General features: G+C 40.1%; 1 protein-coding gene and 1 long non-coding RNA gene across 2 annotated transcripts in view; one reads left to right on the top strand and one right to left on the bottom strand.

The window, feature by feature from the left end:
- The first annotated feature begins 13,394 nt into the window (after nucleotides 1-13,394).
- Nucleotides 13,395-45,112, top strand: INO80C (INO80 complex subunit C). The gene is made up of 5 exons (XM_061369588.1): nucleotides 13,395-13,595; nucleotides 34,907-35,017; nucleotides 37,855-37,966; nucleotides 39,649-39,716; nucleotides 44,515-45,112. The coding sequence occupies exons 1-5, from the start codon at nucleotides 13,458-13,460 to the stop codon at nucleotides 44,644-44,646; spliced, it is 561 nt and encodes a 186-aa protein (XP_061225572.1). The 5' UTR covers nucleotides 13,395-13,457; the 3' UTR covers nucleotides 44,647-45,112.
- A 15,216-nt stretch (nucleotides 45,113-60,328) lies between these two features.
- LOC133221043 (uncharacterized) overlaps nucleotides 60,329-60,948 on the bottom strand; it is an 18,382-nt gene continuing 17,762 nt past the window's right edge. Inside the window, exon 3 of the long non-coding RNA XR_009727876.1 lies at nucleotides 60,329-60,793. This is a non-coding gene — a long non-coding RNA (uncharacterized LOC133221043). The remainder of the gene's footprint in view (nucleotides 60,794-60,948) is intronic.

Below are 60,948 nucleotides of genomic sequence, written 5' to 3'. Positions count from 1 at the left end.
CTGATGTTCTGAATGGCACCTTTATTAGGACTGTAGTTCTAGAAGCACTTCCTTGGAAATCTGATTGAATTTTTAGATGAATACAGATACAGAGGTGAAGAAAGGAAATGTATAAAACTGATTATTTTTCTATTTCAAAACTAGTTTTCCTGCTGTTCTAGACAGATGGAGAGGAAAAAGATGATACTTAATGAGGTGGGACATATTGTACTTCTTGACAGCGCTGCTGAGCCAGAATACCATTTTTTAACATGAAAACCAATGCAGTAGCTAATGTGCCTTTCAAATATGGTTTTAAAGTGAAAACCAATACACAAATCAACTTGTCTCACCTAATTTTCTCATAGCAATGATAGAATAGTTTGGATTTATGGCCTACATTTGTATTTATTACTCCTCCCTTTTCCTCCCATTTTCTACCCCTCTTTTTTCCCCAAAGAGAAAATGAATTGATGCTAGCAAAGTAACCCCTCAAGATAAAAATACTTAAGAAACCATACACAATTTTCCATTAACTCTTTCTAAGCATGCTGCTAAGGACTACGGACATGCACTGTAACTCTCATACTGAGCTCTGGCCAGCATGGGACATTGTTTTACACCACTGGAATAGAAATTCTGTTCTAACAAAATCACAAAGCTTACAAAGTTTATAAACTTATAAAATCTAGAAATTCTCTGCTGGCAAGGTTAAATTATCCTCTGCTCTGAAGCTAAAGATTGAAACCATCTGGGAAGAAAAAAATGATGTGTCAATTATCTAAAATGAGCTTGTGCTTTACATGTAACTTAATCATAAATATATAGTCAGACCACATTAATTCTACTGAGCAAATCCAGCCTCCAGGAAGCTTATTTTAGGCATGTGATTTGGGAAGCATGCAGAAGAGAAGGCTCATCCGAGGCTGGTGCAGTCAGTTGGAAAAATGCTGTTAACTGGAATGGATTTTGAGACGACCCCAACAGGCAACTGTCAGATACCTTTGGCTGTCAGCATTGGAGTTAACAAAAGCTGTGGTTTTCTACACTTACACCCAGCCACACAGAAGTCAGAGTTACCTTGACTCTCAGTATCCATCTGTAGGTTGGTGTGTTTACTAACTGAAGTCCTCTCAAAGATCCCAATAGCTGTAAAAGTCTTTTTCCAGCTAAGGCCAAATCAGACAACCCCTGCAGCAGCACTCAGAAATGCAGCTTCTGAAATTTCACAAAGCCAATTCAGATTCTTCAAATGTAATTTTGGAATAATTCTAATTTAATTGTTGTCTTTTGCCTCAGAGTTTTTCTGCCTATGTGTTTGAATTAGCATTTTCAAGCCAAAAAGTAAAAGCATTTTGCTGTAAGTAACAGTAGATGTTAATGTAAGAGCTAATGGAGATTGTGCTTAGCACTGAATAAGGCACAAAGGAAAATAAGAGCCCCAAAGAATTTACCATCTAAGGGCTCATTAAATTCAGTGGGACTACTTCCAAGATTAAATGAACACTTCTGGGCTAAGTATTTGTAAGATCAGTTTCATTTTGCAGACATAAGATACAAAAGTGCCCCTTGAGACTGGGAGAATAATTCTGCATAACAGAAGGCATGTTCTCTCATTATACTCTATAGCAAAACTTTAATGATAGTGGCAAAGCCCTCTGAAGTGCTTTTTACATACACTCACACACACACACTTCTCTGTATGTATATAGTTTTACGTCATTTTTATATGTATGTATGTGTCTGTGTATGTGACTTCCAGTTGCATAAATATTAAAATTTATGTTCATATATATTAAAATCCAATCTATAAGTGCTGTATAGCACATGATAATACATAAGCTAACAAAGCAAGGGGGCAGTTAGAAGGCTTTCATACAGGTTGCAACTTCATTCTCATAAGATATTAGAGGTTCTAATTCCAATTTTACAGTCACATAGTCTTCTTGAGTATATGAAGTAACTCCTATTTCAGGAGAAATTCTAGCTCTTGTTATGGTAAATGGCGAGTTTTCCTCTGCTTTCAAGAGAAATCAGCCCAGGCCTTGCTTCATCCAAACAGAAATTGTTCAGACAATTGATGTCTGATATGATGTCACTGCTGATGCAAAAGTTGGGTCCTGTAGTTACGTATTTTAAGGCACTGGATAATTCATAATCACTAATAAAGAAAAGCAAAAAAAAAAAAAAAAAACTTAACCAACCAAGCAAACAAAAACCCTACCCAAACAAACCTATTTCTTACATAGATTGTTTCAGATGTAGCAAAATTCCCTCTTTCCAACCTATGGTACAATTTTAAACAATCAGTTAAGAGCTCTGTGAAAGTGGGAAAGTGGATATTGACCACTGTTTTGGGATTAGGTGGGTTAACATCCTGGCAAGATAGAAAGAATTAAACCTAAAAATTACAAGGGATTCTGATCTGCAGGAAAACCCCTACATCTCACCATGCTGTTCAAAGTAGTTGCTGGTGTTAATACTGAACTCCTACCAGGTTGTTTTTTTATTAATTTTAATACTAAATTGAGATTTAGGCAAATATTCCTGAAAAAGGATGAACTTATTATATCTTTTTAAGTAGGAGATTGAAAAGTGCCTACCCGCCTACAAAATCATGATTGCTCCATCAGTTAAAATTACATCCCATATTGCTCTCATTTAATCAAAAGCCAGTCTTCTTAAGTTATTAAAAAGAACTGGCTTCTTGACATTAGCTAATACCGAAATTAAACAAAAAAAACAAACAAAAAAATTAATAGCTCATCCAAAAATTAAGGCAAGTGTGAAAAGGAAAAAATATTTTAGTAGAATTGGAGTAGCCTCTTTTCTCCAAGAAATAAAGATCAAATATTGGCAATTTTCAACGAGCATTGGCAGACCACACATTAAGAAAATCATTTAAGATTTCATCATAGCAAAAGTATGATAGCATCAATATTTTAGTTTTTGCAACATCTGTTTACAGTCATGATTTTTCTTCTGAAGTACTATAAATTGGCGATTGTTTATCTACAGTAATGGACTCAATTACTGCTACCCCAGATTATGCAATGAGCATATTCAGTAACTGTGATAATTAAGAGATAAACATATACTTTGAGCTACAGTAAAGCTTTGCCAGCATTAATTCTGCCAAATTAGAAGACACACATTGCAATGTCACTTATTTGCACTTCATTTTTCAATACTTTGTCCTTCACTATTCATTTCTGTAATGCTCATGTATTACTGCTTTGAAAATAATTAAAATTGTGGTCTGACCACGTGCAATCTGAAGAAATCAGTGTGTGACCTTCAACACTACACAGAAACACATACATGCCAGATAACAGAGTTATGCAGCGTTAGAGAAACCACTACATGCAAACTTACACATATTATAAATGTCAATGCACTAAGTAAAATATTGATAGACAGATTCTGACTGCACAAAAATGTGTACTCTACAGGCTTACACTGCAGAAATAAATTTTTTTTTTTTTTTACAAGTCTCCCTCAAAATCTCAAGTCAATCACTATCATTTGTCTCCAGCCTTTAAATCTGTCAGGAATATTCTTTATTTCCAATTATTATTTTTAATTGTATTTTTTGTAGGACAAATACTTAAATTGATGATGGTTGCCTTTGAAGGCCTGAGCCTCCTTAACTTTACTAAATCCATGGGACAAAAAAAGAAATGCTTCATACCATCAAACTTGCATTATCTGACATCTCTTAGAACTTGCTAATTGGGAGAGACAAAACGTCACTGCAGATTAATGCACCTTCTTTCACTCTGAGCACCTGAGTTGAATCTAATCTGCACAAAAGTGACTAAAAATCAATCTAATCTGACAGTGGTGGAATGATTAGATATAATTATATGCATTCTCAGATCCTTAGCTGGAGAAGACAGATTCCTTGGAACCTTTCAAGAGAGGAATTTAAATGATACTTGTAGGGTTGCTTTTTCAATTAAAATCTTGCAGAAAACATTTGCTTTTAGTCATGGAAGATGAAAGGTGATCAAGCCAGTATCTCCTGTTCTTATCAGCCCTTAATATTTGCTACAGGAAACAACACACCCCCATGCCAGACATGCATTGGAGGAAGGAAGGAACTGGGGGAAGGGTAAAAACTGTGAAAAGTACTCAGATACACCATTTTTAATTATGCCAAAATGTGCATTACATTCTTAATGATGGTCTTTTCTCCATTAAAGGACCAGAGATCTTTAGCTTGATCATACAATGAAGTAATTAGTAAAATTCCTCATTTGCAAAGGACTGCGTATATCCACCTAATGCAAGGAAGTAAACTCATCCCTTTGGCCAAACTTTGACAGGACCAGGACAGCATAACCCCATCTTAAAGATACTTTTTCCTCTCTCTCAAGTTTGCTGGGCCATATTCAACTACAGAGTAAGAAATAAAAAAAGACACTACAACAGGTTGCCACGCATTTTTTGTCAATAATCTCAGCAATAACACAACACTAAACAGTGCTGAAATAAAAAAAAATAAAAAATCTAGTTTACTTAAATACTAATCATGGCTAATCATATTCAAATGGATTTGCACATTTTTTACCGTATAACATGACATCCTCAGCAGCACGCAGTTAACACTGTTCTTCCTCAAAATCTTTCTTCAGGCAGTAAAATGCATCCATTCATGATTCCAGTATTCCAAAAATGAAGACACAGATCATGAAATCATTGTATTCTAATCACTGTATTCTTCCACAGCAAATCTATGCATCAGAATTAGGAACTTAAATGCTGCGATTAAACTGACAAATTTGTATTTGGTGAAAAGAATAGTTTCTCCGGTACAAGAGAACCACACTGTTTGCTACTACTCTTGCATTTTTATACCCACAAGCACATGGACAGGGAAAATCCAGTTGATACAATCTATCCAGAAAGATTAAGGAAGCTAAGTACCTACCAAAAATAATGAATGTTCTCACACAGATAAAACTTGTAAAAAAATTGAATATAACCACCTAAAAGAGTTATGGAACTAAACATGCTGGTCATTGTATTTATAAGCAAGTTGGAAAAGGGGTGTAGCAAGGTGGAAAAAGTTGCTGGTGCTACTTCATTATTTATGGTAGTGAAGGCAAGGACTCATAATGAAGAACTATACACAGACCTTATGTGACTTAGCACTTAGGCAGTAAACCAGCACAGGGAATTCAATACAGGTAAACGTAAAAAGATACACAGGAGAATAAAGCTGTCCAAATTTCAAATACACAGGGAGTCAACTGGTATTACTCAGGAAGAGAGACCTTGAGGTGAGGACACACAGATTATGGAAACATAAGCTTAGTGCTCAGCGATAGTCAGAAAATCACTTATTCCAAAAGGAATTGAGAATAAAACAGAGAACATCTCTTTGCTACTAATAGAGTGACTGCATCTTAAATACTGCATGCAGTTTTTTCCCTCCATCTGAAAGGATGTGGAGGTGAAAATGTTCCAGACAGGGAAACAAGGAACATCCAAGCATCATCTTCCATATAAGAAATAGGTAAGTAAGCTAGAAGCTTTGAGTCTAGAAACAGGAGTTTTCAAGACTGAATAAAGTAAAGGCCTATAAAGTATTTAGTGGCAATGGAGAAGATGTGTCTTTATTGTCTCTCCAAAAAACAAGATCCAAAACCAACAAATGAAGCTAGAAGGGAATCGGGTTCAAAACAGAGAAAGGTGGGTCTTCACACAGGTGATTCAGACATAGTGACTTCTGTTTGTGGGATACCATGAACACCAACCACCCAGACTTGTTCAAGAAGCACTGAGCAAATTCATGGAATTGAAATCTCCGAGAGCAACTAAATATATGCACAGAAACCATCTACAGAACAAGTATTGTCCTGTGTAGCTGGCCTGTTAGTAGAGTCTTCCCCACACTTTCAGGTCCCACTGAGGATGGTGTGCTGGGTTAAACCATCTGACCCTGTACAGCCAGCCTCGCATTCTCATTTCTCTGTGTGAAAGCACATACCTTTCACAAATAACAATAGAATTGATGCAATCACAGAAAACAGAACTGGAAAAATTCTTGAGAGGTCATCTCATCTGCTCTCCTGTCTCTTGGTAGCATCAGTTGTGTGTGACCTTCTGTGGGAGATGTCTAACCTGTTTTTCAGAACCTTCAAAAGCAAGCTATTCTAGTGAGAAGCTGGCCTCCTCTGAAAAAAAGCTCTTTGTAATACAACCTAAATCATCCTTGCTGCAAAGCTAATCCTTTTATTCCTTCATTGTTACAGACACGGAGAGAGATGGTCCCTCCCGCCTTGTAGTGGCTTTCATGTCCTTGGACTTACTACCAAAACCTAGAAAACAAAACCCAAGCACTCCCAATCTGTAGTCAATCATTGAAAGAAAAAATGCAAACACCACCACAAACACCCTCCAGTACCAAAACTCCTCTACATATTACGCACTTGAGTGCAGCACAGAAAGTAACAAAACACATTCTTCCAGTCGGGTCATTACTAGTAGAAAAAAAAAGAATAAAAATGTGTGGAGTATGGTTAGTGCATAAAGAATTGTCTCTACTGCTCAGTAAATTGAGTTCATCTACAATGAGAACAGACAACAGTTCTTCCTTTTCTTCATAAATGTCCTCCACCTTCCTTCTCCTCTTTATGCCCAAATTCTCAATCATTCTTCACAGATCATGCTCCCTAGACCTCAGAGCATTCTCTTATTCTCCTTGAGAAAGATAGGAAAGGTTTGGAGAGAGTCCAGAAGTAATGCCCAAAGCTAGACATAGCACTCAAATTGAGCCTAACCAAAGCTTTGACAAGTGAAGGGATTACAGCATGTGCCTCGCAGGCTTCCTGCTTGTGTGACGCCTGTTTCACAGCACTGCAATAGCACTGATTCACATTTAGCTCATAATTTACCCAGGTTCTGCAATGCCTTCTACTGTGACTGTTACCCACTCATTTTCACTCCAGTCCATGACTTACGTAGTTCCAGTTATTTTCTGTGGGTTTTTTGTGTCTTGTAGACAGACACTTTTCACTGAAAAGGAGATGATCTTTTTTATGAATGTCACAAAAATTACACTGATGCTAAGCACTATGGCTTTGCTTCTTTTGGTCACCTCACACAGACTCCAGGGATTTTTCAGGATCAACAGACAAGACTTTTAAAAATCATTGGCTGTAGAAATAAACTATGAATTTGTGCTTGTCTGTGTTGATATATATGTATAATATATATAACAAAAACAAACCCCAACTTTTCTCTAAATTCTCATCTCATGCTCTAACTACAGTCTCCACTTGGATTGGGAGCATCTTCAAATTCAGTTAGGGTGATTATTGCCTATTCCATTTCAGCAGAGCAGAGACCTTGGCTAAGACACTGTGGTCCTAGTTTGCATACGGAAAACAAGCAAGAAAAAGGTGAGCCTGACACATTACCAGGAAAGTCAAGATGTCATCAAGTAGGCATCAGTGTTTGCGCTCTGCATCCTCATCTTTTGTGGAGGGGGTTTTGCATCGAGAACATAATAGTGAGCAAAGCTGTAACATTCACAGATGGCCCACTAGTACAGATACTGTTGACAGTATTAACTTACTCAAATTTATACCCTACTTGCAGTAAAAAAATCACAGCCTTAATCTACAGGCAAATGCAGAATTACTATAGAACTAAAACTGCTGTAGCACTGGAAGACTTGTTCTAACAAGCAAAGATGCATGAGCTAATCCCTGTGAGCAGTTTATTAAGTTACTTCAACCCCTGTTCTGTTAATTAATTCAATGGGACACTTTTATTTCTGTGAATTTATTCTTTATTTAAAATTCTTAATAAATTAATTCTATGACCATGCTCAGTCTCCAGATTGCTCACAAGCTATTTGCCATTCCACAGGGCTCTTATATTCATAAATCAGATTACTTACTCAGCTAATCCACATTTTTTGCAGTCTACAGACCTACAGCATTTTCAAGGTGGTTACTGTATTAAAGATTATGCAAATGAGTATCATGGCATTTTTATCTTTCTCAGCTGAGCATTTCAGAAATCAAGAACTTGTTCACATGAATAACTGCGGAAAACATTCATCAGAATCTGAATGCAAAGTAAATAGGGAAATTCTTAACCCATTTTCACTTTCAAAAAGACAAGATTAAATCTGGTATGATAAATTAATTCGTAAATCTTTTGAGACAGTGGGTAAATATGTTAAATATTGCATAATAAATAATTATCCAGAATATAGAGAATACAGGGTTCCATTAACTGCACAATGGCCAGTTTCTTCCTCTCACAGTATATGCTAACAGTGTAACATTTGAAATCAAAGTCAAACACTACATGTCACTTGTTTTCCAGTGTAGAACTCTATTTCACCATAACAAAATCTGTATTTAACCTAACATCTTGTGATAGATTTCTCTTGCCTACACAGTATTTCAGTTAAACTTGCCAGACACAGCATGCACACAAATTTTGGTCAGACGTCCACACTTCATGTAACAACATTGATAAGTGGCAAGCGTGCTGCCAGCCTAACTTTACTACTAGTGGCAAAAAAATTCAAATTAAGTCCAACTAAACTGCAAACAGAACAGCACTTTGACTTCTCTCTTACTGCTCATTTCTGATGTGTCAAATTCATCACATTTTAAAATAAACTTAGAGAAGGAGAGGCTACTAGGAAAATGGCACAAAAGGCATTTCTAAAGACCTGCTTCTCTTTTTGTGTTACTAAGAATACAGAAATGTCTTTTTCAAAACTTCTAACAGGAAGATTGCATTGAATATTAGATATTTGATGTGTGCAGTAAAAAGGCCTTTAATATTACACAAGTAGTCTCCTTAATCCAAAGTTCAAATACCTATTTTAAAGGCACTTGGCATTATATTTAGACAAAGCTAGTGCAGCGCCTGCAGCTGCAAATTGCAGGGAACAAATGCAAATCACAAAAGTTCAAGCTGCAGGCTCTGAAAAGTCATCAAAGCCTCCAAGTACTTTTAAAGAATAATGTACAAAATGCCACCAGACCTCACAAGCTACCCTGCAGGAATCCGTTGCTTTTTACCTGATAGAGCTGTGAAGCTGAGAACTTCAATACTTTCTTTTTCCAGAGCCTCTATAAAAATGCAAATGACACCTGATAGACACATACACAGCTTTAAAAAGTTATTTTTTTAAATAAAACAGAAGTCTTTAAAAAGAGTTAAAACCTTACAAATTATAACACAAATTGCATCTGTGCAATGCTTCTAAAGATGGCTGAATTAACAGAAAAGTTGTCTGATACCACAGCCAGTCAACTCTAATGGTACAAATCACTATGTAACCATCACTAGACAACGTATCTCAACTGCCACAACTTCCTACATTGAGTTCAACTTACCACGTAGCAAAAAGTTATCCCCACTTTGTAGATACCAAAAGAAATGCAGAAGTAGGTTATGTGAGAAATTTAAAGCCTTCAATTTAACTCAGTGGTATACAGAGGGATTATGTATATGCTCTCACACTATTTTGGATACTAAATAACTTTATAAACTACAGTATGGCCAATGAGCGAAGCCACAGACAGTTTAATTTTTAACCCCATTTTTCTGGTAGTACAGAAGTAAAAACAGTAGGAATGTTGAAAGCTTAACAGGCAGGTGGGATGTAAATTAGGTACTGAGATAGATTTAATTGCAAAGCTTAGGGCAGAATAAATTCACAGTTGCAGATACTGGCTTTTCCTTTTGATGAAGCAGAAGAGTACCAATGCATTTGTTCCAATATCATCCAAGGCATTTGGTCCCACCAGCCCGAATGTGGCAGTTGTAGGGTGTCTCTCTGCAAGCAGCCACTCGCTGGGCCAGTTCACAGTACAGGTAGGAAGGAAGCTGGCACAGCTCTCTACTCACTAGCAAGCTGCTCCTGGGGCTGGGACAGGAAGCTGCTCTGATAAGGTGTGACCTGTCCCAACACTTTTGGCCTATGGATATTCACCAGCTGCTGCTGCACCTCTAGGTACACACTAGTGACGTTCATAACGGCAACATCTTTTTCCACTTCAGGTCAGTCCTTGCTGATGTGATGCCTCTCAGCCCACAGCAGAGCCCTTCCGCAACCCCCACAGCTCACAGACACAGCCTGCACAGCAGCCTTGCTCTCTACTCTGCCTTATCTTAGTTCATGCTAAAGATCCTTCTGCTGGTTTTCCAAACATTTTCTGCTGTCATCGTTTTCTTCCTCCATGAAGGAAAAAACAAAATAGAAAATCTTAAATTATCCTAATCATGAAGCATCCCCCACCCTTTATATGCATCAACAGCTTCACAGTAATCCCCTCTGTGTGATGAGAAAACTATTGTTTGTGACCACTTTTGATTCAGTGAAAGGAAAAAACCCCACACACAACAAAACGAAAACACCACCTCACAATCCTGGGCTAGGAGCCTGAGATCTTCTTCCCTAATTCAGGAGACTCCTGCATTTTTCCACACCTTTTATCAAGAAAAGCACAAGGAGCCTTTCCAGTTCATTGACACTATTACTAACAGGCAGATGGGTGACTCTTCACATCAAAAAGCTTTCAGGATTATTGCTGAATGGTATTTAATTTTCTTATTAGCCAGGCAGCATATAAAAAAAATAGGCACTGCAGTACTAAAGAGGGAAAGGGTGTTCACCTCAAGCCAGGTTTAGAATAAACAGCATGAAAAGCCATGTCACACCAAGGCAGACTAGCAATTGCATGTGCACTTCTTCAGGCAAGCCCTCACCCATGTGACAAAGCAATTGCCTATTTACACATGTAACAGGAACCTAGCAAGATACATATGCACTTACTCACCAGAACACTACCTCTCAATGTTCAGCAGGGCCGGGTGTGGGCAGCCACTCAAGGAGCAGGGAAATGGCTGCCTTGCAACTCCACAGCCCTTCCCACATCCCTAATTCCATTACTCATCCCCTGCAGACACTCTCACCGTTTACATTGCCATTAATGCTATTTTCCAATGAGTTGTAGGCCTCCTGGGATTGTAAAGCATTTGGTACCATGTAAAATTGTATTGCATTTAATATTGCTGTAACACACATGGGCCTTGTGATCTTGTTTCGAGACAACTGATTGATAAAAATGGGTACAGATAAGAAAATGCCTGAGTAAATGCTATTTAAAAACTTTAACTGATGCAGCATGTTTATTCTCTGCATGAATTACATGCAACATGTACTCTGCAGTGACATTAAAGTTGCTCCTCTCAATAAAAACATTCCTCTGGTAAGGTACACTTTCTTTTTTAATCAGGCATGCTGGGAGCTGAGCACACAGCATGTGCGTGGGAAAGGGATGGGACTCAGCCCTGGGAACGAAAAAAGGCTGACTAAGATCAATGCTCTGAGCACACAGCACAGCACATTTGGCTTTGTCCGGGAACATGACTCCCCTGCAATTCCCAGTGTTCCTGCTAATTTCAAGCTCAAGTCACCACACTGGGCATGCGACAGGAGGCAATCACCTGAAACAGGCAGAAACACATACTGCATCACACGCAACAGCCAAAAACAGTCACTGAGGGCAAACACAATCATGTTTACCAGTTGGCTTTGCAATGCTGCTGGCAGCCCACACACTCAGAAAGAAAGACCACTACCACTGGGGAGGAGAAGACGGGACTTGGATGTTTGTACAAGGCCTTGCTTACACCCCTGGAAAGCAACTCTTGTCCTGCTTTTCTGCTGCATACACAGGTACCTGGAACACAGCCTGGAAGTCTAGGCTTTTGTCTCCAGCTCTCTTTCAGGCCACCTTCAGAGCTTTTGTTTTACACAGCTCTGCCTGGCACCCCTACTGTGACCAAGCTCAGCCCTTTTTACAGCACTATCTATAAGTGTGACCTAATTTTTATGCCTGAACATCAACTTGTTGGACCTCTGCCTCCCCACAATGCACATGCTGGGACAGGATCTCATACAGCTGCAGCTAGAAACCTAGTAGTGAGGCATTGTATAGAGGTGCCTCAAATAAATATGGTAATAAGTTGACCAGTATGTTGAATGCAGGTGTATGCAAGCATAAAGAAACTAAAATCAATTTTAACAGCCATCAAGCAGCTCCAGAACTGTCTGCAAGCCCTTACTGCCACCAACTTGTTCTCTGGGGTAGGGTATGAAACAGCACCAGACAGCAACAGGACTGCAAAAAACCTTTGGAGTTCTGCCCGAATCATCACAGATATATTCTGGCATGTTGCTCCAGTGCAAAACTACTCCAGATTCCAATAAAGGGAAAAAAAAATTGCTGGACCAGGTCACTAGCCATGTCAAAACAGCATGGAAGCAAACAAATCTGTAGCAGTAGGAATGAGACAGAAAGACATTTACTGTCAGCTCTCTTGAAAATACAACTACAGTCTTTAATGACAACTGTAATTACTTGCAACTTGCATTTTAAAGGTGGTACAGTTTAAGTGTGGACAACCACACAGAACACTTATGGGTAAGCTTCTCTGAGCCCATGATCTCAGAACCGAGGGATGCGATTAAAAACAGCTGCACGTTTTACCAAGGCAACTGGAAAAAGCTGACACATTTGGGACCCACAGACCCTTCTTGTGGTCTGAAAGTGGTGTGCATAAACTACCTCACTTTGGGGAGGCTTAAGACAGCGACTGCCTGCAAACACAGCACTGTACTCCAGAGCTCAAGCTCTGCATGGACTAGATCCCACATGTCCCAGACTACAGACTGCATTCATTCAGTCGGATCTTATACGGCCTTTTAGTTTGCACTTCCCAAACGACTGCTCAGTGCAGACCTGAAAAGCCCCTGTGATAAATGGGGCTTGGTGAGAGCACCCTTTCCAGCCTTGTACACTTCCTACCTCTTGACAGTTAGCAAACCCCAAACTCACCACATTTTGTCACCACCTACACTCGGGAGCACTAGGGCTATGCTGCCAGCCGAGGTGAGGTGAACTGAGCACAGAAGGGGCATGAGCTACTGCAGGCCTGGTAGGCAGAACACGAATAGAAAGGCAGGCAGCTTCCTGCGATGTCCACCCCTGCTGCTGAAGCACTGGTCTCACGCACCCGTGCTGGAAAAACTTGTGAGTGGGGCCAAACCGCCATGACCTGACTGAGAATGCTGAGGCCCTGACACAGGTTGCCCAGAGGCTGGGGATGCAACATCGCTGGCAGTGCTCAACGCCAGGTTCGACGAGGCTTGAAGCAAGCTGGCCTAGTGGAAGGTGTCTCTGCCCATGGTAGGGGGGGTTGGAACCGGATAATCTTAAGAACCTTTCCAACCCAAATCATCCTACGATCCCCAAATGACTAGCACCTTCCGCCACACAGCCCAGACGGGAACGGGGAGGCGGAGGTCGCGCCGCGGCTACTGCGCATGCGCGTCCCGCCGCCCGGTAGAGAGAAGGGGCAAGCTCGCTCTCGGTTCCGCCCCGGCGGCGCCCTCAGCCCGGGCGCGGAGGGGGAGGGGGGGTGTCGGAGAAATGGCGAGTGTGATCCCCGCGGCGGCCTCTTCTCCCGCCAGCGGCCCATCCCGTACCAAGAAGCGCCCGGCGAGCCCGGGCACAGGCGGCGGCCCCGCCAAGAAAAAGAAAGCGACAACGACACCGGGCGGCTCGCAGGTACTGAGGCACTGGGTGGGCAGAGCGCTTGCGCGGCGGCGCGGCCTTTCCCGTGCTCTCACCATTGCGCATGCTCCTGTGCGATTGACGTGCCGAGAGCGGGGCGGTGTGGTCGTTACCCTGCGCAGGGGGATCCTGCCGCCTCTCTCGCCCGGGGTCGAACGGCAGCTGCCAAGGCCCTTCGGCTGGGTGTCCACCGCTGAGCGGCGGAGCTCCGGCGGCCCTCGGGCCGACGGTTCCTTTATAGACGTTTGGACGCTGAGGTTCAGGCTGCTTTCATCTTCCTGTAGTGAGGAGGCTGTGTGCCCTCCGTCTACTAGAGCTAGGGACTAGCGCTCGGATGAGCTGCTAATTCTGTTGTGTGCAGCTCAAATACAGTTTTGCATTATGGCCTTCTCTTCGTTAATCTCAGTAGAGCTAAGAGTTAAATGTGAAATGAAGGCGTAACGTCAGAGCCTGAGTTTTGGGGAACAGGGTCAGGGGAGGGCTGTTAACGTGCGTTTCTCCAAACCACTACTCCTGCATTGTGTGACACCACCGTACAGGTCCACAGACCCATCTGATCACGACGGAGCACCTCATGCTCCAAAATAAGTCCGGGAAGAGGGTCAGAGTTAGTGTGTATATGACAATTGTATAGACTTTAGATGCAGTATGTCTTGGATTACTTTTAGAAAGATTTTGGTAGGTAAAAAAAGGGTTGGAAAAAATGGTTGTTTTTTTCTTGTTATTCCTTCCAGAATGATTCTTCTCAGTAATGTTTTATGAACTACACCAGTAGTATACCTACAAAATATGCCCAACTGCCACTTAGGTTGCTCATTTGCACATGAGCCATCAGATCAGGGGAGCATTGCTGCTTTTTTCATCAGGTCTTCTCTCCAGCCAGTTGAAAGCCAGTGCACACGCACTGGAGCACAAGCACAAACCCTTCCTCATTCCTAATGGTGCTCTTGTAACACTTGGTTTTCACCTTGTTACATAGTTCATAGTTTATTTTCCTTTCCTCCTGGGCTTATCCCTACTAGAAGGCTTGTGAACTGTAGCGCTGAATGTAACTAACAAACTGCACTGCAACTGTGAAAAGTTATTGCCTGGCACGATCAGGTTTGACAACTTTTGAAGGTCTGCTAGGGATAACAGTCTGGATTTTTCAGTATGGAGAGGACTGCTGTGTGCATGTGTGTGTGCCTGTGTATGCAGATATAAAATATATATAATTTAAATATTTAATATACAATAATTTATATTTTAAAAAATCCTCCAAACCCTGTAGCCTCTAAAACTGTCTTCTTAAATTCACACCAAACTTAAGCTTCTGAACAGCTTCCAGTATTCTGAGACAATCCATGACCTCTTACTCAAGCTGGGTTTTGGTAGTGTGTGATAAACAGTTTTTGTAATTCTTCTCACAAGTGATTTCAGTGGAGAAAGGAGTAATTTCTCAATGTTATGTCTGAGTATGCCTTCACTGACTTCAGCAGTGCAGATCAATCCCGTAAGGAAAAGGAAAAAAAAATGAGCCTCAGAAAATGTGTAACCTCAGGAATAGGGCATGAAACAGCTCGTTGATCTTCTAGTAATCACATTCAATGTTGCTGACTAGCTCTGGAGCGAGCCAGTTCAAACAGAAATTAAATGGAGGCTTTGCATTTTTTTGAGTGAGAAGCATTGATCATTGGGCAATTTCTTCTGCAGAAACCTCCAGAAGTCCTTATAAAGTCCTCAGCTAATTGCTGAGTAATGTACTCTTTCTGGATAAGGAAACCTGTGACACAATGAAACACTCAGTAATTCTGGTCTGCTGAGCTATTCAGAACATAGTCAACAAGCACTTAACCTCTGTTTTATAACTTAACCAATCTTTAGGTGGCCAAGCCAGTCAGGGACTAGGTCATCCATGAATTTTAAATACTTTTCCTAAATATGTTACATACCAAGTATCCAGTCAATGTGGGACTTTTATTTTTTTAACTACAAACAAGGAACATTCATCTAGCAGTCTAACAGGTACACACCTTTAATACATACCGCTTTCAGCACAGGTTTGCAGGTAGCAGTTGTTAGTCCTCTGACTGTTCACTTTCCTAATTAACCCTTTTAATATTTTTAACCCTTTTGATATTTTTGATATTTTTTCTTAACCCTTTTAATATTTTAATATTAATTTCAGCCTTTCAGAAGACATATAAATTGTGCTATTGCTCAGCACCAAATGGTTTCTGTTTGAAATAGACTGACATTGTGAAACAGAGAAATAGTGAATTATTTCCTTGGTTGACTAGCAAATTATAGGGAAGAGGATTCCTGTGAGGAGTTTTGTGAATAATTTCGGGGGTCAGCTTGGGATCTGGTTACTCGGATAATAATCTCACGGTATTAACTGGTAACCTGTGCTGAGGACCTAGTGCCTGGCCTACATGAAAATACACTTCACATTGTGCCAGCTGTGAACTTACCCACATCTGTGATTCCATCACTGTGAAATTACACAAAAGGGGGCTTTTGTAAGTTCTGCAAATCACACAGTTTGTTTTTCTTTCGCATGCTTTATGTCACGAGTGGCTCTCTCAGTGCTCGCCCTGAAAGACATGTTGGTCTGGTAAAGCTGTAGATTTCAAAAATGTGTTTATTTTTTTACATATATCAAATTTGCTTAAGTATAGCCATGTAATCAAGTAGTTTGTGTAACTGTGTGTATCCTACAAGAAGCCACAATTATCACACAGCATGAAAATTTTTATAAACCCAATTTTGATTATGTTTCTCCAACAGATGAATTGCTATTTTCTTTAAGATACACTTTAGGAATGTTACCAAAAAACATTCTTCATCATTTGTATGAGTTACCGACCCAAAGGTATTGAGTCATGTTTGTTTTGGAAGCATATTGCACACAGGCCTTGTCAGTCATGTCTGCAGAAGGAGACACATGCTTTTTTTGCTATAATGCCTGTATTTGCCAAATATAAAATTAAAAGCGAGTTTACAGGAAAGCATGATTGCAAATTGATTACATCATTTTCATTAGCATTACAGAATTATCCCTCCCATGCAGTGTGTCACTGAAAAATACCTCAGTCTTTGCTGCAGGAGAAGATTTTCATGTTGAGGATTAGCATATATGTTAAATGGTAACATTCCTGTATCAAAAACAATGATGTTGAGTTGTTTATGTAGCACCGATCAGTTAGAGGTCCTTTTCCAATGATTCCCCATAGCTGCTGTGTGGGCTCAGCTCTATCTCTGGCTCTTGTGCAGATGTGTCTCCAGATCTCCTGTCTTTTTGATTACTGTCACTTAACCTGGGATAAAATCTTGACACAAATCTTAAAATGCCAGCAGTTCTTCTACTTTAATGTTCACACCGTGATTTTTATAGATTGTACAGCAAGAGGAACCTTTTAAGAGTATATGCCGCAGCATGATGTAATTGATGAAACAGAATGCTTGCCCATGACAGATAGCAAGCTTTAAAGATAAAATTTGCAGTGAGATAAGATGGTCATTTGGAAACAAAAAACGTCTCTTGATTTTGTTGGATGACAATTAAAGAGAGAAAATATACTAAGTACTATAGTAAATATATATCTACTTGCATGATATGTGAAACAGCTTCAGAGTTACGTGATGAAGTGAATGTCTCACTTTGAGAATGACACTGTGTTTCATCTTACATTTTTAATTGATGTAATCTACCCTGTGGACTACGGAAATGCACAAAGAATACCTCTGCTTTGTTCTTCTCCACCACTGTAGCAAGGGCAGGTATTGGTAACATTTAGAAAACAAATTCTGAATTTACAGTGGTATTTAAGAGTTAAATTATCAAATATGCTGATTTTATCTGTAATTGTGAATACTGCAGCAGTACTACTGGTGACCTTCCATTTTATGTATCTACTCTCGTGTATACGTAACACTTTATGTATTTCTTGTTCTGTGCTTTAAAACAGAAGCTATACAACAATACTGGAAAATAAAGTCAAAATGGTTTAAAGTTATTGTCCTCTAAAATAAGCTTCTCTCAGGTACAACATGAAAATAAAAGGAACTTAGAAATCCATTTTTATTTTAAATGTAACTGAACAATGAAGTTTTATATCATAAACTGAAGATCAGAGTAGAGTTTAACAAGAATAAATAAATACATACACACACATTAACATGTTTACTGTTAGGTATTCAAAAGCTGTCTGCTAAGACGGAGAGCTTACCCTTGCAGCTTACCCAACCAGCTTGCAGTTGGACTGCAAAACATCAGTAAGTTTAATCAGTTCTCTCCTGTGCTGTTTTAACAAGCCCGTCACTGTAAGTAGGAAACCATCAAACCAATTTAAAAATAACTTTATTTTAGGGACTTCATTTGATCTGGCTGTAATTTCCTGAAAAATGAGGTTAGGGTTAATGAGTGTAACTACAGAATCAGTGAGTACCACTACAGCTGCTGAGCTCAGCTGCTGCTCTCACCATGTTCTGGGACAAGTACCTCATCTTGTGTGTCTCAGTATAATAACTTTCCAATCTGAAATTAAAAATCGCCTACTAAAGTATTCAGACCTTCTTTACTCCAATCTTTATAACACTAAACCTATTCTAATTATTATAACACTATTCCTTATAAGACTGTCTGTAACAGAAAAGCATGATTTTCCTTTGTAGTTGGAAATTTAGTAAGTTGTGTTTCTTACCAATCCACCTTCCTTGGAAGAGACATCAGGACCCTGATACAGCATGATAGTAAGCATATATAAGTGCATAGGTATTTGCCAGTTTATTAAAAAGCTACCATGTCATTATACTCTAGACTACACTTCTTGGGTTTTCTAAACATCTCCCAGCCCTTAAGATTGTGACAGTAACAGAAAATATATGAATTTAACCAATGAAGCAGTGCCAGTCTGAAGCTACTGCTTGCCTGGAATGGTATCTTTCATAGATGTAATGTACTCCCAGGGGATGTTAACTCAAACCTAATTAAATTTACTTAAATGACACTTTCATTGGATAAAGTACAGATATAATACAGTGCAGTTGCTTGGTAGTTACTGATAAGAACTGCTGAGGTGAGCTCTTCAAGTTCAGCTGCTTACACACTTACATCCCAAGAGTCTTGTCTCTAACAAAACTAGCAGCCAGTTTAGAACAAATTGCTGTGTCTTAACAAGAGTTTTAGCAGGTAGTGTTTAAATTGGGGCATCTATCCCACAGATGGGTAACATACTCTGGCATCACACCTGGGTCGGAGCAATCCCAGACACAGCTACAGGCTGGGCAGAGAAGAGATTCAGAGCAGCCCTGTGGAGAAGGACTTGGGGGTGTTGGTCGATGAGAAAATGAACATGAGCCAGCATCAGTGTGCGCTTGCAGCCCAGAAAGCCAACCATATCCTGGGCTGCATCAAAAGGAGTGTGACCAGCAGGTCAAAGGAGGTGATCCTGCCCCTTTATTCTGCTCTCATGAGACCTCACTTGGAGTATTGTGTGCAGTTCTGGTGTCCTCAACATAAAAAGGACATGGATCTGTTGGAACAAGTCCAGAGGAGGGCCACGAGAATGATCAGGGGAATGGAGCACCTCCCATATGAAGATAAGTTGAGAAAGTTGGGGCTGTTTAGCCTGGAGAAGAAAAGGCTGCATGGGGACCTCATAGCAGCCTTCCAGTATCTGAAGGGGGCCTATAGGGATGCTGGGGATGGACTCTTCATTAGGGACTATAGTGATAGGACAAGGGGTAATGGGTTAAAACTTAAACAGGGGAAGTTTAGATTGGATGTAAGGAGGAAACTCTTTCCTGTTAGGGTGGTAAGGCACTGGAATAGGTTGCCCAAGGAGATTGTGAATGCTCCATCCCTGGCAGTGTTCAAGGCCAGGTTGGATGAGGCCTTGGGTGATATGGTTTAGAGCGAGGTGTCCCTGCCCATGGCAGGGGGGTTGGAACTTGATCTTAAGATCCTAACCATTCTATGATTCTATGATCACGCTGCATGTGACCAGAACACAGAGCACTGAAAATCCCCCGGACTTGCACTTCTCTGAATGAAGCACTCAGGGGGTCATTGCTTAGTCTCCTAATCCTTTCAAACAAGACCACAAAGATACTTTCTGCAACAGAGCAGATAGTAAACAGCTGAAAAATTAAGCATCTTTTCTTCCATGGGTTTTTGTACTCTTCCAAAAACGAGTTTATATTTAGGCAGTCCACTAATGAGAGTCAGGATTATCCTTGGGTACCAGCTTTTGCATCTTGCACGTTTGAAGTCAAATCTGTTAAAGAACCAGAATCTCTTGAGTCCCTGATGGGGAAAAATGACAATTAAAAGACAATTAACAGATTTTGTAGGGAAATCTGTTAAAATGCATGCCTGCTTTAAGTTTACCTTTATTTTAAAAAAGGGAATTGCTGTTATAGAGAAATCTAGATTGGAAGAGAAACTGTCAACACTGAGAGCTAAGAACTTACTTTGCTTGTCATTTATCACATACGGAAGACTTTAGATGATCTGTAATCATGAAAGTATGTGAATTTCCAAACCAGACTATGCCAGGCTCAGAGAATTACCAGCCCCCCAACCAAATGTGATTAGAATTTAGAGTAAACACAGATGTGTTATGTTGTAGAAAGGCAAAAGCATATGTCTATTGACTTCTACTTTGGGTGTCAATATGTTGGTGTCATGAGGGTTTTTACCCTTCTCCCCTTATCCTAGTAGAGAATTTTATTTTTTCCTTTAGCTAACAGAAAATAGAGAGTTCTACTTTAAGTGATCCCACTTAATTTCAGTATTTATAATAAACATGCAAGAAACGTAAGAGAGATAATAAAGATGGTTTCCTGGTTCTATCATAAGGAGATAAAATAGGATGGGTTATTTTTTGTAAAGTACTGTATGCATATGCTTTAGCATGACGATTTGAGACATAGTGCTCCTAAAAAGCAATCTCAGAATCCAGTTAGTGCATTAAAAGGCTCAGATTGACAAAAGAAAACTTGGAATAAATTAACTGTCTAGATATTGTAGATCTGAAGAGGTGTCAGACTGTGTTTATGTTTTTTTAAAGTGTAATGCTTATGTTAGGTAATAGCTTCAGTTCTTGCTCTAGCAAGGCATTAGTACTTGCATAAATATATTAATTTTGGATTAGAAAGGCTAATAGAAATATTAATTTGGTAGCCTGGAATGGTTTTGAACACTTTTTTAACATTCCAAGAAAACAGAATGGAGAGATTGGCTATTTATGTAGACCTGCAGAAAAGCCATTGAAAGTTGTGACACTCTGTGTTGTGAAATATACTTGATCCTCACAGAATTCATATCCATGAATAGCATGTCTTGTCTCACTATAAAGCATACCTGCAACTTCAAGAGGCTCAATTAGGCAATCTATAGAGTTCCAGTCTCCTATCTTCTTCACTCTTACCCACCTTCACTAGTCTCAACCGCATGCTCACAGCCAGCTCCAGTACCCGCCAGACCTGCTCAACCACTGATGGAGGGCAACTTCCCATCTCTCCCAGGAAGCTGTATTGTCTCCTGCTGTACTGGTGAACCCCACAGAATCACAAGGAGGTCTAACAGGTGTTGTAGGTAGTACATGGAAGTAACAGGACCACGTGGAAAGGAAAACCACGTCTCTACTACAAGCAACTTAGCCTTCACTGCAATTTCATTAGTTTACTGTAGAAAAATACATGAGTTGATCTCTAAATAGCTGAACTGATTCTACAAACGCCAGCGAGCCCTGTGAGATGCCACCAAAATAATGTAGCAGGAAATCCTGTGGACTAGTCCTACTTCTCCCTGAAGATTCAAGCAACTCTTTCCACTTAGGAAAGAACCATGAACATCTATCAGCCTTCTTGAAAGTAGGTACTAAATCCCTTCTTTCAAAAATAGAACACAAGGCACACTTCTGACACCGATAGTTGCTTTTTGTATCATGTATCTTTACAAGTGTTTGCTGTGTCCTCCACTTCAGGTTAGTCCTGTTCATGCCACTGCCTGAGGGGATTCCCAATCCCTTTTTGCCCCATGTGTACCCTAACCACCAGGCTGGAAGACAGTCTGGTGTGGTGGTAGGGGAGCATGGAAATGTTTTCTCCTATAAAGCCAAGGATGGAACTTCTGTCCATTTCAAAGAGAATGACTCCATTGAACACGTATTGAACTGCTGTAGTTGTCAGAATGGCCTGCTTATGTATTTTAGGCATTTATTTCTGTAGCACGTTTTATCTAATAATTTTAATGCCAAATACACAGTTGTGCAAACAGGGATCAGAAATATTTTCCGTCCAAAACTGTAGCCAAAAAGCTACATATTCATGCCATCTAATAACATGCATTTATGTTGTAATGAAAATGCATCACTGTTAATTCAACAAATTTGAAATGGATAGGAGGAAACTATTTTGTGAGTAATAATGTAATTTAGCCGAGTCCATCATGCTGGGAGGGTTGAGTATCTATAGTTATGTTGTTTGTAATCATCCTGCTCTGGAAGAACTGTTCTTGCTGATTATAAGACCCTGCTGTGGGCAAGGAGCATTTAGGAAAAAAATCTTTACTCTGAGGATGGTGAGGCACTGAACAGGTTGCCCAGAGAAGTTGTGGCTGCTGCATCCCTGGAAAAGTTCACGGTCAGGTTGGTTGGGGCTTTGAGCAACGTGGTCTAGTGGGAGGTGTCCCTGCCCATGGCAGGGGGGTGGAAATGCATGATCCTTACAACCCAAACTATGCTATGTTTCTATATGTCCTTAATTTTCATTAAATAGACAGAATGTTGCACTACCATGTACTTCCATGCATAACCTGCCTAATATGTGAATTACATAAAATCTGATATAATTTATAAAACCCAAACCCAACTAATTTTGCAAATATCCACAGACCTAGAGGCGAAAGCATCTATACAATTTTAATCAAGTTAGTTGATTTATTTTTTGTACTCTTACAGTAGTGTTGGCATGCTTGTAGCATTACTTTCTCCTGTGTTCATAAGGATGCAATGTGCTCATCACAACTGCGTTGTTTACTGCTTCCTCAGATTTATGCTTTTCTGAGCTAGTGAAAGAACGAGAGGAAGGGCAGAGAAGGCTGAGAAGCTTATAGTTTCTGCATAAATTACACAAGATTTACAGGTATGGATAGTGTCATTTAAGTGGTATAGATGGAAAAATAATACAAGCCTGCAAGCATTGAAGTCTTTTTTAAAAATCTGAAAATGAAACAGCAACTTCCCAAGCTAAAAACAGAGCAACTGCTTACCATTTGGTTAGGTGTGTATCAAGTAGACCAACTTTGAAGAAAAGGTTAGTGGCATTCCAGAAGTACAGGGATGTTAATCAGGGAAGGGAGAGAGTAAATTACTCATCATCTAGGAGAAAGGAGCAGGGAGTTAAAACCCTGTTGGAAGCTGCATGAAAGTTATGTACCATAAAAAGCCTTTCTGTTTAGTCAGTGGTGTATTGATATGCAGTCCATCCAGAAGCTTCTCTTAATTTTCCAGATAAACAGGTACATTTAATAAAAGATGACCCATCTGCCTAGCAACTTTGTTACATTTATGCCCTGAAGCCATCAGGACTACAGCAAAATACTGCTGAAATGGAACATTCAGAAATTAGGGCAGTAATTAATGTGAGTTATATGACTGCTCATGACCAGAAGAGATTTTTGTTAATAAACACAGTATTTTCTATTTTATAGAATATCGATTTCTAGCTAGGGAGATGGAGAGTTGCCCAGAGAGCTGTAGAATCTCTGTCCTTGGAGGTGTTGAAGACCTGCTGGGACAAAGCCCTAAGCAGCCTCGTCCAAGGTCAGTTCTGACCACACTTTGAATAGGAAGTGGGCTAGTGACCTCCAAAGACCCCTTCCAGCCACAATGATTCAGTGTTACCATGTCTCATTTCAGATGTCTGATTTATGTGATCAAGATGGGTACATCCTCTCCCTAGACAAGCAGTCAGAGACTCCTGCATTAATAAAGCCCAAAACTCAATGGCTACATTCAGACAGTATATAATTCTCCCTACACTATAACAATGCTTCTGTTTTAGTAGAACTGCTTTTCCCTGGGAGGAACAGCACAATGTTCTTACAGCAAAATTAACTCTTAAAATCAACATATTTGAATAGGAGAACTTCATTTTTCCTTGATATATGCACAGTGTGTTTAGGCTTCTCAAACCAAGTGGTTTGCTGGGAAGTCCTTATTCCTTAAGTTGCTTATCTTTGTTTACACAGTCTAGAAAAAGCAATGCAAGTTTGAGTCTCACATTAACAACCTTAAACTTTGTCAAGTCAGAAATTCCTTTTTCTCCTTAATTTTTGTTAAACCTATTTGTTGCAGCCAGAATTGCCTTTTGTTGCAGCCTCAGAATTGCCCTTTTTACCCTCCTCCTTTTCATCTGTCCCAAAGTTATTTTATTTGCTAAATAATTCATTGTGGAAAACTTCTTTAAAAATCCTGTTAAAGCCTTCACAAAATATCAAATACTAGTTTCCCTCTCACCTGCAATTGCGGATGTGATACCAAAACTTCACTAACTCTAATGTAGTGGAAAAGTCAAGTCTTCTAATAGTTCTGTTCTAAGTCCAGCAAAAAAGGCAGTTGGGATACAAATTGATATGCAAAACATGGAACACACTTTTCAGATGTGCTGCAGTTTCTGAACATCAATATATTGTATCAGGGCAAAATGTCTGGCCACAGAGCTTACACAGATGATTAACCAGCCACCTACTTGTACAAATGTTTCTGAAGAAATATTTCAGAAATTTGCTTTGAAATTAGCATCACTATACAACTCTCCCCCCTTTTCCTCCTGAGCAGCCTCAAAATAGTCTGTAATAGATACCTCTATTACCTTATTTTCCTCTAAATCAGAATTTGCTGCTCTTTATTTTAGTTCAGTCATCAGTTTTTTTCATTATCCAGTTAAAAGTAAGTATCCATAGGATAATGCACCTGCAGTTTTGCTGAGTTCAGGAGACTTGGTGTGCTATTCAAAACTCAATAGTTGTGTTGAGTTTGCTAGGTTAAGGAAAGTGAATGTAGCAGTGAGGGCATGCCAGACTTTTTTTGTGCCATAATATGAGACAAGCAGTAAAGATGACATTTGTGGTCTGAAGATTTTTAAAAACTAAAGTATAGTTTATTTTCTTGTCCTCTTTTAAAGACCTTTGACGCATCTTATACAATTACTGCTCTCTGATATGTTATGCCTTTGATAACTTCTTGAAGGTTTGCTTAAAGAACAGTTTTATTCTGAATTGCTTTAGAAGTTAAATGTTCCATATGTCAGTGTACCTAACGTTTATCTTTCTGGCATAGTTTTTGGTCATGGCAGTCTTAGGTACCTGTACAAAAATGGAAAAACCTTCTGAGCAACTTTCAACTGCAGTGCAAAGCCTTTGCAGTACAACTGCCAGTGTTAACTAATACATAATGGCAGCAGTAGGAGTAGTTAGCAGAAACATAATAGAAATAGAATTTTTGTCTACTTAAAATGACAATTAAGACAGGCAGAAGGAAGTGTTAAAATTTGCAAATGCTAAATGTACATTTGCAAATGCTAAATTTGCAAATGTTAAAGTTCTTTTTTCTATATCAGTTTACTGGTTCATAACATCCAAATGTAAAATTTGACTGTACTAGTTCAGGTCTATTTTTCCTAAGAACAATAGGTAGAATAGGACACTGGAAGAAAGATACACCCTGTCTTTACTCAAAACTAATTTTAACTGATGTTTTTTATGTTTTTGTTTGTTACTCAAATGTTGTTTCCTGTCAAAAAGGGTGACATTTTACAGAATAAAATATAGAGTCAGGAAACTGAATATTTTTTGCAGAATGGAATTGCTTTCCCGTCAGCCGCAGGAGCGGATATCTTTTTGCTTTCCTTGTTCCTGGTTCAGTCACGTTCAGACGAATGGACTTGGATTCTTCTCCTGTCTTGGCTGAAGCCTGTTGTTTGACAGAAGGATTTTGATACACTCCCTGAGCAGCATTATAATGTTAACAGCACACAAGCATATTGTAATCCTCCAGCCTTTTCTCCAGAATACTTTGACCTTAACTGTTCTAGATCAAATGATGTATTTTAAACTTTGAGAAGCAGTTTGGCCAGAGTCCTTAACTGAACTGAATTTTTCGGATAGAGAAAGGAACATGCTGATAGTTTGTATAAAAATTCAATTGTGATTTACTCTGGTCTTTTTTTTTTGCCAGTATGCTTCCATCAATTTTCAGTCTTAAGGCCCATCAGTTTAGAAAACTTTTTTTCTCTCGGGTAATCAAACTATTCTGTTAGCTGGGCTCAGTTTTACCCTTTGTGAAAGTATGAACTAACATGTGCTTTTGCATTGCATATATACGGAAATTGTTAGCTCCAGAGCTGCTTCAGTGTGCCATTCAGCTCATGAATTTGTCCAAGTTACAATTTTATTAATAAAGAAAGCTGTCAAACGTTATAAACAAGGAATAGTCCCAGTCCACCAAAAGAAATCTAAAAGTGAGAGATCCTTTGCAATTCTTTAAGCCGAAGGGAGTTTTGTGGCAAATGCAAATTAAGCCAAGCTTTTCTGGGATAGTGAGAAGCTATTCACAGTTGCGTCCCAATTACATTTTATTTGAGGCTTTTCCCCATAGAAAATAGTAATTTTTTTTCCCCTTGAAATATCTGTAAGTTATAAAACTTTGTCTATCACAGTTTTTAAATGGAAAAAACATGTTTGGCATCTGAAATCTCTTGAGAAGAAATCAAAGCTTTTTACTGAAGCTTGTTAGTATCTTTCTGTGTTTGAAAGTTTAATAATTCTGAGGAGAACAAAGTAAACTTGAGTTTTTCTGGATTTATTTTTTTTTCTGTCATAATTGAGCAGTATACCAGTAAGAAGGGAGTTCCTGTGTCATGAAATTCCTAGGTCTTTTTCCCCTAGGTTTTGAAGAAATGTTTGAGAGCTGGGGAATGTAATTAAAATCTTATTCTCCCTTTGGCTGCATTTTTAATTTTGAATTCAGACCCTCACACAGCGTAATAGAGCTTTGCTTTAGGGTGTTTTATACCTCTATCAAAGTGTCTGAAGTAATTAGTATTTTATACATTTTGGTAAGTATTTTGCCACTGGACGCACCAGTGCGGGGGAATGATAATGGTTTGAAGCTCTGGCAGTGACAGGACCCTAAATGAGAATGTCACCTTTTAATCAAGAGCACTTGGAGTCTATGGTATTGAAATGCCCTACAGAGAACATAGAAAAGCCATCCATCACTTTGTGACAGTCCAATCTCTTAGTGCATGAGTAAAATTTTATTCAGCCTTTCTAAGGCAGTTGTAATGTAAGATGTTTTTACTTACTTCAGAACAGCAGTGTAAAAGTTTGAAAGCATAATGTACAGATTGCTTTCTGGACATCATGTGTCTTTATGCATTATCTTTATTTAGATTGTGGTCCAAACGTTTTCCATGTCCTGCTTCAAACATACCCTCCCTCCCTGTAATACACCCAACAGCTGAGATTATGTCTAAACTTTGGTCATATATTTGGAGTTAATTTGCATAGTTGATTAACTCTTAATGCTCAGTGACAATACTCAGCAAGTTAGGGTGAAAGAACTGCTGCTTTAGGAAGGGCAGATTTTGTAAGTCTCACACAGAAAAGTAGTTTTACATGTGACTCAGAAGTCCTCTGGGGAATGCTTGGAAGAAGCTGAAGTACGTTTAGCAACACATACATGGAATTATAAACTATTATTGTAATAATTCAGTGATCTATTTCAAGATTTGTGTTGTTATGTTTGTTTTCAACAGCCCTTCCTCAGCTTTCTTTATAAGTGAAAGGAGCAGCAGCATTTGAGGACAATGTCATAATTTAAGCAAAAATATTTTTGATGTTACAGATTTGGGAGATTAACTTTTGATGTCAATAGAAGAAGAAACCTTATCCAGGAACTCTGTCTTTTAAGATGAGTTGGCAGTGACGAAACAATGAAATCCATTGACTTAAATGGATTTCCTCCCAATTTACATTGTATGCATGATTATCTTGCCCACCCTACTAGCTGCTTGAAATCAAGAACATTGATCTGCACAATATACTTAATGCCTTTTTTCAGGTGGCTACTACTCAGGTGTTTTGGTTAGTAAATAGAGTTTTTCAGTATGCTGTGGAACAGAATTTGCTGTGAATATGCAAGTTTAGGGGTTTGTTCCTTTCATTTCAACATTTTCAAGCTGAAATATTTTTTTTTTTTAATCCCAAAATAAGGCAGGGCCTTCTGTGAAGGGTGAATGTTCCTAAAATGCTACCATGTACCAGAGTGCTGAGAGAGAAGAGGCTGGGGAAATTGTATTGGTCTTCATTTTAGTGAGTGGAAACGAAGAGAGAAAAAGTTTTTCCTGCTGAATCCAAGAACCAGTAAAATGCAACCAGAGGGGGAAGGCACGTTCATGCATGTTACAGAATAAGTCTTCCCAGCAAACCTTTCTGTCACAGACATGGAGAGAGTTAATCTTGTTCAAGTGCTGTTTCTTCAGTCTTACCTCCTTACAGAGTCTTCAGTGAGTTTGCTTTCAGAAATGTACTATGCTAATAACACTGGTGATGAGAAATTTTTTAGCCATCATATTTGCTTCAGCTTAAGCATGTCTGACACCTTTCTATATGAATTTTTCCCAGTGATGTGAAGAGCTGCATTTTTATCTTCTAGAGTGTACGTATTCAAGTTGTAATGGCTCCTGTCATCATTTAAAGTTAAATGAATTAAATATTCAGAATGTGCAAGCGCCTATGCCAGGCTTGTTATACAGTCAAAGTTAATATATTAATCAAGTGGCTGAATATATGTTCTAGTATGAGCAGTATTGGCTGGGACTCTGTTAAAAAGCTGACATTCAAAGTCTACTCCCAGTTTTGAAAAGTCTTCTCGTATCATAGCTGCTGTCATCTAGTGACATCCGTGCTCTGTTTCCAGATGGCATTTTCACTCACTGCAATTGGCTGCTAGTGAAAATACAGGTATTATCCATTGATTTTATAAATTAGAATTTCCTTCCCTGGCTGCATGCCAGAGCTTCATCAGGACATCACAGAACTTACAGCTAAAAGCTGAGAAAGTTGCTACAAGTTGGATATTGCTGCATTAGAAGTAACCTACTACAGGAGTAATTAGACATATACCATTAATGAGGCTGAGTTAAAACAACTGTGTCAATGAAATGAAGAATGTCATTGTAGTATTATTGTACTTAGGAAAACCAGCTGCCAAAAGTAAGTAAAAATAATTTAAACTAGCTACTGAATCCTACATGCAAAAGTTGGAGACAAGTGGGTTCCTCAGCAAGCCAAACTGGGAGCTTGGGGCAAAGTTGACACCAAGTATGAGGGCTTGACTTAGAACCAGAACTCTTTTCTTACTTTTCAATAGTGACATACAACCTCCTAATTATCACTGTAAGACAAAGCCAGTGTATCAGAAATACTGAATACAGAAGCAAAACCAAACCAAAACACTGCGTACATAGTCACCTTCATCTACAACTGCTGTACTCAGTATAGTGTTAAAACTCACTACTGACTGATTTCCAGAAAACAAAGCAGAGAAAATAAATACTTATAGTATTGGTTTTGCTCCTTTAAACTAGAAACTCCCTTTCCGGTTCTTCCAGAATTTATTTATGCATTTAAGTTTTCCTTCACCAACACACTGTTCAGTTTACCTTCTATTTGTAAATCCTGTTTTGCCATGTAAAACCATAACATCTACCAAAAAGAGCTTCAGACGATCATATTGTACTTTCAGTGATGTGCAAATCTGTTCTTTTCCTAAGCCATGGCATGCATGCTATGTAGTGATAGGATGCCAGAAATGCACAAATTCACATCTGACTTTTATATTTCATATTTTTTGTTTTTGATACATTGTAAAATCCTATTAGTCTAAAACAACGAAAAAAGTTATAGACCATAATCCAAAAGTAAATAGGTAAGAACTAATACTTCAGCATGTATTAGTTATTCAGTTATGCAGTTTTAATGCTTGCTGGGGAAAAAAAAAAATCCAGGAAAAAAAGGGAATGATGATTCAGACAATAATAAGCTAATTCAACCTGGTATTTAGTCCCATCACAGACACCCATCCCAAACCTCACAGTGCTGATTCCACCTAGAAATAGCCAAAACAAAGAATTCAGCTTCCATGGTCTACAAGTTTTGCTTGTCCTCTCCCTAAATAAAACCAGACTGATGGAGCAATCTTTGGAAATCCTGTGAAAACTGATACATCTGCGGTAGGGAATTTGGAACTGACTATATTTAGAAAAACTAATAGATCTACCAAAACCTAAGACTGAAAGTAGTGTGAATAGGCAGCCTCACAGTGTGTGTTTTCTCCCACTACAGAAAGCATATACAATAGGGTCCAAACTAAGCTCATTCCTGGGGTTTGGTTTTATTCAAAATAAACCAGTGTTAAGGTAGCTAAGCTTTAGCTCAGGTCTCTTTCCCAGACTTGGCAGGTCTTACAACAAACCTCTCAGGACAACCAAGTGTTTGCTGCAAGTCTTCACTCCCTCCAGTTGTTGCTGTCTCCTCACCAAGTGAAGTCCTCAGCCAGCTTTCTCCTCTGGTGACTGTCACCCAGTGATGCTAGCTAACAGGGAGGACAGCGTCCCACCCACTAGGATACATTGAATACTTGATACATGGTCTTGGGAAATTAAATGCAAAAAAAGAAGCAGCTCCCATCATTGTTGCTCCTGTTAATCCCAGGAGGTACAGAGGTTGCCAGTCTGTCACACTGTGGTTGTAGGTAAAATTCAGGTAAAGCACAAACTCAACTTTATAGAGGGAATAAAATTGCACAAATGGTCCTATAGGAAGCTTTTGATCTGCTGTCTACAAATTTAAAACATGCCATTGCAGTCAAGGTTGCTCTACACCTGGCTAAATAGGATACTGGGAGAAGGAGAACAGAGAGAGGCAGCATGGGAAGAGGTGGTAACATGGACTTCTGTGGAGGTTAACAGCCAGAGGAAGGAAATGATGAATTTACTGGCGACTTAGCTGTAGTCTTTAGTGTTTTTATTGTTATTGGGGAAAACTAGCATAAGCTGTACTGAATTCACACCTTCATTTGCCAGTGCAGATGTACTCTGTAAATGTAAAGCCACTGTAAAGTCTTTGTTGTTATAATCTTGAACAGCCTATGGAGACAAACAAGTACTGCCTAGTGACTATTGTACCACAAATTCCCCATAGCCCTAGTGACATAAACCACCATTTAAAAGGCACAATTTAGTTATAAAGCGCACATGAAAAGCTGCTTCACTGACTCTTTCCTTGCAGTGTATACTGAGCTCCCCATAAGAGATGTTTACATGACAAGATCAGTTAAAAGGAAACTTTTAAGAAGCTATTAAGAGTTTCGTCCCATAGTTACACTTTCTTTCTAGCCCTCCTGCAAAGCATTTGGGATTATCCTAGGACACTGGGAGTGAGGAAGTTAGCTAAGAGACTGGCCGGGTACAGAAAATGTGCTGGGGACTGCTTGTGAGTTGGGCAGGAAGGGGATGTTGTCCCACACGTGACTTGGGGGTTACGGCACACATTGAGCTGTACATGTTCCCTGGTGACAGGCGCTTCCTCACTGTGATCACGAAACCACCATCACTTCACAGGACTACAAAGGGGAGTTGAATTAATTCCTGTTTGTTTGCCCTGACATGTGTCAGTGAAGAATGAAATATCTTCCAAACTAAGTGACCAAGCACATTTGGGAGAGATTTGTTCAACTAATGTTAAAAAGATAAATGTTACCTTTACTGTGCAGCAATTGTTCACTGAGCAATCTTCTTTCAGGCTGTAAATAATGTTTGGTATTATCCCTATATTACTGACTTTCAGGAAATGGGGTTTGAAGTACAAAGGTAGATCCATATTGGTTAAAATTAATTTGGCATTTCTTCCCCCCCCCCTTCTGCCTTTAAGAAAACTTTCAAAAACCAAACCTGAAACATTAAATGGTGTTTCTTATACTTTAAATACTAGCCTTTTTAAACACAGGCTGGATGGAGTTATAGATTGTCGAGACACTTTCAGTTTGTGGCTGTAAGATTGCCGAGAATTTCGGTCGAGACTTCTGCAGGCTGCATGGAAAGAGCATCTCAAACCTCTGTACTTGCCAGAGTCCACTCTGTGCAGTAGCACATTATTCGGGAAGCAGTGCTTCTACTGCATTTTCCAGGAAGAAAAGCACATCAGCTGTGTACCTCTCTTCCATAGTGCTACTCCTGAAATCAGAGTTTTCATATAAGTGGTGCTGAGTGAGGGAACTGGCATGCCTCTGCAATATGTCTGTATCTCAGTTCCCAGCATTTAACTGGGGTCATAGTATTCAGTCTTGTTTCCCAGTCTGTCATAGGGCTCTCAAGTCATGGTATCAATTGCCTACCACTATGGTATGCAAGCTGCTTTACAGTTCTGCACACCAGCAGAACTTGAGCAGAACTCAGCACACCTTTTGCCTTGAAGAGGAAACCACTGCTGCCAAATTGTCCATGACAGATCCAGAAGATGCTGCTGGCATTATGTTTCAGTGGGACTGGAGGAAGACTTGGGTGTTCATGTGGCCCTGAAAAGCAGCAGCTGCTGCTTCAGATCCTGCTGCCTCTGCCACTGTGCAAGGAATACTGGCACAAACAAAATTAACATCTGGTCTGTAATGTGAGTTATCCCAGCTCTTAGCAGCACTAATACCTGAAATCCCTCAGGGGTTGGTCTGGAAAAGAAACGATGTGTAGAATTTTCAGTCAGGAATTGTCCTGCCAGGAACTCTTCCTTACTTCCCTTCCCAATGCGTCAGCAAGATTAGTGCTGAATCCACACAGAAAAACCCACTGAAGACAGTGAGTGGAATATGTCAGTCTACCGAGCCGTAGAAATGAAGAACTGAATGTATAAGGAAGCTTCCTCCCCTTCACTGTATAACTATTTTCATTTGCTCTGGCTCAAAAAGCTATGTACTGTTTTGAGATGTTGTTGAAATGCTAGTCAAAACCCATTTCATGAACAACAGAATACTTAGGAGAAGATCATTGAAAAGGCAAAAGTGGTAATTAATAAAAAACCGGAAAGATTGCATTTAAAACTGACCAAACGGTACCAAATAAAAGGCAAGAATGCTTTGAAGGGTAACTAAGTGCTGATTCCTCCACTTAGAGATTTTATACTGATGATGAGCAGTATCAGAGATAATTTAGTCTTCAAAAATAGTCTTGTATCTCAAGCCTTGTCTTTCTCAAGATTGACTTTAATGCTTGCTGCTGAAATCCAGAGTGTTGGAAGCATGCGTGTGCAAGACTATAGTTTGAAACCTAGCAACTCATTATACAAAGCCACTTTACTCAGGATTGCTGAAGGTATTTTCTCTGCTCATTGTCACACAATGCACATATTTTTAAACATCCATCTGCATTTCTTCTGTTTCTCTGACAGCCACTGCCTTTTAATGTTGTGCTCAGCAAGGAAGGAGTTGAGTTTGAGCTACAGACTTCAGGGTTGCTTCCACTGATGTTATTACGGCAGCATCCCCTGTACTATGAGCTTACAGAGGACTGACTGTTGTTTTGAAAATAGATCATCATATATTTTATTTTAATAAGACTCTATAAACATGACTATTTTGCTTGAATACTTCTTTATACCATACTTTGAATATTTAAGACCTCTCTGCTGTGTTAAAAGCAGGCACTGTTGAATAACTGATGTATTTCCCCAAAGAAGAGTTCAATTTGCGTAGTTCCTAATCCTATAATTACTTATGCATGTAGTTAAGAATACAAACACTTCCCTTGTAATCACATGGAGAAGAATATGCTGAATCATGGTCTTTGCTATATAGCCTCAGCTTCTAGAGGTGCTCCCATAATTCAGTAATAAGAATGGTCCTTTTTTTCTCCTACTTAAAGGAGTATTGTATCAACACAGAAGGATTTGCAGTGCAGGTTTCCACAGGAAAGCACTGGGTGTTCTTGTTCTAAGAATTATCTGTCTGAAGGTGAAGAAACATTTTAACCACCCATTCAGTAAATATTGATTTAGCTTTTAGCCAGGCTTTGTGTTCTTCAAGAACAAAGAACCAAGGTATGAAATCCTATTGCCTGAACTGCCAAACTCAATGGCAAAATTCTCATTGGCTTCCGTATAGGTCAGGATTTGATGAGGAACATTTGAGGGGTGACCTCATCAGTGTTTACAAATACGTAATGGGTGGGAGTCAGGAGGGTGGAGCTAGGCTTTTTTCAGTGATATCCAGTGATAGGACAAGGGGCAATGGGTGTAAACTGGAGCATAGCAGGTTCCACATTAACATCAGGAAGAACTTCTTTACTGTGAGAGTGACAGAGCACTGGAACAGGTTGCCCAGGGGGGTTGTGGAGTCTCCCACATTGGAGATATTCAAGGCCCGCCTGGACAAGTTCCTGTGTGATGTACTCTAGGTTACCCTGCTCTTGCAGGGGGGTTGGACCTGATGATATCTTGAGGTCCCTTCCAACCCTTGGGATTCTGTGATTCTGTATGTCCTATAGGCCAGTTCTGGTAGTGTGGAGACTTACAAGGTACTCACGAAGTAAAAACCAACATAAACTCAGGCATGCAGAACTATCAGAAATTGGTTAGACCACCACACAAATTTTTAGCTTCCCAGTCACACATACACCTTCCCTAACTGTTCTTCCTGCTAAGTAAATAAACCATAAAGAAAAGCCTAGAAAACACCAACTAGTACCCAAGTAGATTTTGCGAGGCTTGTATGTAAAACTAATATATATATGCTTTCTTTTTCTCTCAATTCTCATCCAGGCATGATTGAAGCCAATGATGGAGAATAAACTGATTAATCAACTGTTACTTCAGAACCTTAAAAAAACCTTAAAAATAAGTCTTATATATTGCTATTAATGCTCTAATATTGAGCTTTCTGAAATAGATCCAGTGTACATTTCTGCTGCTTCAGGTTTCCCATGCCATCTTGCATTATGTAGAGATGTCTTTCATTAATACTGAAATAAACCCGATGCTGTTTTTCAATAGCAGGCTTTGGCCACTCTATTCCCTTCCTCCCTTTATATGTCAGTTGTAAACTGCTTGACAAATACTCTGTTTCATGCTTCTCCACTGCTGGTATACAACATCTTTAAAGATTCAGAAGAGGTAGGAAGGCTAAAAAGGCAACAGGTAGGTAATACAGCAGGTGGCTCTGTCTCCAGTTAAACTTGCTTAGAGTAACAAGTATTTTTTTCTTCAGAGTGCAGGTGGAGAGGCCATGAATGAAAACAAATTTCTGAACACAGACTCCAGCACAGGATCAGTGGAAACAACTGTCAAGCCGTTGCCATTTAAGGATCCAAACTTCATTGTAAGCATTGAAATTCTAAACTCTTCATATAAACCATTAACTAGGATTTTATTTAACCATATTGCTAATGTAAATATGAAGAAAGTCAGTTTAACAGCCAAATAAAAGGTTGACAGTTTTTAAGAAATTCAGCTCAAGCCCATGCCACACTATGGTCCAAAGCACATGGTGTGGTAACTCACAAACTTCCACAACTAGAGTTGTGGAAGTTTGTGAGATAACATTCACAGCTGTGAATGTAGGAATCCCATCTCCCAGTTCCTAGCCAAGGCTGGCTGCAATGCAAATTGAAATCATCCAGAGAGTCATTAGCAAATGGCATTTTCTCCTCTCCTGGTCCCTGAAACTCTTTTAACAGAGCTGTGGTGTCTGTTCTTTCAGTAATTGCTTGATTTAGAAGCAAAGCTCCATGCTCCCCAGAAGCCTGGCCTGCTGGCTTGCAGAAGTCATGTAAACTCTGATAGCTGTTGAATTACTGGCTGCTAAAACACTCTGAGCTTTAAACTGGGGGAGAAGGTGAAGGAAGACTACAGGTAGTAATGCTGTCACTGCTGGGTTTGGTTTTTCTTTTTTCAATATCTTTTTCTCTTACTGTGCCAAGGCCAACTCATTGGCACACTGTACAACTGCTTTCTAGATGAGCAAACTTCTCGGACTGCTGGTCTTAAGCCAGTACTTAGAAAGAAGGATTTTATCCCAGATTTCATTCTGTATTAACAAGATCCACTATCCCATAGCAGAAAACCTGAGTAATCAGGCATCACACAGCTCACTAAGCACAGGTTTGGCAAGGGATATAAAATTAATCTCTGACTTGCAAGTTGTCCTCTGTCTGCTTTGAAGAAGACTTCTGTCACAAGAGGGGCATTCAAACAACCATATATTTTGCTCACTTTAATGCTCCAGTGAGTACCAGTGTCTTTGAGAAATGGGGCTTATTGGAAAAGCTACATTTGTGCCCAGAGGCTTTCCATATAGCTTCCTTAAGGGATTTAAATAGCTATTATGCCTTCTGTTTCTGTTCTTAGAGGGATGTCACCATTTCCAAAGAGGCAGTACTAATGCCTGTATGCTCAAAACAATAATGAATGTACAGGGCCTTTGGCAACTGCTGCAGAAATAATCGACAATTATAATAAAAACATGAAATTGTCCTCTCCAATACTGTAACTAATTTGAGAAGAAATGTATTGAGTTTTAGCTAGCTTTTTGTCAATATGAACTCGTGGTAACAATTTGGATGGTGTTTTGCATCCTGCCAGCCTAACTTGCCTTTAAAGGAAGAAAGTAAATCACATCATGTCTATCTCATAAACATACCCAAGTTTGAAGAGGATAAACATACCCAAGTTGCAGAGCATAGCCTTAAAAGCAGAGAAGAAAGCAATTACCTTCTTTTAATCAGAATGGAATTTGCATTCCTTGGCAATGGGGATGGGGAAGGAGACCTCCCAACTATTGTGCAGAGCAATGAGTAGCATCACATGTCCTAGTTCCAGCTTTCCCTGAACTTCGCTAGTGCAGAGGTTGCTTGGTTAGTTTGCACTTAGCAGTCATTGCCTTTTGACTGTAGGTATGTGAGTTAATACCCTAATTCCTAGGAGGTATAAGTTCATATAAACCCAATAGTTGCTTTTGATAAACCAGATCACTGAAAAAAACCAACCCTTATGCAATGATTTAGGGGAATATTAATATGATGGATTTGAATTACTATTGCAGTATTACATCTATTTTCATTTCATATTCCAGCAGTCTCTATTTTACAATGATCTTTAGATTACTAAGATGTTACCCTCAGAGCAAACATTTGTATGTATTTTCTATACTAGATATTCATTGCCAAAACGCAATGTATCATCAGCTCATGAGCATCTTTTCTGAATATATCTTGTGTCTACAGAAAAAAGCTTTCCCATTGAATTCTTCCTTCTATCATCTTCAGGAGTTTAACAAGCTAATTTAGAAACCAATCACAGCAGAAGTGTTTTTGCAGAACTTTGCCGAGTTCTGATAAGACTGATGTGGCAGGTGGTAATTATTAACAGAAATACCAACAACTCCCCAGATGTAAGAACATTTTCTTTTCTGAAGTAAAGCTGTAAATCCGTGTCCTTTGATCATTTAGAAGTAGTACAGTATGTTGTGCAGCTTCTGTCTCTGGAGGGACATAAATAAATTACTCTGTAGCAATCACATTCGATAACTGAAACTACTATTATAGTACCTGTGGCAAGCTTTCTATTAGTGTACCTTTCAAAATGCAAAATTGTCTTGGCAGCCAACATTCTATTTATTACTCCTTTTCTATTCTTCTGTCTTCTATCCTTTGAAAGAAAAATAAAATTTCCAGAAACTTTCTCATCATATTCATTACATTTTGCAAGATCAGTTGCATTTTCTAATCCCTAAAAGTGCTAGAGCTGACCCTGTAATATGCTGTAAAAAGGAGAGAGAAAATTTAGCCACGTAACCACAACTTTAGACAGAACTTCATAGTAATATGTTCCAATAAGATGGGAAGTACATACAGAATCCTGTAATCTCAGGCTAAACCTGACTGCATTGATTGTCTATTTCCATATAAAAAGGAGATTTTAATTTCCTTCAGTTAATTGTAAGCATGGTAGCTTTGACACAGTGCAAAAAGCTTTGTTTTTCTTGCAGCCAGGATTAAAGTGTACAGTATCTTAGCCTGCTGATGAAATAAGTGAGGATAACAAATGGTTCATGACAAGATAAGACATCTCAGAAGGACTATGAAATAGAAGTGTCATGCTCTGAAATAGCATTCTTCATTTATTTTTTTTCTCTAAACACCATATCTTTAATTCTAGCACTCCGGCATTGGTGGAGCAGCAGCTGGCAAGAAGAACAGAACTTGGAAGAACCTAAAACAAATTCTTGCTTCTGAAAGGGCATTGCCATGGCAACTAAATGATCCTAGCTGTAAGCTGCTTAGATGCTTTGCATGTATTTATAAATAATAAAATCCACACAAATAACTTTCTTTAAAACAAATCTAAATTGTTTCATCCGTGCATGCAGTATCCTGCTCGAACAGGGTCCATTTAAGACTAGTCTAATCACACTCATCAGCCCTAAGTGGAAAGTAGGGGGAGGCATATAATTTGGAGTATTGTGACAAAATTCAAATACATTCAGGGAGAGTTTAATAAAGGGAATGTGTTTATCCAAAGCAGGTCAGAAACTTCTTATTCCCATCAGGTTTTGATCACCTCTTTACTGCTGAGGAGCCTTCTCCTCTGCATATAGCCCAGATGTCTTCTGATGGGTGACTGCTGCTTGATTACCTGTATTTGAACTATTTTCAAATAGATTCTGCTAAGCCACATACCTGCAATAGCTTAGACTTCAGCCTAACGTTCCTATCCAGCTCCTTATCCTAGATTCTTGGGAGGTTTAAATCCTACATCCCCTATTTATTTCAGCGCAGCTGAAACTACACTGCTAGCAGTCCTGATTAGCAGTTCTAACTGGTGCATGTCTACAGCAGTAGAGTTACAGCAGTGGTCTTAATCTAGATAAACTTCAAGTCTACTCATAAAGTAGGATACGACTGAATGCAGCTAGAGGAACAATGTGATCCACAGATTCTACTTGAGCAAGTGGAGCCATTTCAGAATTGAGCATATGCATACACTTTTTGTCAGACTTGGTGCTTTATCCAAAAATAGCTTGCCATTTTTTGAAGTGCTTTAGACACAACTGTTACAGAAAAATGCAAGCTACTGTGTGTTCCTGGCTATTGTAACTGACAATCTGCTGATATTGCTATTTCTATTACGTTCTGTTTGCAACCATCAGTTTACAGGATTTTAAGAAGGAGGGAAAAGAAATTCAGTTGCATATTTAAAACCAGCTGTCTGTGGCATTAGTGTCTTTTGAATTATGAGATGATGAGTTAGAAATTTGGTATGCATAGAGCATTTGAATTGATCATAGCATCTGAATGAGGTGCAAGAATGATCAGGAAGGAGGAAAGAAATGAATCAGGTACAAGATATTTTTGTAAACATCAAAAAATGGCAGTTTAACTATTTAAACATACCAAATGTGTCCTAAAATAGTTTATGAATGAGAGTTGCTATCTAAAGGGCACCAAAGAACAGCAATTTCCATCATTTAATTTAAACATTCAGACAATTTTCTAGGTCGTTGGCTGGGCTTAAAGTGGTACACGCTTAAAGATTTAACTGATTTAAAAGATTACTTTGCTTTTCTGGATTATGGTATTTCAGAGCTGCAATCTTGAGCAACATTTTGTGGCTTTGACATACAGCATGTGTATCATAATGGCCATTCTTTGCAAATAGCTAACTGCAAAGGAATTCATTGAGACTGAAATCAACACATTTCAAATAGGGGAGGGCAGTTCTGCTTATTAAACTTGTACTTCAACAGGTGAGCAGAACCAGGCTGTCCTGTACAGTTCTAACAGGCTAGATATTTTCTGCTTCTTATTTCTTTGCCTTAGTGTTGCTAGTCAATAGAGACCTCAGATCATAAAGGCAGCCTTTTAAAGAAGTATTGTTACCTATTTACATTATTTTGGGTTATATTTCAAAATATATGTAGCACACTGAATTTACCCCTTTGTTTCTTTCTAGATTTTAATATTGATGCTCCTCCTTCCTTTAAGCCTGCCAAGAAATATTCAGATATTTCAGGGCTTCCAGTAAGTATTTTGTTTTTCTCTTCAAAATTGGCATCTCACTTTCCACAATGAAATAAAGCTGGTGCTTGCTTTTGTAAAGATGTACTTGCTGAGGTTCCTATTCAGCCTTGTGCTTAATAGCTGTCCAGTGATTTAGGGCCAAACCCCAAATACTGTCACCACATCACAAAGTCCTTTGGTTGTTAATAGATGTCAGGACATATTAAATCCCTTTTCCTGCCAGGAAATGGGTGATAGGTGGCTCTCCTATCACACCATGTTCCCAGCTGTAGAGGCTGCATTGGTCCCCATCATTTCTGATTCTTTAGAGTGTTACAGGGAAAGCTGGTAGCCCACAGTCTCCATGACTGCTAACTTTGTCAAGCTTTAAGCACACAGACCAAAACTTGCCATGCTGAGAGTTTGCCTGGGGCTGATTTATTTCATTGTATCCTTTAGAAAAAGTTTTAAAAAGATGACAAATCAATTTCCAAACATGAGATGAGACAAAATCACATTGATCGGCGCAGGTTAAAGAACCTTCAACCACTTGTTGTCATTGCTCTCAAACTTTCCCTCAAACAAATGAGCCTGAGACAGACACTTGGCATGGACTTTTGAGAATGTCAAATACCCCCATGCTTCAGAGTTGGAACTTGGATTTTGGCAGATAGCCTGTGTGTCACAGATGGGCTTTTTTACATGGTTTTGTTACAGAAAAGGAAAAAAGAAAAAAGAAAGAAAAAAGAAAGAAAGGAAAATGAAACCAGCCCACATTTGACTTAGATACAATTTTCACATGCTTCAAAAGTCTCAGTAGTTACAATTTGGCACCTGAATTCCCCAAAGATTCTGTTGGCACAAAATAGGAGTAAAGACATTGAATTCTGCCCAACAAAAATGTTGTATCTGCTGCAGACACTGTTCCTATGTGACATGAATAATTTAAATAATACGTAAAACAAAACAGGTGTTGGTAACAGCATACTTTTCACTTTTCACCGTCAGCCCCCAGTGATTTATTTTGTAGAATCCCATGCATGTATTACAGTTGAATTGAATGGGAATGTTGTATTTTGGACTACAAAAAGCGTGAAGTAATACACTAAATAACTCCAATAACGAAAACTTTTTCATGTCAGAGTGTTAGACAGAGTTTCTGGGTCCCTTCACACAGTTTAATCTCTTTTCCATCCACAGGGCAGTAGCCCACCTCACAGGCTTGATATCATCCCCTAGAGGTGCTTATAAAAGTGCACATTTGTTATCTTGATGCAGGTTAGCACACCTTGCATTCTGTACACTGAAAGTGTCTGATGGGAAAAAAAAATAGGATGAGCACTTAATTAAGGACTGCCTTATAGTTGGTACACAGTGGATACACAGTGCAAGGCATAAAGAATGACTTTATTGCCAACTGCGGTCCTCATATCCTAGCATTTGAGTTCTTGATCTGTAGCACAGATTTTCTTTGACTTCTTTATTTTTCAAGTAACACATTTAAATGAGGCACATAGGAGGTGGCATGTTTCCGGCCTGTGCCTTTGAGCATGATTTGGAGATGGAGCGGGTTGCTCGGATTGAGGCTGCTAACCGTCAGTGTTCAAGAGGGAATGGAAAAGCAACATCTCCCTTGCAGATGAACTGGCAGACAGCAAATGGAAGAGACTGCTCAAAAACTCAGGGAAAATAATTCACTCGAGCCAGGCAGACTTACATTCTCCTACTCTTAGGATACTCTTGCTTTGATGTAGTAGTAGCTTGTTTTCAGACTAGGAGCAGGGGTCAGCTGAATAAGGAACCTTGCATAAGTACTCCTACTCTATAAGATGCAGTGGATGGAGGAAAAGAGATTAGATGGACATGTGAAACAACAAGCAGATTTTACCAAAACAGCAAAAATTCCATACTGGGTCACTTAATGGTGTTTATCTGTTTCCTATCCTCTCCCCTCAGATTTGCTTTGCAAGTATTAGTGGCATTACTAATACTAATTAGTGGCATAACCCCAGGAATTACTAGAATTGCTGCAACATCTGTGACCTGTGGGGGGGTTTATGTGGGACAGAAGGCATAAGTGTATAAGTCCCTTTCTCTACTGCATCTCCAAGGAACCAAATAATGCTTTCCAGCATTGGCCTTTGATGCATTTCAAAACTAGTCAGCCCTTGCACCTAGCAAGATGACGGTGCAGGTAGGTTATAGATGTGAGTGAAGACCATACCCCTACCAGGTAAGGATCAGTTTAGCCATGGAAAATAAGTCTTCCTCTCAGTTCCTGAATTTTTCTTTGTCAGCTCCTCCTTTCTATCATTGATTTATGTACTCTTAACTACTCCAGCTCAGTATAAATACTCTCCTTCCTATATGAATCCATTCAGTGCTGCTTTTGTTTCCTTTTTTTGTCTTTCCACTTCCCCCCTCCCCTTAATTTTCCATCCTCTAATTGCATTGTGAGTCAAGTTTCCTATTTTACCTGGCCTGCAAGGTTTCTCCAGACTGTGATAAAAATACCGTGTTTAAAAAAGATCTTTTTTATTAAGATAACTGAGACAGTGTGTCCTTTAAATTGCTAAGCTGGAAATGTTTCATAAGAAGCACTAAATATATTTTCAAGCTAATTCCCTAGCAGGAAGATATGTGGGATAATAGAATATTTTAGAAATATAGTGTAAGAAAAGCGTCCCTTTATTTTCTGTGTAAAACCTGGAAAGGTTTGTGTAAGGATATATTTTCTGTGGGAATGCTGGATTCCCCGTGGGTGGAAAAAAAAATAGTAAAATAAATCCATTAGCATTACCTAATATTGGAAGAATGAAATGGCCTAACAGGCACAAAAAAAGGAAGTGTATTAAAACACTCTTGTCAGTATACCTGCAGTTATATTAAACCTCACAATTAAATTCTACTAATCTCTTCTCTTTCTGTGTGTAACACAGCTGGAATTAAATTTACCAAATGCCTGAGCAGAGCTGCTGGTTTATATTTGTAAGGCAACCTAGAATTCAAAAGCTATTATCCACTATATTGACAATGCAAAATAGAACTATTCTTTCAAAATTTGCAAGAGGAGTATTTAGATATCTTAACATGCAAACCAGAGTAATTTATTGCAAAGCAGATAAAAAACCTCAAAAAAACAAGCATTCAGATGTTTATATTTCTCTTCCTTTTTTGAGAATGGATCAGCCTTGTTACTATAGAAACAAATCGAGATAACTTATTTATTGTATTTGGAAAGCATGTATCTATGGCCTTTGACTCAGTTTCTAAACACGGCAGAGGTTTTTTTTCTTTGCAAAATCACCTCACTTCTCTAATCTGTTGTAATTATTGCTGAAGTAGCAGTAAACTTTGTCTTTAGACTGAAGTCATGGCATAAATGAGTAGTTAGGATTCATTAAGGTGTGCAAACAGTACAGCCCAATGTGAAGTATCAGAACGGTGAAGAGTTCAGCCACATTTTTAACCTAGATTGATGTGCAATACAAATTGCAGATGTTGCTTGGCTGGTTTATTACAGATTCATGCACGTTTGAAAAGCAGTCTATTTGTTTAGGTTTTTCTGACAAAAGAGCAGAATTAAAGTGTGAGATAAAGTTAAATTTATACATGAATTTATACACAGTAACATCAAGTTACCACCAGGAATAAATTTACTCATAATGCCCTAACTTTGTTTGAAAATTAATTGATCGCTTGACTGTTAGCTCACTACACATAAGTACTATAACCTTGTGGCATTTCTTTGTAAGGAAACAAGCTACAAATAACACTTAATTTACTGCTAAGTCTTATCAGGGCAGATAATTAACTGAATTGTTACCATGGTCAACAGATCCTTTCCAACATAAAAGTGGCAGAGGGCTTTGCATTTATGAAGGGAATGCTCTGGCTCTTCCTGGCCTTTTCTTTTTTAGTAGCAATGTCTTAAGGGATATCAACTGCCTGTGCCTTGCAGCCTGCCACAGTGTCCTGATAAGAAAGTTACAGAAGAACATTTCTAGAACCTTGGCAGGCACTTGGCAGTCCAGTGCTGAACAGGCAGTGATTGCCCTGAAGGCTAAAGGTGGAGAGGCAATACTCTGAAGCTGCCCTCTTGAAGCCTAGCCTCCTGTGCTGCCCTGGAGCTCAAGGTTTCTGTAGCAACATGGAATGGGAGAGGATGAAGGAAACTGGCACTGGTTCCAGGCACCCAGGGTTCAAATATAGCAGGGGATACAAGCGTAGCCCAGGGTGAGCTGGCCAGGCTGCTATTCTGAAAGCAGGCATCTGTAGCAAAGCACTAAACTGAGTTCAAATTTCTTATCAGTTCAGTCACAGAACCATAAACTGAGACTCCCTTGCTTTAACAGCCACTTTAAAGTAAATTAAAAGCTAAGTTGTATGCAGGAAGAGAAAATCAGTCCAAAGCTATCGGAGCACCCATAATTCAGCCTCTTTGTGGGTAATTTATTGGCAGCAGCCTGACTCTTTGGAGAGCTGCCTTCAGAGAGACTGCACAAGACACAGAGTTGCTAGGGTGAGTTTAGAAAGTTGAGGAATTTCTTTTACACAGTGTTTTGTATGAAACTATTTCAGCTCTCTGTTGTGTTTAATGCATTTCTAATGTGATTTTATAGGGGTCTGTTAACATCTCTTAAGTTCTGATATGAGGAGAAAGAAAAAAGTACAAATTCTTGGTCACATGGTAGAACAGCAGTGCTGTTACTGGGAAAAGAAACTCAGTATTTTGTAGTCTTGTAATTAGATAATTTTTTTAGTATTCTGTTTTGAGATTTTATTTGAATAGCGCCTCTCCCTTTGTTTGTTTTTTCAGGCAAATTACACAGATCCCCAGAGCAAGCTAAGATTTAGTACAATTGAAGAATTTGCCTACATTCGGATGCTCCCTTCAGATGTGGTTACAGGATACCTGGCTCTAAGGAAAGCAACAAGTATTGTTTCCTGAAAAGACCAAATATTGTTGTATATTGCTTGTGAACAGTGCTAATTTTGCGAATCATAGTGGAAACTGACTGCTGGACTGAGGTTCCTTAAAAAAACTATCCATGGATTTTCACATCTGGAAATAGTTGATATGAAGAACATATGGATTTAATTTTGATAAATGCTGATGTTTGTTAGTTTGCCAATTTGTAAGCAATTTGGTTTGGTGAACAGAATAACTTAGACCTTAAGGGTATGTATGTGCACCATAATGTCTGAGTTTTATTAATTTCTGTAGAGAGGGGATTTCATCCCCACCCTGTATATTTTGTGTACTGCTCTGGCTCAGAAGAAACAGTCATTTGAGTTAAGGAAAAGGTACCAAGATATCCCAACTTCTAAACCTGCCTTGCCAGATGCACTTGCCACTTGGCTGTGAAAAAAAGTTGTCCCATTTGTAAAATAAAGCTAAAATATTTAGTAAATGATGCTATTGTGATGACTGTTTATGGTACTGAGCACTGAGGAAATGAACAGCCTCACCAAATATTTGCATTTAAGAACTGTCACAACCACAGACTCTAGTTTTAATCTGGACTCCCAAGTTAAGGCTCAGCCATCCCTATCCTCCAACCACACAGCCTTCACACCCATACTCCACCAACTGCCCTGTAGCTGCGACACTTGCTTCTCTTATCTCTCTGAGCCAGTGGGTGTTAGTCAGAAAAGCTGCTAGGCAAGTTACCACTTGCTGTGAGAATACTTCCTTCCCATGTGCAAAACTGCCAAGTGGAAGACTTGTCCCATAGCTTGTCAGTCCTGATCACTGAGGAGATGAGACACTGATCATGGGACAGCATTCCTGTCCCACCCAGGCTCTGTCATGGGCATCAGGATCTTTTTCAAGGCCCTTCTTCTCTCTGACTGCACAAGCAGCGTGCAGTGATAACTGGTTAGTGTCTAAGCTACACTTTGAATCTACTTTTCTATAGAGATGATAACTATTAGAACAGATTTATTTTTTCTCATTAAAAGAAAAAAAATATACAGGGTGTTATTAATGGTAGTTTTGTTTCAGTTCCAAAACAGCAAAAAACAATAGTGGAACACATTGTTTAATGAAAGTCTGTGGGACTCATTCCTCAGTTTTTGTGATCTAATGTTTACAAAACCAAAGTAATTTAAAAAATCTTTGACATGCTTACAATAGATCCTTCAAAGTCCTGGATACCAGATAATGCTACAACTGTATCACGGAACAAAAAAGAATAAGACAGGATATCTCTCTTCATGCCAGTAAGCATCCAAGCCACATTCTCTTTGCATCCAAGTTTTAGAATAGATGTTTTTAACTTACTTTACGTAGTGAAGATATGTTTATAAGATAAGCTTAACACTGATAAGAAAACACGTAGTACTGCTGTAACATCATTTATGCTTTAAGCAGACAGCAGCTCAGAAAATAGCATTTCACCAGCTTGTTCTCTCCCACAAATATTTTTAATGTTCCTTGGGAATGACTGTTTAGGAACCCAGACTCCCTCACCATCAGAAGTGCTCTGTGAACTCCTGTACTGTATATTAAGATGTTGCTTCTCAGCTAATTTCTACAGCGTGGTGTTTATGCATTCCATTTTCAAAACCTAAGTGTCTTACTGAGAAAATGGGCATCAGGAAAGTAAATACATCTTAGATTTGGCAAAACATTGGTGACTTGCCTCTCAGTGCTCTCTATCCATACCACGGCTTCTATATTCCCTTTTCTTTTGCTCCTTGTTTCTTGCTTTGTTAGCTACTAGCCCTTTTTTCTTAGTGATAGCTCACTTTTACTCATTAGGCTATGCAGTAGTCAAGCCAAGAGTGGTGACTCAGCCACCAGCACCATTCAGCGTTACATTGGTCAACAACAGTTTACTGTGTGAAGCAATCAAAATGGATTTGTTTTAGCAGGACGCTGAGGACAGAAGAGATCTAGCGGCCAACATGTATGCTGTTGTTCAGTCCTACTAGGCTCTCTATGGGAACAGCATGTGGACCTGCTGCCCTCATCAGTGCTTCTATGAGAGAACTGAGCAATACCTCCCTTGCTGTATGTAAAATATGGATAAGTGAAGAGCTCATCTGTGTCATGGAGTAATTTTAAACCATGTTTTATTGACATCTTTAGAAGAAGTGAAAACTGAGAAGTACATTTATATTTAAAAGTACTTACAGGATGCTATCGAGATAAACACAAATAAGTTGAATTAAATTGAAAGGAGGACAAAAGAAAGGCATTTGAAAAGACAAACAGCAACAAATACCATTTCAGATTTGGGGAGAATATATTTTGACTAATAGTACTGTCACATCTGTAAAGCAGAAAGCAGTCAGGGTGAGGACTAATTTGTTCAAGTACAGCTGTTACTATCTGTGAAGTATCACCTGAATGCATTATTTAATACAGATCACAGATGGCTTCAGCCTCACGTGCATCTGCATTAATATGTTCTGTCATCCCCCTTCATTACCCTTATAAGAGTTTAGAGCATACCAGTTGCTAAGCTCCCACAGCAATCTCACTGACATTAATAGGAAGTGAGCTTCTCCAGCAACTCACAAGATACAGTCCAATTGGCAAAGCTTTACCCTTAGTCTTTTTGGCAGGTAGAAAACATATTTTACTTGCCTTATCTGTCTTACCCCTCAGAAAGAATGAGGATGTTCACGAGGGGCCAAGCTCCTGTTTTATTGTGCAGCTACCTGCCCTGCTTGCTGCTGGAGATGAGAGGTCACCTCCAGCTTGCTGTGGGGTTGTCTGTATTGGTTTTAAAGACTGCAGTAACTTGTATTTACTTCATGCTTGCTCTGGATGTGCTTGCTCTGGAAGGCCTGGACAAAGCAGGCAACTGCCTCTGCAGCTGTCGGCCTCAGGGCAGCAAAGGTGCTGTAGCTAAAGTGCCTGGTACAGCCAAAGCCCTGGTGCTGCTGTGCTGCAGCTGGGGCAGGGACTGGGCAGCGTGGGGCTGTAGGACTGCAGCGCCAGCTGCCCCGAGGGAAAGGGAGTGCTTCGGGCCATGAGAAGAATGAAGCTCTCAACAGCTGCAGCTGCTGCCTCCATCCTTCACATCCTCTGTAGTGGATGGGACAGCAGGATGCTGGAGCTCCAGGGCTCTTGCCTTGGTTATTCCCTGCTGGTTCATACAGCAGGTCTGTGCCCATGGAAACTTCCTGTCCCAGCCCTTCCCTCAGGGGCATCTGTACTAGGAATGACCTTGGCCCCCTGTCCTGGAAAGCATCAAAATTCTATTCAGAAATGCCTGGGGCTAGCTCATTTTGAGGCTAGTGCGTCTGACTGTCCTTTATTTCCCAGCTTTCTCTCATCACAGTGTTCTGGATCCCTACAGAGTTGCTATATATGGGCTTCCACAGGGGACAAGAGCAGCACATGCGGGGAGATGTGCCTTAATCTCCTTTAACATAGGCCTGTAATCATCAAACCCCACAAGAGCACAAGGAAATGAAGGTAAGCAAAAGGGAGGGCCTCTTACTGGTGAAGAGTACCAAAGTAAAACTTAACTAGTATAGGCTAAAAGGATTTTTGTAGGTTCACCTCTCTTCAGAAGAAAGCTCCAGCTCCTGCATGATTACAGTCTTTTTCCTGAAGGGCTAAGTAATCTTTAATAAATTAGTACAATAATTTATTACTAGAAACGGGTTTTAAGGCCTCTTACAATCTGACAATGTACGTGGTTTACATATTTGAGACAAATTGGCACATAGATTTTCTTTCTGAATCACTTCAGGGCAGTGACTTTCACAGACTTGATGTCACGTTCTGGGAGAAAACCCCTGACCTGGTGCTCTTTTAAACAAGAAGAGCCAAGTGGTATCTGTGTTGTTACTGAACGCTTCAGTTGTACTAAGATGATGACAACTCTAATATTAGAAGTCACAGAAATCCCTTCATATTTTTCTTATTTTAGTATGTGTGCCCCAACAAAAAAACACTTTTTCTGTTGGAGAGTGGGGCATAATAAAATAATACATCTTCAGGTAAGAAAAACATTTTATCTCATTTAGTATCTGTAAAGATTGCTTGACTTGGTTTTTTATTATCTGAGGAGCTTAAAAAAATCCAGCCTTTTCAGATGATTACACTACTGTAAATCACAGCCTACAGACAGCAATAGCAGTAATCTCTTGGGAGAAATAACAACAACACTGTTTACTGGGAAGTAGTGCTTGTGTAATTGTATACAGTTTATGACCTATGAGATCACATGTGTTAAGTACAGAACATTGCTTTCTTTGACGCTACAGCCTAAAATCAATAATTTGTACATAAAAATGGTAGTACTAGTGGACTAGACAATAAGTTGGATTGGGGCTGGCCGTGGTTACTGTTTACCAGTGTTCTCTGGGCAAGAGCTCCTCTCATCTGCTTTCACACTGCATGGTGTGGCTCTGTTACTTGACTCCAGTACACCAGCAGAACACCCCAGAAAACTGCATCTAGTTCATGGACTATCTGAAGTCTTCTTTAATGTCCCAAATCTGGAATGCAAAAATTACTCTTCTCTTCAAGTGAAGAAATCATGCGCAGCACATACGAACAGTGCCCCTTTTCTCTGCTAGTCTTGAATCCAAAGCATACTTTGGACACAGAAGAAAGTTCTCAGCATCAGGTTTTAGAATGTCTGAAGGCAGCTGCCTACCCATGCATGGAAAGAAAGGATTTCCTGCCTCACCCCATGAAAATAGATTGGTATCCTTATACATTCAGTGCATCCCTATAGATCTGAAAATCTACTGCAATAAACCCTTATGAGGGGAGATACAGGCCTGGTCTGCTTGATCAATAGTTGATAGGTGTTGGGTGCTGGGTAAGCAAGGGTAATGGGGAATTTTAGGGAACTATAAGGAATAGTTTGAATTTTGGTTGTGATCCCATTTATACCCTGAGGGACAGCAGATTTACAACACAGCTTCTCTTGGTTCTCTTCTCCCAGAAGGAGGAGATGATTTTAAGAGGACACCAAAAGCATGAACACACATTGCCTACATACCTTTTGTCAGGTCACTAGTTTCAAAACTAATGCACAAAGACGACATAAAGGGGACAAAATAGGACCTTTTAATATAATTGTTGGCCCAAATCCTCTCTCATCTTCCAGCTTGCACAGTTTGGATGCTGGTAAACCCTGCATGCTCACAGAAGGGCATAAAAGAGTGACCTCACCCACACAGAGGAGTGTTCCTGTGATCTGAACTCCATCCAAACAATTAGAGCAGTTAACTGTGTGAAACCTTCAGGCCACGGCTGCTCACCAAGACAGTAGAGGGCTGGCTGTACAGCACGTACCCCCCTGTCCTATGGCTACAGCTGCACCCTTCACCAAGTGGCTAGGCAAACATGGTGGGGATGAATATGTGCAGGCAATCTCGTGGGAGTCTGCCTCCCAGCATCCACTTTCAAACAACTGGGAACAGCCAGCAGCCTCTACGAGTGCACCTGAATAGCAGTTCTTGCATGAGGAACAGAGGCAGCGTGGGGTCTGATAATAATCTTAATAAAGAGGGAATCTTGGGAATTTCAACAAGAGCTGCACTTAGGCTAAGATGAGAGGACTGAAAGCGGGACTGCAGAAACAATTGCCCAACACTATATGGCTATGCTGAAGAGAAATAATTTATAAACCACTCTGTGGGTGATTCTTAATCCTCTGAAATAACATGAGGGTGGTTTTATATTTGGAATAAAGACCATAAATAGAGCATAACTCACTGCTTCAAATTGTTTCTTTCCGGAAGGTATGTCATAGCTGGTGATATGGAGTTGACGGCTACCATCAGTCTTGTGTGCACAAGTGACAGCAGCTAATAGGCACAAGCCTTGTTCTCCTATTAAATGGGCCTTTGTTACTGAAGATGATAGCAAAGCACAATCAACCAAATATATCTGGCCTCTAACAACCAAGAATTTGTTTGTTACACTTCATCTCTTGTATCAGGCTGTACAAAACCAGAGGGCTAAGAAATAAGTAACAGCAATTCCTTTCCAGTGTTACATGAGCCCTTCCCAAGAGCTTTGTAAATTGAGAGTTATTACCACCATTTTAGTGAAGTACGAGGTGTTCCACATCAGTACCATGGTTTGCCCCCATGCTTCCTGAAACCTTGGGAAATGGCACATCAAACACCACTGTGAACCCTCCCTACCCCCCGCAAACGGTTCTTTTCAGCAGCTGTCTCCACATTCTTATCATTTTCCTAATAATGCGTTGGAAGCCAAATTCTCTGTGGACCTTGAGATGTCCTTCCGAAGGATCACACTGGGACAGAGCATGCAAAAGCCATTCTTCCTGTACATTTCCTGTATTCAATGCCACTGGGACACGCAGATCTCTCCAGAGCCTTTGGGCAGTGACTCTCACTCCAATGTCTGTTTATATCTTTCATGAAAAATATGCATAAGCATGGCTGGGTTTTGGAACAAACATCTGAATCCTGCTCTATAACCTTTCACACACATGCTCTGCTCACTGTGCTGAACAGCGTCTCAATTAATTCCTCCAACCCTACAAATCGTGGAACTGCACCCACTGCAAAACAGTCACACAGACCTGGTAGTTCTTCCACTCTCCAGAGAATGGGAGAGGTGCTTTGTGTCTGTTAGGTGAAAGAGGAGACTGAGCCCATATCAAAAGGCTGAGGGGAAGCATCCCCACACTGGATAGTTGGATAAGGAGAGCAGGAACTGCAGCAGCATCCTGTACTGGCTGCATTTCAATAGCCTACAATAGCCTTTTTGCAGCATGTGATCTGGAAGAGCACTGCAACTGCTGCTGCAGGACAGAATATGGGCAGGAGGCTGGCACTGAGCTGCTCAGCTCAGTTGAGGCTGACATGTCTTTGGGCACGCTCAAAGGCAGAGAGCTTCAGATGTCTGGGTAATCACCCAGGATGCAGCCAGCAGCTGGAAGGCTATGGAGGACTGCAGGTTTGAGCATAGACTATTAAACTCAGTTCAGACCCCTTTTGGGGATCTGCTCCTCTCTGAAGACCTGGGAATAAGTCTTACCAACTCTGGAATTTGACTTAACATATCATATGACCAGCTCACAAAGCATGTGCTTCTTGTCACCAGAAGGTACCTGGTGTTGCTCCCGGTCCTGGATCTGAAGTGGTGAAAGCATGACCATTAGAGGAGGAAAGAAAAATTAACCAAGGGCAGGCAAGGGGCCCTCTTACTCTCCAGAGCTGCTCTGCCTTTCAGGCCACATCTCTATTACTTTCATGACCTATTTAGCACTGTCCTCTACCTCCAGTTTTTCCAAACTTGAGAAAGACACTGGAGAAGGTTAAAAACCCTGTCCTAAACCCCACATCTCTAAGCACTTCTCAAAAGACATAACCAGGATCCAGCAGTTACAGGTGTCCTGGAAGTCTTCCTTTGCACCTCTGCATCACTTTAGGTGGCAAAGTTTTGGTAGGAGGTGGGCTGCAGGGGTGGTCTCTAGGGAAAGATGTTCAGGGGGTATAGGATGCATAAGAATTACAGATGCAGTTTCCTGACCCCCTAAAGATGAGTATTTGAAGTAACAGGTTCGTTTTTTGGGTCAGACTGAAGGGTGGGCTTTATTTTGTCCTAAATAGCACATACAAGTTTCACCAAGTAGTAATTATACCTGAGCCACTAAGAAATAATCTCCAAGGCATAATTAGTAACAGCACCTTCTCTTGGAGATGTGATTCCTTCCACCCTCTGCTTCTGCTCTGAAAAACACCCAACAAGCAAGCAACCAAAACCGTGCAAACAACCACAGCCCTGTGATCCTCATCTTAAATATGAGACTGAAAAATAAATGACTAAGTTAATCAAAGGAAGGTGTTCATGTGAAATCAGTAGAATTCACCTGCAGGTACTGCTTACTGAAAACAGAAAAGAAGCACTAGAAGAAGAAAAATCCTAAGTGGAAAAGCAAGAAGAAAAGCTGAAACCACAAGAGGAAAGTTAATGGCCCATGTTGCAGAAAAGGCAGCCTTCTGCAGAGGATAATCAAAACGCCAAGGTGGGCCAAAGCCAGAAGCATCCTTTACAGCAGGTCTTCTGTCAAAAGGGCCATTGAAACAAAGCTTAAAATGGAATGAGGTCACCAGAAAATCAAAAATGGCCTGACATGGGGCCAGCCAGATATCCTAATGTACAGATCCTTTTCCATCAGCAAGCTTATTTCTGTTTTTCAAACCGTATGGCTACTCAAAGCTCTCAGTTACCACTTGAGAAACTTAATTGAAAAGACACACACACCCTAAAACCTTTCAGATTTCAGTCAAGCAAGCATGTGGGCACTTCTGTCTTAATACTGTCTCTCTCCTGCCAACTCATCTAGATTAGGGATATATATCACACTGTAACTCTATCTACAAACCCTGAGTGTAAATAAATGTACAAACCTTTAGCGTAAATATATGCACTGGAAAGATTTTGCCAGGAACTCAGTATGTGTGAGCACTTGAGGCTTATCTCTGGGTAATGACTTCGATTTGATTCAGCTAATGCAAATTCTCATCTAGACAAGCCCACATCCAAGCCCTTGTGGCAGGCACCAACTTGCGCGTCTTGGCCTCAGGCTCCTGTTAGGAAGCAGGGCTGGGGATGGCACGGTGATCTCCATCACAGGAATGCCAGGGTTTACTGGGAGATCTCTGTTTTTCTTGGCTCAGGCTTTATATGCATCTCTGTACAGAACACACCCCACATGTGTGTGTTTTAAATGGTGCTCTTATAAAAACAGCACAACTGGAAACACCATTGCACCTGCATACACATGGGGCGCACCTTATAAATACTTTATTGTAGTCAAGCAAATCCTAAGGGATAAACTTTGTTTTTGTTTGCTAAAACAGAAAACCTGAAATTAATAATAAGCCACTAGGAGCTATTCAAGAGATTGTCTATTGCAGGAAATCTTGCCAGGATGCTCAAGTGGTTTACAGCCATCTCAGATATCTGGGGAAGAGTGAAATGAGTCTAATGTTTTTGAAGTTCAGTGGGGTTTTGAGAAAGCCAGACATCTGCATTTTAATCTTTGGAAAATCCTGAGATCAGCAAGACTATCGTCTGCCGGATATAACCACAAGTTGGGCCCACCTCTTAGCAAGTCTAGAAGTCCTATGATTGCTGTAAAAAAAAAAAAACAACCAACAAACCCTTTATTTCTAATATGTACACATAATGATGAGGTTTGTGCTGCAAAACATTTGTCTTTAAATGACAGGGTAAGAATATGATAATTCACGCTTTCTGCACAACCAAGTTAACTGGAGGTGTCTTAGCTCCTGATTTAAATAACTACAGCTTTTCACCTGCTTCTTTGTCTGCAATGTGTTTATTGCAGCTGTGTGTGTCACCAACACAAAAAGGAGTAAGAGCAGTGATGCAGCAAGACTCAGAGACTTACAAAGCACTCCTCCTGCCTTTAGATAGTCCCATTACCCAGCTGCCATCACCTCTATCTTTCACATGGTTTGTTGGAGGTTTTTTTAACAGAGGGTATGTGGTTTGACCAAGAGGTGCCATGTGTGCACACCAGCACTTTCTGCTGACAGACACACCTTTGAACGTTTCACTTTTCCTCTCCCATTACTTGTCCTTCCATATTTGCAAGTCAGAAAAGATTTGAGTGCAGGCCCAACTCTTCATGAGATTTTGAGTTGATTGGGACATTGAAATAGCTCCAACCCCGTCAGCAGGAAACTCCAAATAAAAATGTAGCAACACAATGACTTCTCTTTCGATGTAAAATTAATCATGTCAAGTGCTCAGATTTACACATTCCTCCATATGTACTAATCTACATCACCTTAACTGCTTTACACATTTCTAGTATTTACTTTGGCTTCCTACATCCTCTGTTAATCAAGACTTATTTTTCCATGACACAGGCAGCTATCCTAAACTTTTTCAAGAAGCTGATATGACACAATCCCCTTTGGAAAATGCAATAAAATATGGGCTCACACCCAGTGCAGTATCTACAGTAATTAGAGTCACTGCTCATTAAAAGTGAAAACAGTGGATTGTGCTGTACAGTGCACCGGTGCTGTGGCAGCAATACTGCATTGCTCCATAAGCAAGAGCAAAAAAATCCCATTAAAGCCATTTATGCCACGTGTCTCCAACAATGACACTAATTCCAGGTTATTTGGAACAAAGAACACAGTGTGTTTTGCTCTTTTTTCATCTTTCTGCTTCTAGACTAGGCAAATTAACATTGCTTTTTTACCACAAACCTCTGGAGAGACTGTGCTTTAAAAACCTTTTTGAACACTCACACTAAAAGGCAGTCAGCCAGCTACTGAGCTTTGCAGGAAAGAGGTGGCTTCTCTGTTCATGCACCCACCTTGAAAACAAGTTGCCCTGCAGGGAGCCAACATGGGTAAACAGTGGTAGGCAGAAGTGCTGAAAACCTCCCCTCCACCCAGAACCAGTGTAGCACATTCAAACTGCTATTTTATGGAAGTCACAGTGATCTTGGATGAAGACTTTCACACTACTTCAGGGTGCCTTTTCATTATAACCACCTATATGCTGATTTAGACAAGTAGAGAGGCATGTCATCCCTCTTCCCTCCCAGTCCACATAGGGGGAATGCAAAGACCAGCTCCTATACCAAACAGTTCATGGCCACAGTGCTTCATGATGGAAGCTGCCTAAAACTGTAATGATGGGAACCCTACCACAGAAGAAATGTGTGTGCACTGCTAAGAGTGAGAAATAAAAAGAAATGTGGCTATCATCCAATCTGCAACTTATTTCTATAGAGCAAATCCATTTATTATATTAACCATTATATTGTTAGACCTTTTTCCATGGTGGCCAAGTTTTACTGGAGCAAAGCTTTAGTTTAGTTTCTGAGAAAAGAACCAGAGCTTTGGTGCCTCAGCAGCATGTGGGGAAGAGCTGAGAAAATAACTAACCTCTGCAATAGGCTTGCTCAGGACTGACCTCTAAACCCACCCTAAGCCCAGCAGCTGGGGAGATCAGGAGCTGAACTAGTGGTGTAACACATCTATCTGAACTTCCCAGGGCACACAGATGCTGGGCTTGATATCAGCCAGACAGATAGGTTTCCAGGGAAAAACTGCCACCCTTCCCCCTCTTCCGTGCCTCCTGCCATCAAGCACAGGAACAAGCCATCTGCTGCCATTAGCTCACGGGAGCGATGCCTACATCTAAGCCGGTCACAGCGTGTGCTCTCTGCAGTGCTATCCGCTTTCCGCTCCAAGACGTGACGCACCGCGACATTCCCTCCGGCCGGGGACTCCAGGAAGTGAGCTGTTTGACTTGGACACAGGCACGGTGACACAGACACAGGTGGCTCCATCTATTGCGACACAGGGTCAAGCCTGCTGCAAAGGGCCCTGCTTTCCTCGGTTGTTTCCCTAGGGACCAGGAAGCAGGGTGAAAAGCAGGGCTCTCCCTGGAATTAAACTATAATAAAGTTCACTGCATGAGTACCTGTGCAGCTCCCTGGTGTTTCTTGTTAAATCAGCCCAGGCCCCAATAATAGGGAGAAGCACGATCTCACTTCTGTACTGCATTTGGGAAAAATTACAATCCAAACTTGGAAGCTAGTTTGTGGCTGATACGCGTTTCCACTGCATACTTGTCCAAAATCCCACTCCCAGCCAAATTCAGATGTGGGACATTTGGTCTGGTGCAGAGCTGGATGGGTACCCATTCTCTGTGGTAGGAAGCTGCTTTTGAAGTAGGTGTCTGAAAGATGTACTTGCTAGGATGAGGGACGTCTCAGGATGCATGCATTTTTGATGTTAAATTCCTCTTCCTCAGCTGTTTTTTTCATCTCTTGTTGTCCAGAGAGGTGGTGGAGGCACCATCCCTGGAGACACTCAAGGCCAGGCTGGATGTGGTTCTGGGCAACCTGATCTAGTTGAAAATGTCCCTGCTCACTGCAGGAGGGTTACACCAGATGATCTTTGAAGCTCCCTTCCAAACCAAACTATTCTATGATCCTGTGATTTTCTGTGTAATACCCATTTTAATGTGTTTCCTGCTGTCTTTTACCTGGTAGTATTTTCCTCCAGCAGGAGCAAGAGTCAACATTTAAAATGTATTTGAGGGAAAAAGAAAATCCAAGTCAAGCTCTCTCTCAATGATAGTGGGTCCTTCTTCTTCTTCTGAGCAGTCTACATGTCTTGTTGCTATTTATCATTTTATCCTGGATAAAATCAGATGGAGAACTCTACCACCAGGACCTAGGCAAAATATCCACTGGCTGACTTGTCCAGGATGTCAGATGTCACTCTGAACACTGACTCTGCAGTGACAGCACTGTTTGATTAGGATGCAGGAGGGAGATGCTCTGATGAAAAATTGTATCCCAGAGAGGGAAACAAAAAGCGCAGTTGTTCCTAGTGGGAAGTAGGGTAGGTGAGGCTGCAGTGGTCACTTCCCTCCACTTTCTGTCTTCAGAATCCTTGGCCATCAAAAATGGTGATTCACAACTTGGAGCTTGTGGTCCCCTCACCCCCTCTCTTTTTCATCACTGGCCTGGCAGTGGAAAGACTTCCCACATGACCCCCAAGCCAAATCCTGCTGGAACTTCAGCTGTCTCATGACGCTTTCATCCCAAATAGCTCAGCTGCTAAGCTGGCTTCTGCTATTAGGATATGTTTACATTTTCTGCTGCCTGAAGGGAATATATTTCTTGATAGGCATTGTGAATCTGGGACTGGAAGCAGGACTGTGGCATAAGGACAGAAAGCCCAGTAACGCGCAGTTCGTTTGCTAAAGCTTTCGTTTGCAATGCTCTTCTGGAGATAAAGCAAATTCACTGCCATATACAGGAACTGAAGTATTCAGCAAGAGTAATCTGTGTACTTGATACTTCTTCTGACCACAAATGGATAACATTTTTTACAGCCTTTTCTTATAACCATGTCATGAATAGGTTCAATAAAAGCAATTTTTGCCTATGGGTTGTTAATGGTACCAATACCTCCAAGCATTTTTGTTCAGGATTGAAATACACTGTGTGACTGGTCACCCATGTTAAACAATATGGTTTCTATTCGCTAACCAGATTCTTAAAGAGGCCAGGACTATCTGAAAATGATCAAAAAGGCATTGAAAGGGGATATAGGGAGAGAAGCAAAATTAGAAAATTCAGCAATCTTGTCTCCTCTTGCAAAAGAAAGTACCACATATAAGGCTGTACATGTGCAGTCCAGACTTTGAATTACCCACTTTCTTTCTTCACTTGCAGATATACCTGTCTGGATGGTATTTTACTCAGGCCAACTACTCCAAGTCCTGCCTTGTGAATGTATGCTTTGATTTTTCTGTTGCAAAAGGTGCAGACGGGTCTCAGTTTGGCTCAGTTTACTGCTTTCAAACCTAAATGCTGACTTGAAGGTTCACAGAGATACTTTCTTTTGTACAGCATGTACCTCATATTATTTCACATATTTAGTGGTTCTGTGAAGGGGTCATGCCTGCTTTATATCATAGTGCAGCTGGCTAAGTACAATGCCCCTGATGTGTACAGGGCACGAGATCACCTGGGAGCCTGTGGATCTTCTAGGTTCCTGGGAACTTCAGGCCTCAGATAGCTAAAAGTCCTCCTCTATTGCTCACTTTTTGCTGCCACACAGAACTATGAGGAGACGGAAGGAATTGAATGTTGATGTTGTGTCCAGAGAGACATCTCCAAACTGGTGAGAAAGACAGAGGTCCTGTTCCCCGTGTCTCCTGAGGTTTCTGTCCTTGGCATTTTGCTGCTGAAGAACATGTGTTGAATGCTCAAGGGAGAGGAGAACTACCACATGCTTTTAGGTAGAGGACCTCTCTCTTTTTCTCCTTCACCACCACAACCTTACCCTGCTTTTGTACACACTGGTACTCAGGCTAACAAATTTTGAAACACATTTTAAGATGCATCTATTAGATAGCAAGATTAATGCCCAAATTCGAGCAACAGCAATGTCAATGAACTAAACTGTCAGCCTGTCCCAAAAACCTTATCAAAACAAACTGCTTGCCATCTGTGGCTTGAGGTAACTTTATACTGAATTTTGTAATACAAGTTGTGTGACTTTTCATGCTAGAGACTGCCTAGGATGTTTAAATTCACAGCTTCCATTAGTCTAAATCCACCACTTAGAAAGAAAGAAAAAAGGCACCTATATTTTGAATGCTAATGCCTTCACTCTGCATTTATGACCATTGAATGCGTTGTTTCTTAACTCTGATGTAATATAAGTACTTGGCTTTCATAAAGATACAGGTTTCAAAGTATTTGAAAAGGTCTGCAGCATGTGCATAAGCAGCTAGCACTGCTGTATGGCATCAAGTATCCTTTAACTTCACAGAAGAGATAAGGAGGATTCATTTTAATAGAACACCTAGAAAGACATTACTGTTATTACTGGTCTTTAAATGGTTGTTTGCTCTCAGTGCTGACTATAGCGATACTGTGTCAAGCTCAGTGAGTATGGATGTTTAACGTATTTAAGATGCAGAACTTACTTAAAAAATTATATGGGGCTCTTATTTTAGCCACTCTTAGCTTTATATTTTTTACAGTGGAAACAGATTTACACCTCTAGTATAAAGTCTCCTCAAAGCTGCTGCAGAACTTCAGCAGCAAGGATAATACACGCAACCTCTCAGAAGGCAAGGCAAACAAGAAACAAAGGAGAAAATATGCAGTGCAGAGAGGCAAATACTGAAATACATAACCTCGCCAAACCTTGACTTACGTAACCAGCTGTTTGAGAGCACTTCATGTGTTGGAAAGAGACAATGTGGAATGTGAAATGCTAAATCCTGTCTGCCTCTGCTACTTATACAGGTAATCTTCAAGGGGGGCTCAGGTGACTTAAATACTGTGTTGCATAAATGCAACTGGAAGTTTAAACACCCTATGTGGGTTTCAAACCCCCCATCACAACCTCTACAATATTCTAAATGGTTTCTCAGATGAAAGGTATGGTTGTCCTAGAATATTATATCATTAAAAGTTACACATTTTAAATGAGGATTTGGTTAAAAACCCAAATAAAATCCCTTCTGCATACCAGGTAATAGAATACATGGATTAAACTCTTTAAAAATTATGAGTGAAGAAGAAACCGGTAAGAGTGCACATTATCTGTGCCACAAATTCAGTGACAATACAGAATGTGACATGGAATGGAAACCATTAGAAAAATACATTTACTGGGCACCAAAGCAGAAAATACGTTAACATTTGCTTGAACCAGCCTAAATAAATACCTGCCAAAGAATAAAACAATTTACAAGGAGACCTTCCTCTCTGTAATGGGGTTATGTGTTTAACACTTTTTTTCTTCATACTGGATTTGAACTGGGTCACATACATTCCCCTTAAGATGACATTTTAGCACCTATTTATAAAATCTCATCCTGTCTGCCACATCTTGTTTCAATTAAAATTTGATCTTGAAACAAGGCAGAAGGATGGAGGTGGGGGGACCCTGTGGTACTGGCTACTGATGAACTATTATAAGTTTATAATGCACTTTGAGTGAAAGCAAAGGCTTGCAGGGAAATCACCAGTCAGGAGCACTGCCCCAGAACAGCTTCCTTCTGCAGTAGGACAGTCCAAGACACCTCCTGTCATGACACTGGCCACCGCACTCCTTTACAGAATCACTTTCAGCTCTGCCAGCCCTGCTGTTCATGCACCTTTTGCCTTTTTATGCCATGCTTCTTGCCCCATTTCTCTGGTTTTTTCAGAGTGTGAGACCACTTTCTAGGTTAGAACAAGTTTTCACATTTCAGACTTTTATATAAGCAAGGGTCTTTGTAGACTTCTCTTTCAAACCTGCCTCTGGGACATGGGTAAGTTCTTCAAAGTGTTGATGATCTCAGGAATCCTGTCTGTCTTTAATCAACTTCTGCATCTCTCCCTTCCACCCCAGCAACTCCAGTTCACCTTTCCCACCCCTGGTGATCTCAGCCTTCACAGTATTTACTGCCACTTCTCCTTTCCACAGGTCTCCTGCCTGCAACGTTACCTCTGGCTGCCTCCCAAGTCACCTACATCCTTCCTGAGGAGGAATGAGCTCTATCCCACATTCCTGGCTGGCTCAGAGTGATGTGTCTGAACACCAGCAGGGTAAGAAATGAGGGAAAACTGGGAGAGGAAAGACAGAAAGAAAGGTCAAAAGACCTGAAGAGATAATCTATGAATTTATAGCTGTTATATTCCTCTTGCAAAATAAAGCAGGCTGCATATGGTGCAGTTCAGGCTTTAAAAGAGCTCTGCTTTTCTGAGAAGGGCAGAGAGGT

The sequence above is a fragment of the Neopsephotus bourkii genome, unplaced genomic scaffold (assembly GCF_033783945.1).
Source record: "Neopsephotus bourkii isolate Nb327-2 ecotype Australia unplaced genomic scaffold, CSIRO-AGI_Nbou_v1 NB_1508, whole genome shotgun sequence".
NCBI lineage: Eukaryota > Metazoa > Chordata > Aves > Psittaciformes > Psittacidae > Neopsephotus > Neopsephotus bourkii.
Note: the sequence above shows the minus strand (reverse complement) of the source record. Positions and strands in the feature narration are given on the sequence as shown.

Excerpts from the sequence above, each read along its gene's own strand:
- INO80C (XM_061369588.1), top strand. The coding sequence starts at position 13,458 with ATGGCGAGTGTGATCCCCGCGGCGGCCTCTTCTCCCGCCAGCGGCCCA. Across the intron at positions 13,596-34,906 it reads CGACACCGGGCGGCTCGCAG|AGTGCAGGTGGAGAGGCCAT; the intron begins GTACTGAGGCAC and ends TTTTTTCTTCAG. Across the intron at positions 37,967-39,648 it reads GCAACTAAATGATCCTAGCT|ATTTTAATATTGATGCTCCT; the intron begins GTAAGCTGCTTA and ends GTTTCTTTCTAG.